Source organism: Nicotiana tomentosiformis, chromosome 2, assembly GCF_000390325.3.
Source record: "Nicotiana tomentosiformis chromosome 2, ASM39032v3, whole genome shotgun sequence".
NCBI lineage: Eukaryota > Viridiplantae > Streptophyta > Magnoliopsida > Solanales > Solanaceae > Nicotiana > Nicotiana tomentosiformis.
The window spans coordinates 95,045,723-95,106,670 of record NC_090813.1 but is presented as its reverse complement, the minus strand read 5'-3'; the positions used below and the strand labels follow the sequence as shown (position 1 = coordinate 95,106,670).

The window sequence follows — 60,948 nt, the reverse complement described above, 5'->3', positions numbered from 1 at the left end:
TTCTCGATGTTATCAATGTTTCGGTCACATAAATATATGTCTAATATTTTCTTAAATTGAATATTGTAAAAGGCCAGGTAGGCCTAAAACCTCCTTATAAGTTATGTTTAGGCAAAATTGAAAATAAAAACGGAATACAGAGAAGAAAAAAATAAAAAGAATTGAAAAACGGAATACCTTTTCAATGAGTCCCCTTTTCAATAGTGCTGTTATTATTTCCAAAATATCAGTCCCCTTTTTTTTTTCCGATTCTTTTCCCAAAAGACGTTCCTTTTTTCATCGAAGGTAAAACCGAAGTCCTTTTATGTACTGTCGCCGAAATTTTCTCCCTCTTCAATAAACGGCGAAGATTCGATCAGAAGAACAGGGGACGACTAACTGCAAGGTAAGAAAGAACTATATCTTCAGATTCTAATAGTAGCATCATCAAGGGCGGAGTAGTCGAACGGTTTCATCGCCAATTCACCTTACAAAAACGGCGGCGTTTTCACCGGATTTCATTCTCTATAGTTAGATTCAGCTCTCGAAATTTCCTCTATTGCATCGGAACCCTAGGTCTGTACTGATTTCAGATTGAAATTTGATGTTACACTTGTCCAGGTGTCAGATTTAAGATAGTTATAGTCGTTCAACTTCATAATTATCAGCGATGGTCCAATATCTGTCACTTTTACTTGTTTATTGGATTCATTTAGTGTTACTTATATGTTGAAATGTTACAAAATGTTAGATTTTGATGCGATTTATTTGATTCAGCTGCATTGGACTTGGAGTTATTGGGACTCTACTTTGTTTTTCAGATTGCTGATTTTAGATGTTGACTTGCTGTTCTGTTGTTGACTTAATTGCTTTATTAGCTGAATGTACTCTCGCAGGAGACATCGACAACTGAAGAAGCAAAGTTTTTCTAAAAGCTTAGTGACATTTTATGAACTTCTGATTTTGGAAAAAAAGCTTTATTGATTGAGTAGTATCATGATTCGTGGGAAGTTTTTAACTGCACTTATCTTTTTTCTGATGTAGGATGAGTGTTTGATTGCCATTTCTGATTAATTTAAAAACTTAGAAAGTTCAAGCTGATATTTTGATGAATAAATAATTGACATGGTAGTTAAACACACTGCTTGCCCTTGCGAGAAAAAGCCACATTTTTGCTTTGCCTCTTCACTATTTTTCACAAAGATGACATAAAGTGGGTGAAATAACACAAGAAAGTCGCCTAATCTCTGAAGGGACTTTTGCTCACGACTTTCTATGTTAAGGGGGCCTCAACTAAATTTTGCTGGCAATGTTAGTTGGTGAATTACAATGTATGAAACTTGGGTTGAGGGTCAAGTTGGTAGTTTTCTTGCATCCCCCGTTTGCAGTGCTCGGGTATCATATGTGGTCCCAAATTAAAGAGTCTTCAGTACTAGATAAAAAGCACCTAAATGGGAGTATTTGGGATAATGGGGGTAGAGTAGACCACAAATGCATTGATCTATTTACTATTTTAATTCGTTAGAAAAATTCAATATTTTCCTAAAACAACAATTCTTTTCATTTGCTAATGAATTTTATTATATGTATTACGTTATAAAAAACAATTTATTAAATTATTTATACTTTATGTTACTCTCGGTTTAATATGACATCTCTTTGACCAATTTCTCCATCTTTTTGCATTTCAAACTATTAGTTCAAATAACTCGTGTGCTTGCTTTCAAAAATTTGCTGAAGAGTCTTAACCAGAATCTTTCAACATTTTTTTTTGGTGCAAAAACTGTTCTTCAATAAACCACCAAGAATAAAAAGTTTTTAAATTTTGCAAAATTTTTGAATACTTTCAGTTATTGCAAAAATTAAATGCCGGAAGGCTATGGTCTAGTGATAAGAGCGCAACTTGTGATGTGTGGGTTAGGCGCAAAGTCATGGGTTCAACTTGTGATATGCGGGTTAGGCGCAAAGTCATGGGTTCAATCCCTGCCGCGCAATGGTATTATTATTTAAGTGGAGAATGGTAGAGGAATTGGCCCATTAATCATTGGGTTTGTGAGCGTGCGCCACTGGCTTAGGGGACTTCTAGGTTATAAAGAAAAATTGAAAAACTTCTCCTTGTTGCTCTTTGGTTGAAAAACAGTTTTTCCTTTTATTTGCAAAACATGCAATTTTTTTTTAATCCAAAACAAGTTTTTTCAATTTTTTTTGAAGCAAATGCCACCTAATATACTAGTCTATTTAAAGATAACTCCTAGTGGGTTTAATGAAAATGTGACGACAAAAATAAGTACGTTTCACATAGATGATCTTGTTTTCCTTTTTCAATAGGCTGCCCCAAATACCTTCTGTCCATTTTATCCTTTTCTGGTGGGAAGACTGGAGTACAAGTCATCCACGAGTCAACATGTATTCATCGGGAGTCAAAATTACTGTCAAGTCAGTAAAATGAATTCAAACTAGCCCTGCATATATGAGAACATGGAATGCAATTGAAATTTCCTACTATCCCAACTGAAGAAAAGGGCAATTGTTTTTCAAGAAGCTGAAAATTTTAGTTAACTTATTTGGCAACTTTTTGGGTGCTAGATTTCACTCTCTCTCTCTCTCTCTCTCTCTCTCTTGTGTGTGTCTTCTTATTTCAGTTTTTTTGTTTTTATTATCTTCTTTCATTTGTTATGGCAGATTGCTTTATCAGTTCTGGAGTTAACTCAGGCCTCAGCTTTTAGTGGCAGATTGCTTCTAGCATTCTACTATTTTGGTACTCCACTTCATCGTGTATCTGGATTGTACCCAGCCTGAATATTAGCTTATCTCTGTGAGCGGTCTCACGGAATATATTGGCTAGGTTCGTCTGGCTTAATGTTGAAGTGTTAATGAGTAGCACAGGCAGTATTGTGTTTGAAGGTGATCAAGGCAAGTCATTGCAATCGCTGTTGTTGGGTTATAAGACTTGTCAATCTGTATAAAAGTCGACTTATTGGATCTGGTGCATTTCAGGAATTTATTTCGTTGAAGTTATTCTCAGGGAAGTTCTTCCCATGAGGTAGCTGGAGCTATAAAATATCTTGTGGTTCACAAGCAAAATGCTATATAATTGGAAGAAGCCTCACATTATTTTCTCTGCAGTGCTTGAGGTTGTTTATGTTGCAATATAACTAGCAATTATGGAACAACTATCAGAGAAAAAGTTCCCTGTCAATGCGAAAGATTATAAGTTATATGAAGAAGTTGGAGACGGTGTTAGTGCAACTGTGTATCGGGCTCTGTGCATTCCTCTTAATGAGATTGTTGCAATCAAGGTTCTGGATTTGGAAAAGTGCAACAATGACCTGGTAAGTTTGCTGTTTTTGATTTTACACGTGATGCCATCTAAACATGTCTTTTAGATATATGTTAGATAGCAAACACCGTGGTATTGAATTTACTCAGAACAGTGCTATCGAAGACCTGCTCTTTGATTTTAGATATTTTCTTGTTACCTGGTTACCTTTTGTGAAGTTACTTTTTCTTAAAACAATTGGCAATATTGTAAGAATGTTGCATGACTATACATATTTGATCCATCTACATAAGGAAGCAAGTCTCCTGGCCCCCTGTCTTCTATAGGTACAGACATGTATTAGTCTGTACCAGTGTTGTCAAAGGCTCATTTGAGGCGCGCTTAAGCCCTGAAACTCAAGAAAGCTCAGGGTATGCGCTTCGCCTCACTTAGGCTGCGCTTCAGTGTAGGCAAGGCACCGAGGTGTGCGCCTCATTGCCTATAAGTTCTATTTTGAATAAAGCAGTACAAAACAATAACTATGATTGGCAAAAAGATATATAAATTGTTGAGGAAATCATTATGAATGAAATTGTCACTGCTTTCTTGCATGACATATATATTTTTATTTTTTTCTTCGTTGCGCCTTTTGTAACTAAAGCCCATACTTTAATTGCGCTTTGCGCTTAAAGCTCCGATAGACTTGACCCTTTTTAAACCTTTTGCCTTTGACAACACTGTCTGTACTATTAATGAAGCCCCTACTCCTTTGAGTAAATATCTTGGTCTCTCATCACTGCCTTGGTCATGCATAAAGTTTGTAACAAAATGTACCCAGGTTCTTATTACTAGCTTTAAGGAAGATGGGGCTCAATTGGTTCGTTTTCCTTTACTCTACTTTCTGCAATTCAGCCATCATCTCTTTTTTTCTTCTTTTTTTTTTTCATGAATCTTTCTTAGATTAGTCCATCTTTTAGTAAATAGATTTAATCCAAATTAGATCTGAAAAATCAAAAGTTCTTACTGGTTTGCCTTGTGTAGTATGTGACACATGGTTTCTATATTTAGGCAGAATTTACCACATTGTAATCGTGTATCGGCCTGTGAACATTTTATTCATACTAGTCTTAGAGTACGTGCATTGCACGTGTTTGTTGCGTCAATAATAAAAAATTGTTGATAAACTATATTCTTCATCATATAAATAATATTAATGTCGTGTTTTAATCGAATTTAAATAGTTTCGATTAAAAATTTGAACTAAATGTTAAATAATGTGTCAGCACAAGTTGCTTCGTATTTACAAAAAATTGTAAATTTTTGGCGAAAAAAAAAAGAAGAGTTAGAGCTTATACTATTTAAAGAATAATAATTTTATTTTCCAATTTTAATTTTTTATAAGTTATAGGTCTTCATTGTTTCCTCTTTTTTGGTCTACTTGATATGTTTTTTGCCTTCTATCTTTTCAACTTCAATTTTTATTGCACCAACTTTTACAATTTCGTGTAACTCCTATACAATTAAACGTCTTCCAACCCGATGCCCTCCATTTATTGTATTAAGTTTGAAAAGAAAGATAGAAATTTTATCCACACTCATGACTATTTATCATATAATTTATTATTGTTAAAGAAAAGCGGGTTAGGTAAAAGCAAGAATATATATATATATATATATATATATAGAGATATATATAAAATATTAAAATTAGATGAAAAGATGATATAGCTTTTTGAGAGATTAATTCTATATAATTTGTATTATCGCAACTTGCAACCAACCAAATATCATGTAGCTTCAAAGAATGTAACATTATTATTCATGCTTGTTATCTTTGATATCAAACACCTCATGTATTGGAATATATCTAGAAAGTCATATGTAAATAAATTATTATCGCATTTATGGAAATATCATAATGTACTTTTTTAATCTTGAATAATTTTAAACTCCTAAATATTAGGCCTTAATATGTAGTTCAATTGAATTGAATTCTTTTGCTAATCAGTTAATTAAAAAAGTAACTATATTTGTTTTTAACAGTAAAGGAATAATTCTTTACCTTTTTCAGATTCTTATATTAGCTCATCCCAATTTTAAAATATTTAAGTGTAATTATGAAGGAAAATAATAATATTTTTCTTTATATATATTATTAAACTTTTAATTAATAAAAAAATAAATCAGTAAAGTAATAAGAATATGAGATGCATTGATCGAGAAAACAATAGTTGAACTCCACAAAAAATATGGCAAACAAGTTGCTACAAAAAAAAAATCTATTTTTAATTTTTATTTTTACTAAGATAATCAATTATATAGAATTAATTTATTTTAATTCTATGGCCGTCTGTAAATCCATAATTAAGAATAAGGAACATCAAAAGAGTGCCAACCGACATTATCGATTTTAGTTATAATTTTCAATTGGTGTTGCACTATATTTTTTGTTTTTATTAAGATAATAAAATTATATAAAATTAATTGGTTGTAATTCTATGAAAAAGAATATTCAAACATAGAAGAAGTAATATTTTCTATTAGGAAAAATTTTAAACCTAATATACATTCTTCTGAGAATATATGTCTGCTTGATGTATTTTGAGTATGTTAAGGTGTTTTTTTTAATAAAATTAAATTATTTAGTAGCTCTTGCAATTTTAAGCGTAATGTTATTTTGCCACGTATAACGTGCAATGCCCTAAATATACACAAAACAAACTAAACGTCTAAACCTAAATAAATTACAAAGTAGCATGGAAGTAACAATTTATTAAACTTAAAAATACCAATTTTTAGTAAGTTCTTTGGCTGTCCTAGAAAGAATAAAATTATGGTACTGAAATTCTAGCAAAAAGTTTATATAAGATGAACTTTGATTGATTTTAAAATCATAAATATTAGGTCTTCTTACATATTAATGCAAATAAGGAACACTTGAATAAGCAAAATTTTAGTTAATTTTAAAGACCTAAATATTAAAAAAAACCTTAAATTATAATTCGGTGTATAATTTTTTTTTTGTAATATATAAAATTTATTTTTAAAGGATAAAAAAGGCACGTATCATCTCACGTATATCATTTTAAAAAAGTATATGCCAAGACAATGGATTTATAAGTGCATATTACATTATAAGTACAGAAAATATATGATATTGTTTTTGTAAAAGCTATACTAAAATTAAACTTATAACAGATCGACCGCAAGGGATTTTAAAAATAAAATAAAATATATATATATATACTTTTTTTAGCACCAATAGTTCTGAGAAACTTTTAATTGACTTCAATGTCCAACGTATGTTGTAGTCCATTGGAAATTTGAATTTCAATAACTTTAAAGAATGTAGGTCTTAAAGGAAATTTGTAATCGTTTCGTAAGAAAATATCAATTCTTCAGTGTCCAAGTACAAAAGAAAAATGCAGAAAATTATTTTTATAAGTTGGTTGCTGAAAGATCTAGATAGAAACATAGAAAAATATGATGAAATCAATATTGTTAGAAACAAAAAAAATTCTACCTATTTGTCTCCTAAAGTTCTAGTTTCACAGTTTTAAGGTTTCGAATTACATCTAAATATGGTCTATATTTTGTTTCATAAATCAATAGCATCCCCTTAAAATGTGATTCACATTCATGAAGGTAACGTCCAAATTTAGCTATTTGTTCAAATAGGAACAAAATTTATATAGGTAAATTTTTAATTAATTTAAACCTTAAATATTAGAATTTTCTCATATATAATAGTTCAAATAAGGAAAGATTTAATATGCATATTTAGTTAATTTCTAAGTACTAAATATTAGAGAAGCAATTAAATAACTATACCTATATATTAGGAAAATAACTTAAATTACTACTTTGTCCAAACTGGAATTAGTTTTTCAAGGGTAAAAAAGGCGAACGGCATTTCGCTAAGGGCCTTTGTGCTTTTAATATAATGTAGATTGATGGCATCTTCGAAAGAATTTCTTTTAAGGAGCATTCTTGGGCCTAAACATATGCTCATTTCAATTGCTGAGACTTCCGGAATGTTTTTGTGGTTATAGGATGGAATCCGGAGAGAGGTGCAGACCATGATCTTGATTGATCATGCAAATGTATTGCGTGCACACTGCTCCTTCACTGCAGGTCACAGCCTTTGGGTTGTCATGCCATTCATGGCCGGAGGATCTTGCCTTCATATTATGAAATCTTCTTATCCTGATGGTTTTGAGGAGCCTGTAATTGCCACATTATTGCGTGAGGTCCTCAAAGCCCTTGTATATCTTCATTACCATGGACACATCCATAGAGATGTAAAGGTATCACCGTGTTACCTGGTTGTGTAATAACAGTTGCATGGCATTCTTACTTCATCCAAAAAAAGAAAGAAAGAAACAGTTGCATAGCAGTTGCATAGCATTCTTTACTAATTGTTTGCCATTTTTGAAGAAAAGGGGAGGTGATGCCTCCTTTTTGTACGTGACCGTCTAGGATTTTCAGCCTCTTTAATATCAAAGTTCGGTATTTTGTCCTACAGCAAATGCAAAAACATGTGGTCTTGATCAAATTTCTTAAGTTTCTCTTCTCTTTGCTCTTCTTCCTCCATTATTTTTTCCCTGACAATGGCATTTTCTTCCTTCACTGTTAATCAAATTGGCGAAGTTAATTTCATGTGGGAATAGTTTTTAGCTAAAATCATCTGAGCTACTCTCGTTTTGCCGACTCCAGCATGCTTGCTTATGCCAATTTTCAGCTTTGACTCATTATTTTAGTATATGTTCTCTGCAGGCTGGGAATATTTTGATTGATTCCGATGGTGCTGTTAAATTGGCAGATTTTGGAGTTGCAGCTTGCATGTTTGATACTGGTGATAGGCAACGTTCAAGAAATACTTTTGTTGGAACTCCATGCTGGTAAGTTACCCAGGGCTGTGGTGAGGTGTGGTTTTTATTTGGTAGTGTCATCAGGATAGGCACAGACTCTGTTACTTGTAACTGCAATTCCTTTTTTTTTTGTTTTGTTTTTGAAATCTTAATCAGGATGGCTCCCGAAGTGATGCAGCAACTGCATGGATATGATTTTAAGTAAGTATCTGATCTGCATCATGGTTCTATTGTTGGTTTTAGGTCACCTCCCGTACCTTCTAAAAGTTGTTTCAAATTAACAGAGCAGATATTTGGTCGTTTGGAATAACAGCCCTTGAACTTGCTCATGGTCATGCGCCATTCTCCAAGTACCCACCCATGAAGGTTGATGGATGTTCTTTGCTATACAAAATAGTCATGGAAGTGTTTCCATGTTTTCCTGGAAATTCGTTGTTTTGTGATCTTTTCTTCCTTCATAATTCAGGTTCTGCTGATGACCTTACAGAATGCACCCCCAGGCCTTGACTATGAACGGGACAAGAGATTCTCTAAGGTTTGTTTGTTTGACAAAACTTTTCACTCATATTAAGGTTGGGTCTGAATTTTGGTGCTTTTGCAGTCTTTTAAAGAAATGGTTGCTGCTTGCTTAGTGAAAGATCCAAAGAAGCGTCCATCTTCTGAGAAGCTTTTGAAGCACCCTTTCTTTAAACAAGCACGATCAAATGATTATTTGGCACGTTCAATCCTTGATGGCCTCCCACCTCTAGGTGATCGTTTTAGGATGCTTAAGGTCTTGTGCCCATCTTATACTTTGCTTTTCTAGCTGATGGCATTTCCCAATTCTGCGAAAGTAATTTATGATTCTGAATTTTTCAATTTCAACTGCTCTATCAGGCAAAAGAAGCAGATTATCTCTTACAGAACAAGGCAATGTATGAGGACAAGGATCATTTATCACAGGTGAAAAATGAATGGGCCTAAACTGCAGATCTGAGGGTGCTAGAGAAATCTCACGATTCACAAACATATCGCTGTAGCATCATTTTGTGTTGTAGTGCAGGAATTAAGGCATTTTGTCACTATGGTTTTTTAACCATTTGTTTCGAGTCTTTTTATTTATTTATACACGCTTCAATCTTTTAGAGTAGCTAACTTTGCATGTCAAATGAAAACGAAAAAATGATCCCCCCCCGCGAATAAGCAAATCAAATTTTAATGTAATTCTGAACTTTCACTGATGCAGCAAGAGTATATTCGTGGTATCAGTGCCTGGAATTTTAACCTGGAGGATCTGAAGAGCCAAGCTGCGCTGGTATGTACTTATTGTCCATTCAATAAAAACATTTATTTAGCTAACAACGTAACAATATCATATCAATGTCTGTTAAATTTGTTCATCCTTTTCTTTTGCTGTCCATAGCTTCCGGATTATGACGACATTCCAGATGCTGAAGATTCAAGTACTAGTGGGAAGCTGCGGGAGGGGAATGGTGATATTGGTTCTATAGCAGAAAGGCCTAATCAGCCAAGTGTTTCTCATGAGGTATTCATGTTAACCATGTTGAAGTACTAGTTGCTATCTGTGTGTACTATTCTTTTCGACGGATTTACAATTCTCTTTTTAAACTTTCTCAAACTCTTATCATACTCAAGTGCCTCCAGTCTGCTATCTCTTTTAGAGTGAATATTTTTATAAAATCTTCAAATGTGTCCTCCATTATCAGATTTATGATTGTAGATATCTCCATTCAGGATGAGCTGAATGATGATCATGATTTGGACAGTTCACTTGCTGCATTTCCTATGAAGCCTCTTCAAGCACTCAAGTAAGAATATTGTGTTTTTCCTTGTTCTGCTACTTCTGTTGGCACTCGACATTAAATCCGTCATACCAACCAAATTAGAGCTGGTTGGTTTCATCATTCAAATGTGTATGTGTGTGTATACAGATATGTATACACACACACACACACACACATATATATATATATATATATATATATATATATATATATATATATATATATATATATATATATATATATATATATTGCCATTTGGAATGCGGTATTCTTTGGAAGCACAACCCTGTTTATGCCTTGTATGTTTGTCTTGCTGAGACTGAATTATTCAGGAATGTGATGTGCTCGTGGAGTCTTGGTAAGTGCTGTGTGTATAATTATCTGAGGTATAGAATTAGCATAAAAGTCCTGCGAATTCTAATGCACATTCCAACTGCTTAAATGGAGCTCATGACAGCCATGCATGCCTCTACTGAATAACATACGTTCTATGACAGGTTTTCTTATCTCACAGAGTTAAAAGAATTGGTTCTAATTTTTTTTGTTCGATAAAGAAAGGTAATAAAACTTTTGGTTGTCATTGAGTTAAACCATGTTGTCCGACCTCTATTTTCTCTGGAATCTCTTCCGACAAGCTCTTGCTCCTGTGATAAGCATGCTTACATCAGATTGACAGATGAATGAAATTACCTGTTCACTGAGTAGAAAGTGAGCACAAGTTTTTTAAAGGACCGATTATCAAAGGAAAAAGGAAAGTCGGTTAAGCCTGAAATGGTCCAGCAAGAGTGTAATTATTACATTGCTGACTTGTTAGTTTTATGTTACTCTGTGAAAGTTAATGTGTACATCTTGTACTCGATGCAGGGGGTGTTTTGATGTGTGCGAAGATGACATAACTGGTAGTAGTCCAAGTTGGGAAGATGCTATGCAATCAGAGTCTAATCAGCAGAACCTTATGCTGTCACCGGCAAAAGTTGAGGACCAAGACAATGGAAAAGATGATGGTGAGAATCTGCGACAGAGTAGCTCCTTGCCACGTTCTGTTATTCCAGGGCATAAAAAGTTTTTTAGTGGTTCACTGCTACAGGATAATGCTCTTTCACCCAAAAAAGTTGTTACTGATGGCGAGAGGTATATATATGTATATTTATTTGTTTTCACCATTGAACTGCTAGACTTGGTCAATGTTTTCTGAAAGAAAAAGAAGTTGCAATATGTATGAAGGTAATTATAAACTTATAATAGGCTGGTAATACTACTTATATGCTGGTAGATCACGAAATTTTCTCAATTAAGAAGTAAGAGTAGTCAGTAGTCACAATGTGCGATCCCAAGATAAACGACTCTTGTTCTTGAAGTAAATGTAAGTTACTTGAAAATAAAATGATTACTGAATAATTGCAATCGAGGAAGTAGTGGGATTCTTGTGCTTTGACGGTTCTGAATATTTCGACTGTTCTAGTTCTGTGGTGTCAACTTAATTGCTTCTAAGAAGTGTGGTGCTTCATGTTCCAGCACATTTTTTAGTTACATTTTGATGTCAGAGATGATAGTTTCTCTAGACTGCAATTGGTCCACTTATGACCTACATGGTTTGAGTTTTGATGTTAGCGGCATGTATAAACTATTAGTTGGATGCTGCATCATCTTCAGATTACGTGGAGACCCTTATCTAGGAAAATATGAGGCATAGGTGGCTACATAATGTCCAATTATTGGCGATGGTTTAGAGTCTATATTTTTCATATTTCAAGCAGTAAATTGTTGGTTCAAGCTGCGTTATGTTGTTTCATTCTATATGTAGGGAATATCAACATCCAAAGTACCAGGCCGAACGAAACTATAGCGGTCCATTGCAGTATCGACATAAGAAAGACTTAGGTAATCCAGTCTCCGACAATGTATTCAGACGGGGATGTTATAAAAACACAAGTTCCTGCAGATTATTATGAGTTCTTATTTTATAAAGGAATTTGGTCTGTCACCTTTCTTCTTCATCTCTGAATATGCTTTTCGCAGGAGAAGATGCATCAGAAGGAGCTGTCGTCCAACGCAAGGGACGTTTTCAAGTCACATCAGCAGATCTGAGTCCCAAGGTATACATCTAGTAGTATCTTGTATTGATTGTCCGATCAGCTATAATATTGCATTGTGGAAGGGGATTTTGCTTCAACAGCCAGATTCTGTCTCTAATACATGTGAATTAACACGAAATGGCTAATGCCAAATATACATACATTGCACCATGCTTTCTCTTGCTTATTTCAACAAAAAAAAGAAAAATCCTTCCAGGTTGGTGTGGGAGAAATCCGTTCTATGGTTTTGTCGGATTCTGAATTTTTCTATGAAATAACTCTTAATTGAGAGGAGTGAAGCATTTTTGTGTAAGGCCATAGTTCTTTGCTTCTTGTGACATATGGGCACAAAATAATTAATCATGTGATTCGTTTTTAGTGCTTTCAGCTGCTGTCTCCTTTCTATTTGTCAAATGAGTTGCATTGTGTATGGGTTTTCCTAGTTTCAGCATAAACCTCCCTATTTGGTGTTCTCGTGGTTAGTGTCAAAGGCAACAATCTCTCTTTGGGCGATGGCCTCGTAACCATTGCCTTCTTTCATTTGTTCAGGAACCTACAAGCTGTTTCTTTAACCCAGGTCATGGAGGTTCTACTAGTCCAAGCAATCTAGTTGCTTCACTACTTCCATCATTGCAATGCATTCTACAACAGAATACTTTGCAAAGGGTAATTTCTACTACATTAAATTGTGTGCATCTCTGTTATCTGTTGCTAATCCATTCTGCATCTTGTTAGGAGGAAATAGTGAAACTGATCAAGTTTGCGGAGCGAGCATCTGGTAAGTGTATTTACATTTAATCATCACATTTTGACCATCACTACTGGGTGTGCATAACTTTGTCGGATGTGGATTGTAGCTACTTCTCCTTTCGATGTTGGATTTTAGCTGTATTTATATGTTGCCCTTAACTAGCTTGTTATTTACATCTGGTGCAGTCAACCCTACAGACTTGGCTGAAGCTGGGACCAGTGATCTTCCGCAGGTAACTGGTTGTTCCTTATGTAGTAAGCTACTAGAAATGGTGGCACATCATTTTAGAAAACTACTCTTTTTAATTATTAATAAGAGATAAGAAGAATAGACTAGGGAAATGGAGTGTGGTGGAGATACTGAGCCCTAGGACTGTTAAAAAAGAAGACACGAATTATCCCTATGACCGTTGATATGATGTGTGGGGTTTATGTTGAGTTTTAACTTTTTTTGCCAACTGAAGGTTAAGGGGTTAGAACTTTATTACTAGGGTAGGTGGGGTAGGGGGGTTGATGTGCCCTATCCCATCCATGAGTGTGAGGTAAAACATGTGGTGTATTTTGATTTATGGCCTCCTGCATCCTCTAACATCAGCACTGCCACTCTGCAGATGTCTCCTTCTGTTAGGGAGAGAGAACTGCAATCTATGGTCATTCAAATGCAACAAAGGTATGATATAGAGTTAAGGTCTATGACGTATTTAAACTTGGTTGCTTTGTAATGTTCAACTGTATCAATTTTCAGCATTGGAAGTCTTGTGGAGGAGTTGCAGAGACAAAAGATGAAGAATATTCAGGTATGTAGCAGAATTGTTAGAAAATGCTTTCCTTTATTTTCTTTCAAAGATCTGAATATTTTTAGTTCGTAGTTGAAAAATTGAAATGAAAATGTGGTGCTTCTTTTTGCTTGCACGTTATATTAAAATTTCCATGTAACCGTTGACGACATGATTGTCTGAAGTTGTCATTTCTGTCTTGCAGTTGGAAAAGAAATTGAATACAGTGGTAAAGAAAGAATAGAGAAGGTAGCACCAAAATGGCTGGTGAAGTTTCTCTCATGCTCGTGCTAAGGCACATCGTTAAGTTACTTGGGCGAATGTGTCGTATGTTATTTTTGTGTACCATATGTGAATGTAAAGTAGGCACCCAAATTTTGAGATGCTATTCATTGTCAGAATATCTATGATCTATTGTAATATACCATTTTGGTATAGTATTTAAGTAGTTGTCTTTCAATATTAATTGAAAATCAGGGAGCAAAAGTAGCTACTTGTGTTGATCACCCCGCAAAACCTAGGTCCTCCTTTCAAAGTATGACCAATAAACCTGTATGGAAGAGTCTATTCTATTGCATTTGAGATTCTTTGCTTTGATGTTTTGGGTTGTTGGTTATGTCAGATCTATCCTCTTTTTTCTTAAACATAGCTGAATATTGGGGTACTCCCATGCAGAAAAGTAAAGGGCCCTGGTTTTCTAAAAAGCTACTGAAATACACGAAGATATATTTTTTAACTTAATTTAAAAAAGAAGAAGTTGCACTGTACTACAGAGGACTTATCTCCTACTACCTGATCCCATAATATTCCAGTTTTCACTTCTCGGGAGTTAAAATGAGGCAGGGGTTATTACGATTTTAAGCATATTAACTGATTTTTTTTTTTTATATCATACGTAATACGACAAAATTGAAGAATATAGTAATTTTTCTGAGCTTAAAATCTAGATTAATACACTAGTTTGCGCTCACGTGTTTGCCTGGTGGCAGTAGCAGAGAATGAAAAATTGATTTTCTTTTAAATTTTAACAAGAAAAAGACATTTCTTTCCTACTTATCTATCGGAAGAAAATACAATAAAGATGTTTTTTCCTAAAAGAAACGCCGTTGCCGGGGATCGAACCCGGGTCACCCGCGTGACAGGCGGGAATACTTACCACTATACTACAACGACATTGTTATATACTTAAGCTTCAGCCTTTATTTGACTAACATCACAACTGGATATAATTCACCAAAAGCTACGATGACGAATGGATTGAAAAGTTCCAACCTTTCTATGACATATATATAAATTTGTTACAGAGTTCAACAAGTTCCCAAAAGGACGAGGATTTTGCACCATAACAAGATAATAGTCATTAGAATTTTAGAAAAAAAGAGCAGATTCTTACATCGAAATGTAATGTAAACAATAGATTTCAATTTTTCAACGAAGTCCTTTCAGCAAAATCGAAGACACTAAGTGGACACAAGGGAAAGAGGGCAAGTTCCTTGGGTGCCAAAATATTACGATGATTACATAGGTTCTCAGGTGAACAAGAAATGAAAAGCTATTTCTCTTTCAATGAGGATGCCTATATAAACACACTTGTTACAAATTTTCTATCAACCAATGCAAGTCAATAATTTCTCTCAACTTTTAGAGTCTTGCTGTAGTAGAACAATAATACATCAATGATGAATAAGCATAAGCACTTCACAGCCTGAGATAATAATTAAGTTTCTCTCTTGTGGCTACAACAGGTCCGTAAAATATGAGGAATCCAAAATTGACAGAGTCAAGGTCACCAAAGGCAGTTCTCAGTCACAGCCGAAACAATGCCTTTCAATGTGGGCTGCATAGAAAAAGAGGACCATGAATCAAAGGGAAGAAACACTTTTATGTGCAAAAGAGAGTAATATATCTTCACGTTACCAACCAGAGAGTGGTCTCGTAGACCAAGAGACAAGACCAAAGACCTAGAAGAACCTGTGCTACTGCAAATTAAGCAAGGTTTAGAACAGTAAAGAGAAATCAATCTCTCATTCAGGCATCCTTCTTCACAAATAATGGAAATCATAAACTTTATTTTCCACACATACCTTATGTGTTCAATAATCTGCCGAGCGCATGCAACTAGCATGGGCTGCAATCAAAATGCAGTTTATAAAGTTGATAACCATACATGAGAGGACATGAAATTGTTGCAATATATTCTAAATTACCTCATCGCGTTTACCCAGTAATACAGAAACACTAAAGGTTGGATGGATCAACACCCCTTCCTCCTTCCTGCACAGCAAAACTACAAACCTTACATCTGTTGTATGGAAAAACTCTTTTCAACTGAGTGACGAGATCAATAATGAAAACAACTCAAATATGCAGCTACAAGATCTGAAGAGTCATTCTCATTACAGCAATAGGAAGAACAAGTGAAACTCCAAAGCAAATATGACTTAATAGGAACAAAAAGATACAATGATTTTAAATAGCACAGATCACAAAAAGAGTATCGACAGGCTTCAATTAAAAATTGATTTTCTGCCCAAACCAAATATGCGTTTATCAAAAGAAATCTGAAAAACGGCAATTTCTAAGCAAGAACAGTTCCGAAAAAGATGCAGACCTGGCATGCAGAATTGTACCCATACTTCCTATTTGAGTAGCTATAACCTGAAAACAACAATAAAGGTTCGGAAATGCTCTCACGTGACTACAACTTCAAAACTAAATCAGGTGTTCCCCACTCACCAGAAAATGGTCATCATAGGCACAGATGACTATATCTGTTTTATTTCCCTGCATACATGAGAGGTTTGTAAGATAATTTAGCTCAAGAGAATAGAAAAACTAGAAACATTTTTCCACTACAGCTGCATTTCAACTGAATTAATTTTTTTTTCTCCAGCAAAAGCAAACTTGAAGGATGTTTCTTCATCTCCCTAAACCTAATGTGTTTCTTATTTTGCCTCCAAGTATAGATTTCCAGATATATCTCCATACAATCCAACTATGGTCATTTTAGAACAAAAAACATTATGCTCAACTCATGAATACACAGAATATAATCCTCCTCAGCTCTTTCTGTGACAAATTTTGGAACCAGAAATAACAGAATCAATCAAAAGCAAGCTTCATACTATTTTTAGTAAAATAACACACACACACACAGAGATCCGCAGACACATCTTTGATACATACGAACAAAAGTAGAAAGGATTATAGTTTAAATGACAAGATTTTCCAAATTAGCAAACACATAAGCCGATAAAAATAGCTGAACCCAACTTGCTTGGCATAGAGGCACAATTACTGTTATCTTGTACACACCAATAAACAACAGTTAGGGCATTCTTCAGCTTCACATGTAACACATACTGTCAAGTATAGCGTATGTACATAAACCTCATACCACTGAAAATATTGTCCACCAAACTTTTTAGTTTTCCATTTCCAACATGACGAGCGGCAAACTGACAAAGTCACAAAATTTTCCTTTCTTCTTTCTCCTTTATGCCTTCCCTTACCTATATCTCATTCTCATGTTCAAAGGAAGGATTTCTATTTGTGCTTTTCTCTTTTCCTTTTTCCTCTGGTTGTATTTTACCATTTTTTTTCAAATGTGGAGGCATATATCAACCAATCAACTCAGTCATCATTCAGAACTAGTTGGTGTTGTCCATAATATGATCCTTTCTTCGAAGTTTTGACTTGACATTCATTTTGAATAGCTTAATCACACAGGAATTTTTTTTTAAAAAAAGTCCATTCTAAGAAAGGCATCATAGATAATTACAGAAATTGCAAGGGATAGTATAAATATTCCAATGTAAAAAGGGTAAAATGTCGAGACATGCCTTAATATCAAGTGCAAGCTTCTTGTGCTGGACCGGTATGTCCATAGCTTCCTCTACTATTCCACCTTACAAAAGAAAAGCAAATTACTTACAGTTTACAATAAGAAAATGAAACTAAAAGCACAAGAAAATCGCAACGAACTTCCAATTTCTATATGTCTTTGTTTCCTTTTTCTTAATTCTTATTTCCTGTATTTGATGCTTGTTCAACAAAAAAAAAAAAGAGAAGCTTGTTAGTTGCAAGTAAGCACGATCACTGCTAACACAATTCTACTTGTCTACTGCATTTTTATTTTTCTAATTCAAAAACATTGCTTGGCCGTTGCAAGAAAAAAATTGAAGAAAGCACAAAAATACCTGGAAAAATTGAGCTTTAAGCAGAAACTGGAGTTAAAAAGAGAGCTTTGCCGTTGGCGTGTTCCCGAAGACGAGGGGTTCCGAGTCCCATTGCTGGGCCGGGAACAGAAGTAGTTGGGCCGCGTTCCCTTCCCCCCAAATCCTTTTTAACTTTTGTTTTTTCCTTCTCCTAATGCCCTATGACTTTGCTGATGGGTCAAGGCCCATTTACATACTCTTTTTTTTTTTTTTTTGCAATTTACTTAACTACCCTTATTTTTAATGAGGTATTACAAAAGGTGGCAAATGATCGACAAAAAAGAAAATGGTTCTTCCCTCTGTTTTCTTTTCAAAAAAATTGATTCATAATCGTTGATAGATAATGAATAATTATTTTAAAACAAAGAAATGGATATAGGAAAAACAAAAGATGCTCCTGATCAGCGGGCGTTGCCATTAACAGATAGTGGAAATGAAGACAACAAGAAAAACACACAAGTTACCTGCAAACCCGCAAATCATGTCAGTTAAAAAATTCACGTGGAGAAACAACAAGATGTGATCTACATTGAAATATCTTAGCTTTGAAATGAATTCAAGAGCATCCATACGTCAAAATTTTAACGGATCAAGCTAAATCTTAAATTAAAGATACTATAGGACTCTTGAAATCCTAGGAGTCTATTAGGATTGCTTGGAGATTACTTTACCCTAAACTTAACTCGCACCTATATAAAAGGGATACATATTCGTTTGAAGAGCCGTCTCAAAATTCCCATAAACTCTTGGGATATTCACAAAGAGATCAAAATATGACTGAATACTTTTGACAATCAAATAGTTCAAGAAGCTAAAAATTAAATATATTCCAGGAGGTCTGCCCATCCTACATTCGAGAAATATGCTGTTACAACCCTCGAATCATTGAGATAATCAGGAGAGAATAATTAAAAAATAAAATTGTACTCACAATTAATTAGTAAATTTTTTTTCTTCTTATTTTATGATTGCAGTTTATTTTTCATATCTTGAAAATTTATTGCAAACACTTTCTTTTGCTGGCAAAGCCATTGCTTTATAGACCGTTTCTTTTAATGACGTACGGTGATTACGATTTACGGGAGGCCGCATTAATTTACTATAATCAAGTGATAGATTGAGTTAAAAAGCATATGAGTTTATAATAATTAAATGATAAAAATGTTTGTAAATGATACAAATCATGTATTCACTAATTTGATACTCTCTTTGTTTTAATTTAAATGATACACATTCTTTTTTAGTCCGTTCCAGAAAGAATGACATATTTTTATATTTGAAAATAATTTAACTTAAAATTTTTTATTTTACCCATTTTACCCTTAATGAGAATCTTTTATAGTCACACAAATCTTTTATAATCACACATATTTCAAAAATCTTTTTTTTTTCTTAAATTTTATATCAAGTCAAATTACATTATCTAATTTAAACGGAGACAGTATAAAACAAGTATTTCATGGTTATAGTGTTAAAAAGGTTCCATTTTATAAATAAAAGCTACCTAAACATTTGTCTTTGTTATCTTCTACATCTCTTCCCGTGAAGTAATTAGAAAAGATAAAATGACAAATTTTCTTCTTGTCGCGTAGACATAACTTTGGAAAAAAGTATAGGGAATTACTTATCTATATCTATCTATATTATTATAAAAGCACGAATGTTCTACGCTAAATGTTGAATGACAAAAATATTCTTAAAATATTAGCTACCTATTATACCCTTCCATAATTAAATTATATCTTAAACATTAATGCCTAAAAATAAAAAAATCAATTCAAATATTGTAGATTCCAAGTCAAAATATCATTCTTAAAGTCCACTTCGTAAAGAAAACGTATTCGTCCATTCATTATTTTAATGGAAATCAAATTCTATATTCATTATCTATAGTTCTTGCTATAAATATTAGACAATCAAGTGTGAAGAAAATATTATCTATAGTTCGGGAAGTTAATTATGGGTTGGAACTAAAACAAGTCAAATATTAGATATATTTTAATTTTTTCCACAAAACCAAGTATAAAATTCACCACAAATAGCAATATTTACGCCCCAGGTTATCAAAATTAATTTGTGGCGTGATCACAAATTTTGAATATACCTTCCCATAAGTGTTTGTTGCATTATCAAAGTGATTTTAAATCTTTTAACATAATTCTTAAAATGTTCAGTTTCATTTTATCTTTAGATTGTGTCAAAACTTTATTAATGAGTTGATTTTGATAACATATAATATTTTTTTAAGAGTTGTTGAATTTCATACATATTCAGCATCGCTCACAAACAATAGTGAATAATATCGTATTTTAAAGTGAGTTTACAATTTTAATCATATAACATTGTGATTCTAAAATATTTAATTAGTTCCATTTTTTCCTCCTATATTATGTCAAAAATGTTATTGATAACTTAATTTGAATTATATATTATATTATTTTTATTTTAAAGAATTGATTATTAAACTTCCTACTTTGTGCATATTCAATAGTATAAGCGATTGAAAGTTTATTATTTTCAATACGCATTTCTCGTGCAACGCACGAACATAAAGACTAGTTATATTAAAAGCACGAATGCCCTTAGCGAAATATCGTTCGTCTTTTTTGCCATTCGTAAATGTATTTTATATTGGATAAAATTATAAATATAGACACAAATTAGAAAAACCAAAATTAAATTGTCCAGCAATTAATGTTACCTTAGGTTTTAGTATTATATTTTATCAAAGGGTCGGTTTAATAGTATTAATGTCATGTTAGGTTTATGATTCTTTTACCAAATTCACTCAGTAATTAATATTAGTTTATGTTTAGTATTTTTTTTAGTTATAATTGACGTATGATACAATTATAAGAAGAAGCAATCAATGTCATTAGATTTAGTATTATTTTACCATAATTTCCGTAAGATACAAAGTCAATTTTTGATTTTCTAGAATTTTAGAACCAAAACCGATAAGGAGCAGCAACTATTATTACTTTAGGTTTAGTATTATTTTACTAATATCGAATAAGGAGAAAGTAATTAATGTCATATTAGGTTTATAATTCTTTTACCAAACAAAGTCAATTTTATTTTCTCGAATTTTAAAATCAAAACCATTTAGAATAAGGAGGAACACCTCTATAAAAGAAGCCAATAGTCCACGTTCTTAGTCATAAACTTGTGACAGTGCCAACTTCTGCGAAGGTAAATTCATTTGTGCTTGTCACTTTTGATTTTGACTATAATATCTCATGTATAATTATTAGTTTATAATTACTTATTTATAATATTTTTCTTATAACTTTTTAGATCATTGCATTTTGTATCATGCATCGTCTATACTGTAATGTCTATATTCTTATTGCGTACCGTAAAACAAAAATTTGGTTGTAGGTGACTACAATAGTGGTCAAGTTCTTATTTTTTTTTCTTTAACTTGCTTTGTAAGTTTCTTCCTTTGTTTCTAATGCACTTTGAATCTGAATTTTATTCTTATTATATTTGTGAGTATTTCAGTTATAAAAAAATTTCTAGATTTACATGTCAAATATCAGCTTTTATAGTTCCAACTTTTTTATGTTGTTGATTAAATGAACAATTGAGTCCATCTAAGTTATCAATTATGGTAACTGTTTTGTTTTCCACTCTTATATAAGACGTGATTGGCTTATTTTAATTTATGGTATTTGGTCTTATTTTAAGTTTATTGTATTTGCTTTTATTATAAATTTATTGTATTTGGTTATATATACATGTATACCTTTGTACAAAAAGACTTTTTGCAGCAATTTAAGCTTATATTGGTAAGAAACATAATTTTATACTTTTGGGATGACATCGTCTAATAATCCTCTTATATTTAGAAATTTTACATTCTAATGGATATATAAGTGAGTAGAGTTGAGGTAAGATATCCTCTATATATTTTCTTCCAAGGATCCACAGAAAGTAATAAAAATAAGCTATCAGGGACGACAAAAGCTTGAATATAAATTGAGACTTTATATATAATTTTAATATATATTTTTAAAAATTTTAATTTTATAACGATTGACATGCAATACATGTGTATTACGCTGTAACATATAATGCAACCATAAAAAAACACGAACGTACACTTGCACTTCACATAAGCTTTGATGTTTTTGCATAAGTTAAATAAATATTTTTATGATGCATTATGTCAAAATTTTATTATCTCTCCAAGCGGCACGTAATCAATCTTTTTTCCTTTAAATATAGATTTCATATTGAATTTTTTTTTATTTAATTATACTTCTAACATTTAGAATTTTGAAATTAATTAAAATTTAGCTATTAAATTTTATCTTATGTGAATTATGATAAACTCCTAATATTTTATAATTTAAAATCAAATGAGATTTTACTTATTTTTCCTTAAGCTTTTATGAAATTTTGCTTTTGTATTCTTTTATGACGTCTCTCTGTTGTTTGTGATTTTTTTTCTTTTCATTTTTTGTCAAGGCATTTATTTTAGTACAATTATTTATTATTAAAATTAATTTAAGATGTAACTTACTTTTATTTTAAATATATTTTGTATTCATACAAACGACTAAATTGGTAAACAAAATACAATCCTTTAAAACTTTATGTTAGCACCCTTTTAAAAAGAATCTTAACCTTATTCATATTTTTTAATTACTATGTACTTACGAGTTCTACTTTCGTATATTAATTAATAAATTATATCATGATATAGCATAAAAGACAATGAAGGAAACTTTTACACGGGGATGTGGTTGGGTTTCATCATAATATCAACAAAAAATAAATATTAATTTTTTTTTGAAACTTATATTTTTTAAAATATTTGTTCAAGAACTCAAACACTTTATATAATAATATTTATATAATTTTTAAAAATTATATATTGATTGATATAGGTACACGCGCAAAATGCGTATTCTAAAACTAGTATTAATAAATATGAACATTTTTTGTTTGGTTCTAGATTTGATTCTAATGGCCTCGTTTTTGTTAAACTCTTCACTAAGTTTCTCTTATTAAATTCTTTCCTTTTCTGGTTAAACTATACTGACCGACTTTTCTAGTTTTAAAATTTAAAGGGCATCCGTTTAGTTGAATTTTTCATCACAACGACCACCCATGTTGTTAGTGTATGTTACTAACGACGTCATACCCCCATAAATTTGTTTGTGTGAATATAAGAACCATCTTAAACTTCCACTTTTTACATTACAAAAATATAATTTTCTAAATTGTTGAAGAATATTTAAACGAAAGTAGTTGATCAAGAGTGAAATAAAAGTTAAATTCATGAAAATGCTTAAAATACGTAGCTTAGTTTTCGCTTTTATATCTTTTTTCTTTGAACTTGTAACAGTTTCATCAATTATTTGTAGTTTATTCTGTAGCAATTTAAGATTGTTCAAAAATGGTATCAGCACTTTTTAGTTATTCATTTATAAAAAAATGTAATTTAAGAAATATAATTATTGTAAGCAATATCCAAATACTTTAGGGGACGTTTGGTTGGGAAACAAGTTATCTCATGATTGATTATCCAGGATTAGTTATCCCACTATCTCATAGGGATAAAAAAAATACTACCGTATACAGTCGAAACCGGGTTCGCCTCTTGTGTGACCAATCGAGACTGAAACATGACCTCGGGACCGAACAAGATCTCGATTTCGAGTTATATCGAACCAAGGTACGAAGTTACATCGTTGAGCTCGTGACCTCGGGACCGAACAAGATTGAGACCTAACAAGATCGAGGGAAAATTGTTGAGCCAAATAACAGAAGGCTAAAATATCCGCGATCGGTTGGAGATCACGCCGGAAATCCCGACACGTATCAAGGAGAGGCCGATTAATTAGCAATTCATGAGATTTTTTACCTTGTATAGAATTGTATCAAGAGTAGGACCCCCTACTATATAAAGAGGGTCTGATCATTTGTAACACACATTGCAATACATAGAAAAAAGCAATATACTGTCATTTCTAGCTCTTATCATCTTGTTATTTTGTTCCTACATCAATTGAAGCTTTTCTTGGTTGGAGGGTGATAGAACTCGAAGGCCAAGGTTGTTCAATTCGTGTAGTTTGCATTTATTCTTTTATTGTCAATTTTAATATCAATCTGTTTTCTTAATTTGTATCAAGTTATATCACATATCCTTAAAATCGTGTTTAAATTCAATTGTTATCAGATTTTGAGGGTAAACAGTTTGGCCCCCACCGTGGGACTAAGGATAATAGTGATTATCTAGTACAAACTTTCATAACACACATTATTTTACACTTATTCTTTGGAGTATCTTTGATTATAGGTCCAAAATGTCGAACTCTCAGCCAACACCCCTACATGTGGATAATGATTTCGGTCATCACGGCAAAAATAATAACATAGCGTCACAGAACGGCGTACCTCCGGTTGGCCTCGATGGAGTTCCGGCTGTAGACCCAATCGACGTCAGCTCGCATGTAGCCATCAACGTAAATTTGGATGTCGATCTCGAGGGCAGCGTCCGTAGGGATGTTCGATCAGCCGCTCAAAGCACACATGGCGGCGAAGAGGACGAGATCAGCCTGCGGGTGATCTTCGAAATGTTGCAGGCTCAACATGCAGCAATAGCCCAGCTCCAAATACCAGAATCACCCACCGAGCAAGCCCGAGCCGTCCCCAGGGAATTGTCCACAGGGTCGAATCGACTTCAAGGAAATCGAGCGAGAAAGAATCGGGGGTCGATCCTGCAGTCATGAAGATGCTCGAAGAACTGACAAAACGAATTGAGTTGGGGGAAAAGAAGTTCGAGGCAAACGACAAGAAGGTGGAAACTTACAACTGTAACGACCCGACCGGTCGTTTTGAATATTTGCACTTTGCTCGGTTGTTTGAGGGCATGAGTAGCTCCGTATGATGTACTTTGTCTTGTATGAATCGTCGGTTTTGGTTTGCATGTATTTCAGAATCGAATTGGAAGGAAAAATTTCATTGTTGAAGCTTTAAATTTGGAGAGTTGACCAAGTTTGACCTTTTAGCATTTGACATCGGATTGGAACTCCGATGGTTTCATTAGCATCCTTAGGTGATTTTGGAGTTAGGAGCGCATCCGGAATGTGATTTGGAGGTCCGTAGTGGAATTTGGCTTGAATTGGCGAAAGTTGAAATTTTGGCGATTTCGGTTGGCAGTGGAAAATTTGATATCAGGGTCGGAATGGAATTATGAAAGTTGAAGTAGGTTCGTAGTGTCATTTGTGATGCGTGTGCAAAATTTGAGGTTATTCGGACATGGTTTAGTTGGTTTCAGCATCGGTTGTCGAATTTGTAAGTTTAGAAGTTCTTAGGCTTGAATCCGAGGGTAATTGGGTGTTTTGACGTTGTTTTGAGTTATTCGAAGGTTCGAATAAGTTCGTATGGTATTTTAGGATTGGTTGGTATATTTGGTTGAGGTCGCGGGGGTCTCGGGTGTGTTTCGGGATGAGTTTTGAGCGAGTCCGGGCATTTCCAAAACTCAGGTATGATTCTGGTGCTTGGAATTTCGCGGACCACGGCAGAATTTCGCGGACCGCGCTTGGAAGTTCTGCAGATCCGGTGGCCCAACTTCGGAAGCCTATATCTTTTGATCTACAAGGAAGTTTGAGATGATTCAAAAACGAAAGTTGTAGCCCTTTGTGTCTAGTTTCCAGAAAGGAAAATAAGTCATCATTTGTACATCTGTAGAGAAAGTTATGGCCAAAATACTAAATCCTGGCAGTGCGGCCACCAAAAGCGTGGCCGCGCTCAAAATTTCGCGGACCGCGAAGTGGGAGGCCAGAGGTGCACTTTATAAACGGGGTTTAGGGCATTATTTCATATTTTGGACCTAGGGAGCTCGGTTTGTGGTGATTTTTTGTGGGGTTTTCAAGAAATTCATCGGGGTAAATGATTCTAACTCGAATTTTGTTAATATACATGAATATATCAATGATTTCATCATCTGATTAGTACTTTGAGGTGAAAATTTGGGGAAAATTGTAAAAACTTCATAAAATAAATTTTTGGGATTTGAATATTGATTCGAAGTCGAATTTGAGTGAAACTAGTATGGTTGGACTCGTGAGTGAATGAGTGTTCGTAATTTGTGACTTTTATCCGATTCTGAGATGTGGGCCAGGGGCCGGGTTTGAGCCAATTTCGGGTTTTGGATAATTTGATAGTTTTTCTTGTGGAATTCATTCCATTAGCGTATATTGATGGTATTGTATTGATTGTGAATAGATTCAGAGCACTTGGAGGCCGAATCGAGAGGCAAGAGCATTTCGGGGTAGAGATTTGATCGGTTTGAGGTAAGTAACGATTGTAAATCTAGTCCTGAGGGTATGAAACCCCGGATTTTGTATCATTCTACTATTTTAAGGTGACACACATGCTAGGTGACGGGCGTGTGGGCGTGCACTGTTGGAGATTGTGACTTGGTCCATCCCGTAGCAATTGTAAAGTTGCATATTTTGTTGAAACTATATGATACTTATATGTTTTAGAAAGAGTTTCTGTAAATTGGGCTGAATGCCATATTTTGGGCCTCTTGCCAGTGCTGTGTGGACCTGTCTGTACTTATCTTAGAGAGGCTGCAGAACCCTTAGGAAAATTTCACTTTCTTATATTCTATCGTGCAGAATTGATTCAGCTTGGAACATAACTCCTTGAATTCCTTCCACGCATTCGTATGCGCACATGAGCGCTCAGTATTAGTTGTGCATCGCCGGCTTGTGATTCTATGAACGAGGTTCGAGATGTGTATTATGTGTTTTGGTGATGGGCTAGTCTGGAGGACTTGAGGCCTGGTTTAGACCGCAGCTTAAGCTCGGTAGCTTCAGTTGTAACTTGTACAGTTAGAATCATATGTCCGGTGATGGCCCTACAGTAGAATTTGTGGCTCGATGAGTAGTGGAATGGCGGTATGATATGACCGCGGGATGTGTTAAGACGATTCGAATGTGACGAGAAGTGTTTTTTTGAAATGTAAAGGAAGGCCATTGGGTGCTTGATTTTCGTTTTGATATGACCTACGGTCTCGAGCGTGAATGTTTTGAAGGATCTTTCACGTTGTTAAATTTTGGGGCAAATTAAATTCTCATGTCTGTCAATGAGTTGGACTCAAGAAGAGTAAGTGGCTGTGTAGTAATGGTGGTTGCGAATGGGTATTTTGATGTTGATGGCTCGAGAAAGATAATCTTCGAAGAGACTTAGAGTTGGTAACATTCTATTGGTTTTGGTACGACAGAGATTGTGCATCAAAGTATGAGGGAAGACATGACGGGTAGCATTTTGTGGTGGTTGAAGTACTAGCGGGACAAGTAGGAGAAGTGGAGGTTGAGAAGTTTCTTAAAGGAGATGATTTAACCGAAGTAAGAGTGGTAGATTAGCATATGAATTCACTTGTAGGGTAGTCGTGCGCCTTGAGAAAGTGTATAATGGTTTGGAATTGTGTTAGTATGTGATTTGTCCTGCAGACTCTATTTAGAGTGTTGGTTACTGTACAAAGGAAGATTTAATATGGCAGAAAGGAGTGTGTTTGAAATGAAGAGAGGCGTGAAGATCTGATTATCGTGTCAGGTGCAATATAACTTAAGTTTGGAAGGTATTGTTGAACGTACAGTTGATGTCAATAGGGAAAGTGCATACTTATACAAATGGTGGGTGAGCATGAACTCAGGAGAATTTACGGATTTCGTGGTCGTTGCACTCAGTGCAGTGTCATTGGGAGATATCAGTAAGGAATTCCACATGTGGGTTATCTCCTGCGTGCAGTTAGCGGTGGCATGATGTTGATGAAGCTTTTACGAGGAATATTACTTGCTACCCGGTAGGAGGTCGCATGTGTGATTGTGGCTGGTGATTCAGAATGTTCATGAAAAGCTTAATAAAAGATTTCGAGAAGTCTGGCGGGTTAACGGTGCGAGATCTTGGCTTAAGGCTAAGTGGGGGAGTCTGCTATCGACGAGTTGATTGTACGGTTATGTGTCATATTAGTTTCAGTTCGGGGTATACTGGTGAATCAGTTATGACTTGCAGAGGTCGAGATCGAGGATGACTCGAGTAAGGGAATTTCTGGACACAAGTTGTATTACACTCTATGGTTATAGGAGGACCATAAAATAATTGAGTGGTTACTCACGAAGAATGTAGTGTACATGGAGCGGGAATTTACTCGGTTGCGTAGGAGTGTGGGTTACTCTTTATTTCCCTTGGGTGTTAGTGTGCTAATGGGGCACAGGTCATTTCGGTCCGTTTGATCGGTTAATTCGAGATTTGAGTATAGTGGATGACTCTCAAGAATGGTTCCAATGGATTCAAGATTTATATATATGGCTAGAAAACTAGGAGTTGCATTGACCGGTGTCGAGACTCGTGGCATTTTATATCATTGTGAATTATGCATTTTAGTATTAAGAAGGTGAAGGAAACAATTTTAGGTTCACATAAGGTCTCATCGGAGTAAGCATTTTGGTTGTGGAACCTTTGGGATACATAAAAAGGGAATTCAACGGCTTATAAGCCTTAGGGCGGTGTGATTCTATGCTAGAGTTCGTGGGGCAAGTTTTAGTTAAGAATAGTAGTGTTCTAACAAGGAAAAAGTAGCAATTTGAAGGCAATTTGGAAAGGACTTGGAGAAATAGGACAACTTGGTAGTAGGTTGGGTTAGCACAGTAATGGGTATGATCGGTTCTTTGGGTACTTATGACGTGGCAAGTATCTACAGGGGTTTCGTGGCAATGCTCTCGGATTTGGCAACCTGTGTGGCTTGGTGGAGTTAGAGGAGTTCAGTTCAGATAGCTTGGTTATGTGCATATGGATTTCAAAGTATTCATGATGGTTTCTACCATGGTTTGAACCGGATATTTTCTACCGGTGTACAGAACGTGTTGTGTGTTATGATTTCCTCCTAGAAAGAAGCAAGAAGGAGGTTTCTGACTAATAAGGTATGTAATTTGCTAGTGACTCAGAGTTGATAATGGAATTCTTATGCTTGTCATATGATGGCATAATAGATGTGTTGTGTTGTGTGGGAATATGATTTACACGTACAAGATCACAGTTCTGTTTTGAAGGGAATGGCATAAATTCTTAGGTAGTATGGACGGTTTCAGATGACTAGGTAAATGATATTACTATTTGGTATGGCTTGATGAGAGTGTACATTTCAGAAGGGGCAGCGTGTTTTGATTTATGGGTACTTCACTGGTATTGCGGCACTCTCCCGGTTGATCGACTGCTAATATTCAAATTTTTTCCAGGTGGCACAGAAGAATTTTTAAAATATTTCTCATGGGATGATTGTGTATGAGAGAGATATTAGTCATTCGGCCGGTAGATGTGGAATTAAATATGGTGATTCGTGTGTTCTATGGAATTGGGGATTGGGAGTCCTCAGTAGCAGATTATTTCATGGTTATGGACTGTGAAGTTGTGGCCGGATCTAACCAGGTGATAGAATGTGTTATGATTCAGTCATTGTAGACTTCCGGAGGTTATTTATCTATTGGTGGTTGACCAAAGTTGAATTGGGGCCCATTCCTAGGCCCAATTAGGATGTGTATTCTACACCGAGCCGGATTGGTTGGCTCCATACTGCTATTATTGAAGGATGTGCCATTCGGTTGATGTGAAGCTTATTCGTGTTCTGAAATGATATGTGAGTTACTCTTCTATGCTACAAGGAGTTGTGATTCGTTGGTTACATGCACATATGGTGCGGTTCTATTGTGGCCTTATAGCGGAATTTGAGCGAGAATAGTATTGGATATTGCTTGGTTGATGGCGTATTGGTCATGTTCTTTCGGGTTTTGTGTGGCACGGTGTCGTTTGCTTCTCCATGGTTATGGTAATGCACTTTGGGTACTTGATGTCGAATTGCGCATGGTTGTTGATTTTAGCAGGGTGGCTTGAGGTGTTTCATATGGACCAGTATTTGGATAGGGTCGCGTATTGCAACAAAGTTATGTGGAAATATGATTCTTTGTGTAATATTCGTGTGTTATGGTTCTGCGGTGTGTGATGAGTTCTTAGCATTATGTCGGGGTGGTACCCGTCGAGCTTGCAGAACGGTTCTCCTATTTGGGTCATTGTTACGATTAGGTACATTTGGAATGTTGCTATCTGGTGCACGGATTGCATGGGTTGTGGCTTTAGATTGTATTGATGTGTCATGTCACTAGAGTGGTCGTGTTGGATGAGACGAGGTCATTGGGCCTAGAATGGATGCTATCGAATTTGATTGTGGTATAATTGGGAGGATAATATCGGAAGTCGGCTTTGAAATTGGCTATAGTTCTTGTAGAAGGAATGGGAGCTCCATGACCTGTTGGTCTAATGAATGGTTATGAATTCGGTATGTCTCTTTCATCATCGACAGTGTACGAAGGTTTTAGAATGAGGTTTTGTCTGATATGAGGTTTACTACCGGCACTGGGTTGATTTGAGCTGATACTGTGATTAGAAATCACTGCTTCGAGCATTCGAGCTATGCGGTATTTGAATTTGAGTATTTGAATTATGGTTACTGTTTTGGTACAGCTTGTTCAGACTTGTACGATATGTATATGCGAACTTCTAATCTTATAGGAAATTTCGGATGTTGGAAATTTGATTCGAAGGCTTGTGGGCTAGGTTGAATTGAGAAATTTTAGTTATGCTATGCTATCGGACCTGTATGGGATATGGTGACGTGGGATCACCCCCGAGTATGTGCATAGGAAAGTTACACAGTGATTTGATAACTTTTGGAACAACTCGGGGCACGTTCGAAGACGAACATATGTTTAAGTGGGGGATGATGTAACGACCCGACCGGTCGTTTTGAACACTTGCACTTCGCTCGGTTTTTTGAGGGCATGCGTAGCTCCGTATGATGTACTTTGTCTTGTGTGAATTATCGGTTTTGGTTTGCATGTATTTCAGAATCGAATTGGAAGGAAGAATTTCATTGTTGAAGCTTTAAATTTGGAGAGTTGACCAAGTTTGACCTTTTAGCAATTGACATCAGATTGGAATTCCAATGGTTCCATTAGCTTCGTTAGGTGATTTTGGAGTTAGGAGCGCGTCCGGAATATGATTTGGAGGTCCGTAGTGGAATTTGGCTTGAATTGGCGAAAGTTGGAATTTCGGCGATTTCGGTCGGCAGTGGAAAATTTGATATCAGGGTCAGAATGGAATTCTAGAAGTTGGAGTAGGTTCGTAGTGTCATTTGTGATGTGTGTGCAAAATTTGAGGTCATTTGGACGTGGTTTAGTTGGTTTCGGCATCGGTTGTCGAATTTGTAAGTTTAGAAGTTCTTAGGCTTGAATCCGAAGGTAATTGGGTGTTTTGATGTTGTTTTGAGTGATTCGAAGGTTCGACTAAGTTCGTATGGTATTTTAGGATTGGTTGGTATGTTTGTTTGAGGTCCTAGGGGCCTCGGGTGTATTTCGGGATGAGTTTTGAGCGAGCCTGGGAATTTCCAGAACTCATGTATGGTTGTGGTGCTTGGAATTTCGCGGACCGCGGCAGGATTTCGCGGACCGCGCTTGGAAGTTTTATAGATCCGGTGGCCCAATTTCGGAAGCCTATATCTTTTGATCTACAAGGAAGTTTGAGATAATTCAAAAACAAAAGTTGTAGCCCTTTGTGTCTAGTTTCCAGAAAGAAAAATAAGTCATCATTTGGACATATGTAGAGAAAGTTATGGCCAAAATACTAAAGCCTGGCAGTGCAGCCACCAAAAGCGCGGTCGCGCTCAAAATTTCGCGGACCGCGAAGTGGGAGGCGAGAGGTGAACTTTATAAATGGGGTTTAGGGCATTATTTCACATTTTGGACCTAGGGAGCTTGGTTTGTGGCGATGTTTCATGGGTTTTTCAAGAAATTCTACGGGCTAAGTGATTCTAACTCGAATTTGGTTAATATACATGAATATATTAATGATTTCATCATCTGATTAGTACTTTGAGGTGGAAATTTGAGAAAAATTGTAGAAACTTTATAAAATGAATTTTTGGGATTTGAATGTCGATTCAAAATCAGATTTGAGTGAAACTAGTATGGTTGGACTCGTGAGTGAATGTGCGTTCGTAATTTGTGACTTTTACCCGATTATGAGACGTGGGCTGGGGCCGGGTTTGAGCCAATTTCGGGTTTTGGGATAATTTGATAGTTTTTCTTGTGGAATTCATTCCATTAGCGTATATTGATGGTATTGTATTTATTGTGAATAGATTCAGAGCACTTGAAGGCCGAATCGAGAGGCAAGAGCATTTCGGAGTAGAGATTTGATCGGTTTGAGGTAAGTAACGATTGTAAATCTAGTCCTGAGGGTATGAAACCCCGAATTTTGTATCATTCTACTATTTTGAGGTGACACACATGCTAGGTGACGGGCGTGTGGGCGTGCACTGTTGGAGATTGTGACTTGGTCCGTCCCGTAGCAACTATAAAGTTGCATATTTTGTTGAAACTATATGATACTTATATGTTTTAGAAAGAGTTTCTGTAAATTGGGCTGAATGCCATATTTTGGGCCTTGTGCCAGTGCTGTGTGGACCCTTAGGGGCCTTTTATTACTATCCTCTCACTTTTTTCGATTAAAAATCTATACTCAGTCATGGTTATACCTGTTTACTGCATAACTCAGATTTTATTACTCGGTTTTGATGCATAAATGTTGTTTTGGGTTGAATACCCTGTTTTTACTGAAATGCCCAAGTGGCTTGAGAGGTTTATGACTGAGTGAGGCTGAGGGCCTGATCTGTGAGGATATTTATGGGATCGGGCTGCACGCCGCAACATGTTTGATATAGGCCGATGGCATGAGTGATTTATGCCATGATTTGGCTTGATATAGCGCTTGGGCTGAAGGAGCCCCTCCAGAGTCTATACACACCCCAGTGAGCGCAGGTATCTATTGAGTGCGAGTGACGAGTGTCGAGTACTGAGTGACTGGGAGGCATGAGTGATTATGAGTTATGCTTGAGTGGCACGAGTGATTGTGAGTTATGCCCGAGTGGCATGAGTGATTGTGAGGTATGCCCGAGAGGCATGAGTGACTGTGAGGTTTGCCCGAGGGGCTGTATATGAGTGATGTTTTGCCTGATGGGCTGTTTATGATTTCATCACTTTTGCTTACCTTTGCATTGAGCCTCTGTTTGAAAATCGTTGAAAAATATCTTTAAATGATATTACTGGAACTGGGTTTAAACGAGATGATTTGATTCAAACACTGATTTTGCATGTTGTATTTTACTGAGATTTCATGATATGAACTTTATACGGTTATTGCTCGTCACTACTGCTCAGTCTTTATTTATTATTGTTACTTACTGAGTTCGCGTACTCACGTTACCCCCTGCACCTTGTGTGCAGATTCAGGCGTATTTGGACACGGTAGCGGCTGTTGACTATTCCAGTTGCAGATTTTTCCCGGGGATAGCAAGGTAGCTGCCTGGCGATCGCAGCCCTGCTCTTCTCCCTCTTATCTTCCTTTAGTTGTATTTAGCTATTTTCCAGGATGAGTTAGTCTTGATATTATTAGACAGATTGTAGTAGATTCTCATGACTAGTGACACCCCGATGTCGGACTTTTCTTTTTCGTATTGTTATTTTGATTTGAACTCCTTTACAAAGGTTTTTACGCTAAATAGCCTTGAAATTATCCTTGAAATGAAAATATCAGTTTGTTTTAGAATGAGTCGGCTTGCCTAGTTCCACGATAGGCACCATCACGACAGGTTAGGTTTTTGGGTCGTGACAACAACTCCAGGGTCTATCAAATCCCGGGGGCACCGCCAATATTGAAGGGTCTGGATTCTAAAAAGTTCGTGCAAAATCCTTTCCCCCCGAGCGCGTCTCCCAAACTGATTCCCAAGAAGTTCCACATGCCCGAGATTCCTAAATACAATAGAACGACTGACCCGAATGAGCATGTCACCTCTTACACATGTTCTATAAAATTGAACAATCTAGAGGATGACGAGATCGAATCTATCTTGCTAAAGAAATTCGTAGAAACCCTGTCAAAGGGAGCTATGATATGGTACTACAATTTACCACCTAATTCTATTGACTCATTTGCTATGCTTGCAGATTCTTTTGTAAAGGCCCACGCTGGGGCCATCAAGGTCGAAACTAGGAAGTCGGACCTTTTCAAGGTGAGGCAGAAGGACAACGAAATGCTCAGTGAATTCGTGTCTCGATCCCAAATGGAATGAATGGATTTGCCACCGGTCGCCGATGATTGGGCTGTTCAAGCTTTCACCCAAGGACTCAATGTTCGAAGCTCAGTGGATTCGCACCGGTTGAAGCAGAATTTGATAGAATACTGAGCTGTAACTTGGGACGATGTGCATAATCGGTATTAGTCGAAGCTCAGGGTCGAAGATGACTAACTTGGGGCTCCTTTCGGGTCCATTTACCCTATCATACCCATTGATAGAATCAAGAGGGACATTGACTGGGAACCGAGGTTGAGCAGAGATCGGTACCAGCCATACAATGGAGATTGTAGGAGTAGCGGATCTGGGCAAACTCTTGTACGAAGTGAAAGGAGAAGTGATCGAGGCCAGATCTCTCGAGGGATCATGAGCAAGAACGACTTTGAGAGGCCTATCGGATCTAAAGAAGCACCACAATTATCAGAATACAACTTTAATGTTCATGCGGCCACCATTGTATCTGCCATCGGAAGCATCAAAGATACCAAATGGCCTCGACCTTTACAAACTAATTCATCCCAAAGAGATCCCAACCAAATGTACAAATATCATAGCACCCATGGCCACAGAATGGAAGATTGTCGACAATTGAGAGAAGAAGTAGCCCGGTTATTCAACAACGGGCACCTTTGGGAGTTTCTGAGTGACCGAGCCAAAAATCATTTCAAAAACAGGGATTCCAATAAACAAAACGAGCAAGAAGAACCTCAACACGTCATTCATATGATCATCGGAGGGGTCGATGTTCCCCAAGGTCCGATGTTAAAGCGCACCAAAGTATCAATCACGAGAGAGAAACATACTCGAGATTACATACCATAAGGAACTTTATCTTTCTACGACGATGATGTAGAAGGAGTCATGCAGCCCTATAATGATGCACTGGTAATATTTGTACTCATGAATAAAACTCGAGTTAAACGTGTGTTAATTGATCTAGGTAGTTCGGCCAACATCATTTGATCGAGGGTCGTAGAACAACTCGGCCTATAGGACCAAATCGTGCCCGCAACCCGAGTGCTAAACAGATTCAACATGGCTTGTGAAACTACTAAGGGAGAAATAACGTTGCCAGTGACGTAGCCGAAACCATCCAGGAGCCCAAGTTTTATGTTATCGAAGGGGACATGAGATATAATGCCCTGTTCGGGAGACCATGGATCCATAACATGAGGGTTGTTCCCTCGACCCTTCACCAGGTTTTAAGATTCCCAACACCAGAGGGGATTAAAACGATCTACGGGAAGCGGCCCGCTGCGAAGGAAATATTTGTCGTCGATGAAGTAATTCCAATATCAACACTCTCATCGACAAAGGAATCAAATTCGAAAGCAAACCAAGAAGCCAAATAGCAATCACCGATGCCGGCCTCGACCCAACTGGACAAGCAGGGGACTGGCGAAGATGATGATTATGGGGTTCCTTGATCCTTCATAGCCCCCGATAATTCCGACGCTACCAAATCAACGGTCGAAGAACTGGAGCAGGTCATACTGATCGAACATCTGCCCGATCGAAAGGTATACCTGGGAACGAGGCTAACTCCCGAGCTCAGGAAAAAACTCATTCAATTTCTTATAGCTAACATGTATTGTTTTGCTTGGTCCCATCTCGACATGATAGGGATCCCACCAGATATCACCACTCATAAACTGAGCCTGGACCCGAAATTCCACCCGGTGAAGCAGAAGAGGATCAACCTTCATCAAGGATGAGGTAACTAAACTCCTTAAAATAGGGTCCATCCGGGAAGTCAAATACCCAGAATGGCTAGCAAACGTAGTAGTAGTTCCTAAAAAGGGAACAAATAGAGAATATGTGTGGATTACAAGGATTTAAATAAGGCATGCCCCATGGACTCTTTTCATTTTCCTAATATCGATCGCATGATCGATGCCACGACCGGCCACGAGATACTTAATTTTCTCGATGCCTACTCCGGGTACAACCAAATACGAATGAACCCAGATGATCAGGAAAAAACCTCATTCAACACTAAGTGTGGCACATATTGCTATAACGTAATGCCATTTGGATTAAAAATCACGGGTGCCACTTACTAATGCCTAGTAAACTAGATGTTCGAAGAACAAATAGGAAAATCTATGAAAATTTACATTGACGATATGTTAGTTAAGTCCCTGCGAGCAGAGGACCATTTAGAGAATTTGCAGGAAACCTTCAGCATATTAAAGAAGTACAACATGAAGATGAATCCGTAAAAATATGCGTTCGGAGTCGGATCATGTAAAGTTCTAGGATTCATGGTATCCTGTAAGGCCCCGTAAATTTTTTCCTAAAAACCCGAATTCCGTGATGCCGAAGTAGGCGTAGAGGTTAATGAAAAATGAATAGTGCATGGGGAGTTGAAGGAAATTGTTGGGCAGAAGTAGGTATTTCTGCAGCCCGTTCTGCTATCGCAGAACCACTGTGTAGACCGCAGAATGGCCGTAGAGTGGAGCAGTCTTTTGGGCCATTTTTAATATCATTTTTGCGGCCCATTATGCGAACGCATAACCATTTCGCGGGCCGCACTCTTGTCGCATATCCCGCTTTGGCATTTTTTGGAGGGAGGTTCTGCGGTGCACTATGCGACCGTAGAACCGTTCTGCGGTGCATTATGCGACCGCAGACCTGGTCAGTTCCTTTCCAGTTTTGGCACCCTAATTTCGCGGACCGCATAATCATTATACGATCGCATATGCAACCGCATAACCTGTTCCGGAGCTTCATTTTTGGGGTTTTTAAACCCGACCCTATTCCGTTAAAACACATCCCATAGACCATTTTGAGCTTATTTCTGATATCTTTAGAGTGAGAGAGAGAGTCCTAGAGGGAGAAAGTGATCTTCATCAAAAAAAATTCTCTTCAATTCTTGCTTAAACCTTTGAAGATTATCAAGAGAAGTACCTTAGGTCTTCATCCTAAGAGGTAAGATTCTATCACCAAGCTCTTAATTTCACAATATAACTAGAATGGGAAATTAGTAAGGTAGTTCATGGGGATATGAGTGCTTACCTTGCATGCATGTGTTCTTAAGGTACGTGGGGAGGTTGTGAGTTAAAGATAGACAAGAATGGGGTGTGTGAGGGTGAAGTCTTTCATAAAAAGGCCATGGAATCTTAATACACACATAGTGTTTGATAAAATGCTCAAATGAGCTAGAACCATGATCATCCTCCTAATTGTGATTCAATTTGTTACATTTTCAAGATAGATTGAAGTTGCTAAGATTTTTGGAATATTTTAGAGTGTAAGGAAGCTCAATTGAGGTATGTTGGCTAAACTTTCTCTCTTAGAATCGAATTCCATAATGTTCCCGTGAGTTTCAAAGTATGGGTTGCGTATTAGAATGTTATGGCTTTGAATCGTATTTCAAATGAAAGCTAGTATGCCAATTTGTGTGAGAAAATCTCAATATTCTTAAGACTCTTAATTGCTCATATGTGTACCTAAAGTCTTGATTGGAAATGTCTTATTGCTGATAATCTATAAAGATGGTTAGAAATGAAATAATTGGATCGGGGGTATAGTGTGTGGCCAACGTGCCAAGAATTTAAGTTATGATTGTGGCTAGTAGTGAAAATGATTTGAGAGGATGCGATAAAGAATATGAAATGAGCCTCAACTCAATTGTTTAAAAATGATTTCAAAAATAGAATTGCCTAAAAGCTTTTGTACTCAATTCATGCCCATAAGTGGCTGCTTTAACTAATGCTTTGCTTTATAAATATATCCAGTGTGATTTGAGTTCTTACATACTCAGGTGTTGAAATTGTATATTGTTATTTCTGGGAAGGAGTATTGCAAGAATAAATGGTGTATTGATTGCTTATGATTTGACGTGTGCTTGCATTGCTGGTCGGTATGCCCCATTATTTGGGAAGAAACCTTATGTGTTTAAAGTTTCCATTACTGATAAATTTGAGTTATATTATTGCTGAAATATTCTGTATGTTGATATTTGATGGTGATCTTTGAAATTGAAAGAGGTGAAAGTGTGGAATATGAAATACGGCCACCGTGCTAGGAATAAAGAATATTGTGAATGGCTAAATGAGCCAAGGAAATATTGTTGTTGTGAGTGACTGGAAATACTAACAAGAATTTATACAATGTGAAAATGTTGAGGTGAGTATAATTATATTTATGTTACCTTTGTGTGCAAATTAAAAAAATATTTTTGGGAGCATCATTAGCAAAACTGAGGAAGGGTGGGTAATAAGGCCCACATCTGAAACTACATGTGCCGGTATAGGGGTGGATTGTGATTATTCCCCTTATTTGGGATGAAATTGAAATATTGGAGAAATTGTGATATTATTCCCCTTAATTGGGATGAAACGGGTAACAATTGTGGATTGGAAAAGTCAACCCACATGACATATGTGGGAAGGCGGCCTAGCTGATCGGGTGGAGATCGGACGCCATGTTGCGCACATGATGGTACTTCTTGGTAACAACTTTCTTTCGCATCACTCATCAAACCACATTTTTCGTGTGGAGATGGCCTAGCCGATCGGGCGTGATCGGACTCCGTGCTAACAAAGACGGTGGTATATCGGTGCTAATGATCTCCCAACCAAAAATTATATATGAAATTCGTATTTTAAAAAGTATTATATTTTAACTGGACATTTGGATATTGTTGATTATGGCTTGCTGTTTCTATGCGTTGTCTTTTCTTGTATGGTCATTCTATTTTGAAAGAGGACTTTTAGCTTTACATACTAGTACTATTCGACGGTACTAACGTCCCTTTTGCCGGGAGCGCTGCATCTTTAATGGATACAACGACATTGATCGGTGATAGCAGTACACTTTCTTCAGCTGACTTGGTGAGCCCCACTTAATCCCGGGGTCACATATTGTATCTTATGTTCATATTATTATCATGTCTCAAGGTATAGCCAGGGCCTTGTAGCAGGCATTTCCATATTACTCTTCTATTGTACTTAGAGGCTCCGTAGACAGGTTGTGGGTTGTAGTTGATTTTGGCAATTGAACTAGAAATGTTGGTATTTGGAAATCATGTTTTTCCTTAATTCTATAACTAGTAATATTTTGGAAATTATGAATGAAACTACAAATGAGAATGAAAAGGAAGTTGTTAATAAAATATTTTCAGTGTTTGATTAATGGAGTACATCTCCTCTTTTTTCACTATCCAATTTATTATGTTAGCCGGACCTTGGGTGAGGCCAAAACTAGATATCCCCACCTCAAAAAATTGGCGCTTGCTTTACTAAGTGCCTCTAGGAAATTGAAATCGTACTTTCAATGTCACCCTATATGTGTTGTGACAACTTACCCATTGCGAAATATAATGCATAAACCCGAACTCTCGGGACGATTGGCCAAATGGTCCGTAGAAATCAACGGGTACGATATTGAATATCGACCCCGGACAACCATTAAATCTCAAATTATGGCAGATTTTGTGGCTGACTTCACGCCGGCCCTAATACCCTAGGTCGAAAGGGAGTTGTTGGTAAACTCGGGGACGTCTTCGGGAATTTGGACCCTCTTTATGGATGGTGCATCGAACGCAAAGGGGTCCGGACTTGGCATCGTATTCAAGCCACCCACATTCAACATAGTTAGATAATCCATTAGAACTGTGAAATTCACTAACAACGAGGCCGAATATAATGCCATGATTGCAGGTCTCGAACTGGCCAAAGGCTTGGGGGCGAAGGTGATCGAAGCTAAGTACGACTCCCTCCTTGTGGTGAATGAAGTTAACGAAACGTTCGAAGTTAGATAAGAATGAATGCAAAGGTACCTAGATAAGTTACATGTAACATTACATCGGTTTAAAGAATGAACTTTACAGCACGTACCCCGAGATCAAAATAGTGAGGCCGATGCCCTTGAAAACTTAGGGTCGTCGGTTGAGGACGACGAACTCAACTCAGGGGCAGTGGTACAACTCATGAAGTCAGTAGTGGAAGAAGGCCACGCCGAAATAAACTCCACAAGCTTAACCTGGGATTGGATAAATAAATACTTTAGAGTATTTGAAGACTGAGAAACTTCCCTGAGATCCAAAAGAATCGAGGGCCCTGCGCACAAAGTCATCTCGATTCAGCTTGTTCGAGGATGAAATCTTATTCAGAAGAATGTTCAATGGCCCACTAGCGATATGTCTGGGACCAGGAGATACCGAGTACGTTCTGAAGGAAGTTCACGAGGGCACTTGCGCAAATAATTCGGACGCCGAATTTCAAAAGGTGATCAAAGCCGGCTATTATTGGATTGACATAGAAAAAGATACGAAGGAGTTCGTTCAAAAATGTGACAAATGCCAAATATATGCTCCGATGATTCACCAACCCGGGGAACTGCTGCACTCGGTCTTGTCACCATGGCCATTCATGAAATGGGGCATGGACATCATCGGCCCTCTTCCACGTGCACCAGGTAGAGCTCAATTTATATTATTTATGACTAGCTATTTTCCAAGTGGGTTGAAGGTCATGCATACAAAAAGGTTAGGGATAAGTAGGTCATCGACTTCATTTGGGACCATATCATATGTTGGTTCGGGATGCCATCCGAAATTGTGTTTGACAACGGGAAATAGTTTATCGACAGTAAAGTGACCAAGTTTCTCAAAGATCATAAGATCAAAAGAATCTTATTGATACCTTATCACCCTAGATGGAACGGGAAAGCCGAATCGACCAACAAAACCATAATCCAAAACCTTAAGAAAAGGTTAACCGATGCCAAAGTTAAATGGAAGGAGATCCTGCCCGAAGTCCTTTGGGCATACCGCATGACTGCGAAGTCCAGTACCGGGTCTACTCCGTTATCATTGGTTTATCGTGCCGAAGCCCTAATACCGGCCGAAGTCGGGGAGCCAAGTATCAGATTCCGTTATACAACAAAGGAGTTGTAGCACCCCGAATAATTTCAAAGTACTTAAGCGTTATTAAGAAAGTTGATGTGTGCTAATTACATTATTTTGTGTGCAGACAAGGACTATTAATATGATGGATATCAATTGGATACGATAATAAGTGTACGGGGCATATTATAAGTGATGTGGGGTCTAAGAAGATGTCTAAGTCTATATCAAGTTGGAAAATTACATGATAGACTAAAGTTCCAAATGAGTACGCACAAAAACAAATTTTGAACGAGCATATCTACATATATATAAGGAATTATGTGATTAACAACTTATCCAATGTAATATCTTTGAGTCTAGTTTCTAACACTTCAAACCGTTTGTCATTTGGACACTCCTACAAGAAGTTGTGACCAAGTTACCAAACGCTGGCAGAATGTGACACCACCGTGCCGCCCCATGCTGCGCGCCTGTGGGGATTTACAGAACACTTCACAATTTCGTTTCTAGACACATTTTTCACTGCCGCGCTACGCTCTGCGGCGCCCCATGCGGTGCGGCTGTGCGATTTTGGGTTTTTTATAACCCGACCTCCATTTTATTTATCTAGCCTAAGGGTTCATTTTGGGGGGATTTTCTGGTGTTTTAGAGAGAGGGAAGGACGATTCTAGAGAGAGTAAAGGGAGGACTAAGGATTTCACTACCCTACCTTGAATCAAACCTTAAAATTTCATCAAAGGGTTGTTAGGGCTTCAACGAAATCGAAGTTGCTAAGATTTCTGGAATATTTTTAGAGTTAAGGAAGCTCAAGTGAGGTATGTTGGCTAAAATCTTCTCTTAGAATTGAATCCCATGGTGTTCGTGTAATTTGTGTAAGTCTCGAATTGATCATTATAAAATTTGCTATTCTGAATATGCTTGTGTTAAAAGATATATGTTCAATATGAATTCCAAATGCTTTTATCATGATATCTTATCATTTGAGAATGTGTTCAAAGGATGTGTGTTGAAAATGTTAAGACTTCAAGTCAAGTTCGAATGAAGGTTGTTATGCCAAATTATGTGAAAAGTCTCTATGTGCCTAAGATTCTTAATTGCTCACATGTGTATTTAAATTCTTGAATTGAAAAGCCTCGTTGTTGATGATGAAGATGATGACATTTGAAAGTGAAAAAAGGATTTGAATTATGAAATATGGCCAAGTGCCAAGAATGACTTTATAATTGTGGCCACTAGTGCCAATGTAATGAAAAGATGTGAGAGAAGTATGAAATGAGATGATTGGTATAAAAAGGTTGATGTCTCGAATGAGACGGCTTAGCCAATCGAGTCATGATCGGATGCCATGCCGCACAGATGGTGGTGATTGTGCTGGAAATTATGATTGTGGTTGATGTCTCTAATGAGATGTCCTAGCCGATCGGTTCGTGATCGAATTTCATGTTAAAAGTATGGTGGTATTGGTATTGTGAATATTGGTATCGTGAACGGTGGCATATTGGTACTAAATACCTCTCAACTTAAAATATGGAAACTTATTTGAATATTGTCTTGATCCTAATTTGAGGTTTGATGTTGTTTGAGGCTTCCACTGATATTATGATTATACTTGCTCGTATTAATTATCATTCTATTGAGAGGGTGTTTTGTCATTCATACTAGTACTATTTTATATGTACTAACGTCCCTTTTGCCAGGGGCGCTGCATCTTCAATGGATGCAGGTGTTTCCACAGCAGGAGACACTGATGAGTGATAGCGGTACACCCTCTTCCTAGGAGACTTGGTGAGCCCTACTTCATTTTGGGGTATAGCCGGGGCCTTGTTGCCGGCGCTATCATAATACTCTTTTGTATCTACTAGAGGCTCCGTAGATATAGCGTGGGTCGTATATTAGTGCTGGAAGAGTTAAACAGGTTATGTTGTGTTTGAATTACTTATTCCACTTTAGACTATGAAAATGTGTGTATCTCGAAACTTTAAAAATAAAGTAACTAATGGAAATGATTTGGTATTGTATATATGATCTATTTATTGTCTTATTAACAAAAATATGTACTCTCTTTAAGCATGAGTGAGTTTGGGTAGATGGTATCTAATAGGCTTGCTCGACCGGGTTCACTCGGTTGAGCGTTGGTCGCGCTCCTCGAGTTTGGGGCGTGACAAACTTGGTATCAGAGCCTAAGGTTTTAAAGTGTCCTAGGATTTCTCAGAGTCGTGTCTAGTAGAGTCCTTCTTATCGGTATGTTGTCGACCACATCTATAATTAGGAGGCTACATGGGCATTTAGGAATAACACCCTTCTTTCATATTATTGATCGTGCGATAAAGCTGATTGTAAGATTGTTCTTCCTTTAACTCGTGCTTTGCTCTAACTTTCAGTATATGGCACCTAAGAAGAAGGCAAGAACTGGCCAAAGAGCCAATGTCACCCCAGAAGTGGTAGTTGATTCTATGTGTAGCAACCCCTTTAGGAGGGTGCTACTTACGAAATAAATCTAATTTACTACTTACAACATTAGAAAGATATTAATTAAAAAAATAACATTCAGAATAATTTAGTAGCAGAAATAGGCCCATGCGATGAGGTCCACAATGCAATATTTATTTATTTTTGAAAAATACTCTTCATAATTTTATTTTATTTTTAATAATAAAATACAATGTCAAAATATCAACATCAGGTGATATAACCGTTCTTGAATAATCAACATCACTGCAAGTTTGTATTGTACATAAATTTCAAACTATCGGGTATAAAAAGAAAAACTAATTTTCTCCTTTGTACATATATATAAGACAAAGTGTAAATTCAACATATTACAAGACTTGAGTTATTAACACACCTTAAAATAGCAAAATAAGTTATCAAATTCAAGTTACAAGATTTTGGTCTTAATATCCAAGCCTCCAAATAACATACATAAGTGTGACATATATATCATGTACAAGTCCCAAAACTATACAAAACTATGGTGCATATGCAAATGTGATCTCCATAAGTGCTCCCAAAAAGACTACTTAATAAGGTCATCTTCAAATTTCATCTCGTACATTACCTACGATAGAAAATAACTATCGCTAAGCATAAAGCTTAGTGGCATATAAACTTTGGGCTTGGAGACATTAACTTCTCCAATTCTCATTTTAAGTCATAGCTAGCTCAAATGAAACATAATTTAAAACAAGTGAACAAATATATCAAAAGTATCAAATATCAACCCTTGAAGTGTTTCCAATTATCAATAACAATTTTCAAGATTCAAGAGTTGAGAAAGCGTATACTATCAATCCAAGAAATGTTATCAAATATTCATTTTTCGCCCAATATGTATGTCATGCCATCACACTAAGCAAAATCAGATATCAAGATGGAACGAAACCCAAAATCAAGTAGGGTCAAAACCCAACAGTCAAGAGAATCAAGAACCATATTAAAAATGGCTTCCTAGTTCGTACTTAACATGGACAAGTTCCATCATTTAAGACGAACTACAAATCCAAAGTCAATATGGCAAGAGATCCAAATCAAGAGGCATTCCAAGATGAGTGACAAAGTCACTGCCACAAGAAGGACAAAGTCCCAACAAGAATGCAAAATGATCAAACAATCCGTACGAGTGGGCGATTTAGCAAATATCTTGCAATACTTGATATAACACGAATACAATGCTATTAATTAAAAAGAAGAAAAACAAAATATCAGGCTATTTCAAAATATTCCAACAATTAAAAAGAGTACAAAGTTTATACACAAACCTTAGTGTTTTACCACAAAATAGTTCAACCACAACTTGAGGACGTTCGAATCGTCTACGCCCTAGACAAACCAAATCCGTCCACTTCCTCAAACACTTCCCCTTAGCTTTTACAAGGATATATATATACACACACCTTAAATACATAATAAAATATCTATATAAGTTCAATGAGTTAACATGTCAAACTAAACATGATATTGGTGAAAATTACCCAAAATGTTTGAAACATAAATTCTGGACAGTATCACTGTCTCGTATTGTGACTCAGATTTGAAGATGAAAAAGGACAAACTAGATTGTGTAGTCTTCTATACAGTTGTAGATATGTGTCGTTGCGTTTCAGAACATCTTGAATCATCCCCATATTAATTTTGTACAAACAGTTATACTAAAATTACTAACAGTAGTATATGGAGGGTTTGTAAAATAGAAAATCTGGGCAGCGCCTGCCCTGTACTTCCTAACCTATTTTTGGGTAAATAAAAGACAAACCAGGTTTTTATTCCTTCATAAGAGTTATAGATCTATGAAATAGCTTTCCATAAAGTCTTAGATAACTTAAAACAGAGCTTTATACAAAAGGATATGAAGAAAACACTAATAGCTGTCTAGTGTAAAAACAGGTTTAGTAACTTACCACAAAAGGGAGGAGCAACTTGAGCTTCACCAATAACGAATTTTGCTGGTTGGTTTAGTGGAAATTTATGGTGATTTTCATGAAGTTTTCAGGTGATAAGAAGGATAAAGGGTAGGGGTTTTCTTTATGTTGAAAGAATGAAAATGAGGAGTTTATGGAAGACTAAGTCAATCAAAGTTATCTTTAATTATTTTGGATAAATATGAAAGGGCAAAGGTCCAAATATGCCCTTATACTATACAAAATTGAGCACATTTGCCCTTCGTTAATACTTTAGCTCAAATATGCCCTTACCGTCACATAATTGGTCCATATATGCCCTTAGAGTTACACAGTTGGCCCATATATGCCCTTTTCGAAACGGAATTCACCCATGGAACTTCTTTGTCAATATTAACACAACCTAGAGTAAGGAATTTTCATGTATTGTCAATTTCATGTTTAGGAAGTGCGAAATAAAAATATCTCCTAATTATAAAGATGCTCAATCGAAAATGCAAATAATAGTAAAAATTTGGGGTGTTACAACTCTCTCCCCCTTAAATAAATTTTTCCCCAAAATTTACCTAGTACTAGTCCCTAAACAAATGTAGATATTGAACTCGCATATGCTCTTCTCGCTCCCAGGTATCTTCTTTGCCAGAATGATTTTTCCAAAGAACTTTCACTAAGGGGATGCTCTTGTTTCTAAGCTCCTTTAACTCGCATGCTAAGATTTGGATTGGTTCTTCTCCATATGTCAAATCAGGATTGACCTCTATATATTCAATAGGAAGAACATGAGATGTATCTGAGCGGTATCTTCTAAGCATAGAAACATGGAAGACGTTGTGGATCTTGTCTAACTCTGGTGGAAGAACTAGTTTAGAAGCAACTGGGCCAACTCTCTCAAGCACTTTATAAGGTCTAATAAATCGTGGACTAGGTTTACCTTTTTGGCCAAATCTCATAATCTTCTTCCATGGAGAAACCTTCAAGAATACCTTATCACCCGATTTATACTCAATTTCACGCATCTTAAGATCAACATAAGACTTTTGTCTGTCTGAGGCAATTTTTAAGCGATCCTTGATGATTTTTAACTTATCTTCAATTTGTTGAACAATCTCAGGACCCACCAATTTTCTTTCACCAACCTCGTTCCAACAAAGAGGCGTTCTGCATTTTCTCCCATACAAAGCTTCATAAGTAGGCATTCTATACTTGATTGGTAGCTATTATTGTAAGCAAATTCTATCAGAGCTAAGTGTTTGTCCCAACTACCCTCAAACTCAATAATGCAGGCTCGAAGCATATCCTCCAAGATTTGTAGTACCTTCTCAGATTGGTCGTCTGTTTGTGGATGGAAAACGGTACTACAATTCAACCTAGAACCCAAAGCTTCTTGCAAGCTAGACCAAAATATGGATGTAAACCTTGGATCTCTATCATACACAATAGAAACATGGATTCCATGCAGCCTCACAATCTTATTAATGTATAAGTCTGCCAAACGTTCCAGTGAGTAGTCCATTCTGATTGCCATGAAATGAGCACTCTTAGTTAGTCTATCTATAATGACCCAAATTGCATCATGATTCCATTGAGTGTGTGCAAGTCCAGAAACAAAGTGCATCGTTATCCTTTCCCATTTCCACTCAGGTATTGACAAGGGTTGCAGTAGACCAGCTGGGACTTGATGTTCAGCTTTTATTTGTTGACATACCAAGAATTTAGAAATGAACTCTGCAATGTCTTTCTTCATAACACTCCACCAGTAGTGCTCCTTGATGGTCCAGTACATTTTAGTACCTCCAGGATGCATTGCATAAGGCAAACTATGTACTTCAATCAAGATCTGCTTCCTCAATTCATCATCATTAGGAACACACAACCTATTTTTATAAAATAAGGTATCATCTTTCTTCAATATAAAATCTGATTCTCTTCCATTTTGGACTTCTTCAACCCGTTTCACAAGCTTTTCATATAACGTCTGCGCTTCTTGGACCTGCTCAAGTAAGACTGGCTTGACTTGCAAATTAGCAATGATAGAACCATTAGAATTAAATGAAAGACAAACATTCATGGCTCTTAATTCAAGAAGCAAGGGTAAAGGACTTAGAGTTAAACTTGCAAGGGAATTGTGACTCAACTCATCTGCTACCACATTAGCTTTACCAGGATGATAATCAATCGTGTAATCATAATCTTTAATGAGTTCAAGCCATCTACGTTGTCTCAAGTTTAACTTTTTTTGTGTACCCAAGTACTTCAAACTCTTGTGATCATTAAATATGTGACATTTCTCCCTGTACAAGTAATGCCTCCAAATTTTTAAGGCAAAAATAATGACAGCAAGTTCAAGATCATGAGAGGGATAATTCAACTCATGCGATTTCAACTTTCGAGAGGCATAAGCAATTACTTTCCCTTCTTGCATCAAAATACAACCCAAGCCACGGTGAAGTGCATCACTGTACACCACATAATCTTTTCCTTTAGCTGGCAAAGAAAGTATTGGAGCTTGTGTCAACAAGGTTTTGAGCTTTTCAAATCTCTCTTGACATTTGTCATCCCACACAAATTTGGTGTCTTTCCCCAAAAGTTTGGTCTAATAGAGAAGCCCTTCACGAACCTTCTATAGTATCCTGCTAAACCCAAAAAACTTCTGATCTCAGTTGGAGTTTTAGGAGGTTTCCAATCAATAATAGCTTGAATCTTACTAGGATAAACCTTCACACCTTCAGCTGATACAATATGCCCCAAAAATGCCACTTCACTCAGCCAAAATTCATATGTGGAAAGCTTCACGTAGAGTTGCCTCTCTTTCAGAATTTGCATGACAATCCGGAGATGCTTATCATGATCTTCTCTATTCTTGGAATAGACTAAAATATCATCATAAACACCACCACAAATTGATCAAGATAAGTCTTGAATACACAGTTCATTAGATCCATAAATGCAGCAGGAGCATTTGTCAAACCAAATGGCATTACCAAAAATTCATAATGGCCATACCTGGTCCTAAAAGCAGTTTTAGGAACATCTTGCTTCCTCACGCGCAACTGATAATATCCAGACATCAAGTCAACTTTTGAGAACAAGTTGGCACCTTTCAGTTGGTCAAACAAGTCATCAATTCTAGGCAGTGGGTATTTGTTCTTGATTGTTACCTTGTTCAGCTGCCGGTAATCAATGCAAAGCCTAAAAGTGCCATCTTTCTTTTTCACAAATAAAACTGGAGCTCCCCAAGGCGAAATACTGGGACGGATAAAACCTTTCTCAAGAAGTTCTTGCAATTCAGCCTTCAACTCTTTTAATTCAGCTAGAGCCATTCTATAAGGAGTGATAGAAATAGGAGTAGTTCTAGGGACAAGCTCTATAGGAAATTCAATCTCCCTTTCTGGAGGCAACCCAGGAAGATCATTAGAAAATACAACAGGAAAGTCGCACACAGTTGGTTTGTCCTTAAGACTTGGACTCCTCAATCGTGTATCGACTATATGAGCAAGATAGGCATCACAACCTTGACAAATCATCTTCCTTGCCAAGACCGCAGAAATAATATTAGTTGTCAATGATCTTTCTCCTTGAACTACTATATGTAAGTATGCAGGAATTCTAAACGTCACTTGCTTCAACCTACAATCAACCAATTCATGGTGCCTATGGAGCCAATCCATACCAACAATAACATCATAGTCTTGGAAGGGCATTTCAAGCAAGTCTACAGGGAAGACCAGATTTTGAATCATGAATGGACAATCTCGGTAAATCTTGTTAACAACAGCCTGAAGACTTTCTGGACTCGTGATCAGCATATCAAAGTCAAGTCTCACAGATTTAACAGTATCAGGAAATGCAAGTGATGAGCAAACATAAGAATGCGAAGATCCAGGATCAAATAATGTAACAACAGATATGCCAAATAAGTGAAATTTACCAACAACCACGTCCGGCCCATCTTGGTCATTCTTAGATCTCATAGCATAGACTCGTGCAGTAGATCCCATTAGCTTGATTAGATCCACCTGAACCCGCCGCTTGTATATTTCTAGGTCTTGTACCGCTATTAGCTTGAGAATGAGTAGTGATAGGCTTTTGAACTGAGCCCTCTGTATGTGTATCAGAAAGAGGATTAGGATTAGGACAATCCTTCACTTTATGATCCATACTTCCATAATTAAAACAAGCACCAGAAGCTCTTCTGCAGGCACCATAGTGATTCTTTCTGCACTGTGCACAAGTAGGTGTATAAGTTTTGCCTTGGCCATAACTTGGAGTACTAGAAGTAGAGAAATTTGGCTTATTCTATTTATGATATGATGAATTTTGTGCACTTTCAGTCTTGGAATAGTCAAACTTTCCCTTCTTGGATGGACCGCTATAATCTGAATTACCCTTCCTAAACCTGTTTTCTCTCCTACTAGCTTCTTCCTTGTCAATTCTTTCCCAAGTAAGAGCAGCTAAAATTAGCTTGGAAAAATCCTCAAGTTGCAAGATTGCCACAGATTTTCGAATGTAACCATTCAAATCTTCTGCACTTATCACTTTCACCATCAATAATACCTCCAGCATAGCGAGAAAGCCTCAGAAAATTTTGTTAATACTCAGCAATAAACTTACTCCCTTGTCTTAAATTCAGAAACTCTTTTTTCTTTGCATCACAGTAGACAGGGGGGACATATTTTGCACGATATACCAGGATATCGTCAAAAAACACAATGACGAAGGAATCAAGATAAGGCCGGAACACACTGTGCATCAAATGCATAAAGGCTGCTGGGGCATTGGTCAACCCAAATGACATGACAAGAAACTCATAGTGACCATATCTAGTCCTGAAAGCAGTCTTCGGGATGTCCCGCTCCCGAATCTTCAGCTGATGATAGCCAGAACGCAAGTCAATCTTGGAAAACACCCTGGCACCCTGTAACTGATCAAATAAATCATCGATGCGAGGCAAAGGATACCTGTTCTTCACTGTAACCTTGTTCAACTGCCGATAATCAATACACATACGCATAGAACCATCCTTCTTCTTTACAAATAAGACCGGAGCACCACAAGGTGATACACTGGGCCTGATGAAACCATTATCAAGCAACTCCTGCAACTGCTCCTTCAACTCCTTCAACTCAGGAGGAGCCATACGGTAAGGAGGAATAGATATGGGCTGAGTGCCCGGAAACAAATCAATGCCGAAATCAATATCTCTGTCGGGCGGCATGCCCGAAAGATCAGCTGGAAACACATATGGAAAGTCACTCACTACTGGAACTAACTTAACTGTAAGGGTATCAATACTGACATCTCTCACATAGGCCAATTACGCATCACACCCCTTCTCAACCATTCGTTGAGCCCTAAGAAATGAAATGACCCTGCGGGGAGTATACTCTAAGGTACCTCTCCACTCTAATCTCGGCAAACCTGGCATAGTTAGCGTCACAGTCTTAGCGTGGCAATCAAGAATAGCATAATGGGGCGACAACCAGTCCATGCCCAAGATAACATCAAAATCTACCATACTGAGTAATAACAAATCGACTATGGTCTCAAAACTACTAAGAGCAATCAAACACGACCGATACAGGCGGTGCACAATGATAGAATCTCCCACGGAGTAGATACATAAACAGGGGAACTCAAAGAATCCTGAGATATCCCCAAATGTGGAGCAAAATAAGAAGACACATATGAGTACGTAGAGCCTGGGTCAAATAATACTAATGCATCCCTATGACAGGACAGGGACGATACTTGTGATGACTGAATCTGAAGCAACGGCCTCTGAACGAGCTGGAAGGGCATAGTACCTGGCCTGGCCTCCCCATCTAGGGCGACCTTGACCTCCCCGACCTCCACCTCGAGCTGGCTGAGGAGGTGGGGTGGCAGCTGGTGCTGGAAGAATGGCCGGAGGACCCAGTGGAGCACGCGGAGGCTGATAAGTGGGTGGAGGTGCACCCCTCTTGGCTCTGGGGCAATCTCTAACCAGGTGTCGAGTGTCACCACACTCAAAACAACCTCTCGAAGGATGCGGCGGCTGAGACTGACTCGGACCTGGCCTGCTGGACTGGCCGGTAATAGTACCTCGAGTAGGAGGCATACTGGATACTGGCGGTGCATAATAGGGCTCCTGAGGTCTAGGAGGAGCTGGAACACCGCTGGCTACTGGAAGAGCTGAATGAACAGGGCAACTCACAAAACCCCTACCATAGTGTGTTGCTGGTGCACGGGCTCCTGAATAATGACCAGTCTCTCGAGACCTCTTGGACTCTCTCTCCTCTCTATCCCGGGCAAACATGCACTCCACTCTCCTGGCAATGCTCACTGCCTGCTGATAAGTGATGTCCATCTCCAACTCCCTGGCCATACTTGTCCGAATACTGGGGTGGAGTCCCTTAATGAAGCGACGAACCCTCTCTCTGACTGTAGCAACCAGAGCCGGTGCATGGTGAGCTAACTCACTGAAACGGACTGCATACTTTGACACAGTCATAGCACCCTAATGCAACTGCTCAAACTTTGCGCGCCAAGCATCCCTGAGGCTCTGAGGAACATAATCACGCAAGAATATCTCTGAAAACTGAGTCCAAGTGAGTGATGCTACCTCGTCCGGACTACTCAGCTCATAGGCACGCCACCACTGATATGCTGCTCCCCTTAGCTGGAAAGCGGTGAAAGAAACCCCACTCGTCTCCACAATGCCCATAGTGCGGAGAATACGATGACACTCCTCAAGAAAATCTAGAGCATCATCTGAAGTTAGTCCACTGAAAGTAGGTGGGTGGTACTTCTTGTACCTCTCAATTCTGAGCTGCTCTGCCTCAGAAGTAGCTACCCTGATCTCATGCTGAATCGGAGCCACTGGGGCATAGGAATATACTCTGGGGCATGATCAACCTGGACCCTCTGCTCAGGAGTGTGGGCTGCGGGAGTCTGTGCCCCTCCCCCGGCCTGAGATGTAGCGGGAGCTCTCAGAAATAGTCCAGCCTGAGCCAGAGTGCTGAACATGCTCAAGAATGAGCTAAAGTCTCCTGGAGGGCTGGAGTAGCAATAGGGATCTCCGGTGTTGGCCCTCCAGCTGGAGTTGCTGGGGGCTCCTCTGACACAGCTCTCCCACGTGCTCGGGCTGCACCACGTGGTCATCCTCTACCCCGACCCCAGCCTCTGGCGGCTCTGATAGGGGGCTCGGGTGCCTAATCATCAGTCCTCCCAGTACGGGTCCTCACCATCTGTGAGAAAGAATAGAATAGAATCTTAGAATTTCTGGTGTTAATAACTCGCACGACAAGGAAATCAAAGAAATATGATTGTTCTTAACAGTTACATAGCCCCTGAAGATAAGTACAGACGTCTCCGTACCGATCCGCGAGACTCTAATAAGCCGGCTTGTGACACACGACTCCTCTGAACCTAGTGCTCTGATACCAACTTGTCACGACCCAAACTAACCCTCCGTAAGTTGTCGTGATGGCACCTAGTCTTTACGACTAGGTAAGCCTAATATTACGAAAATTATAAAGAAAACACAACATTTTAAAGATAAACAACATATTATGAATAGCCAAGAATAGTACCACAAGTCATATACAAAATAGTTTCCCAAGACCCGGAATATCACTAAGTCACAAGCTGCTATAATCTATGTAGCTCTATACAAAAGTCTGAAGATAATAAAGAAAGTCTCTAGGCGAGGGAGTAGAAGGGGACTCCGATGATCTGCGGACGCAAGCAGAAGTACCTTGAAGTCTCCTAGAATCAGCAGCACGCACTAACCCCAAGGCTGATAGCTTGTACCTGGATTTGCACACAAAAACATGTGCAGGAAAGGGCATGAGTACACCACATTGGTACCTAGTAAGTGCCAAGCCTAACCTCGGTCGAATAGTGACGAGGTCAGGTCAAGGCCCTACCGGAGTAAATATAATAAATTTAACAGTAAAAGGTATAAGTAAAATTTACGGTAACACAGTTAAAGAAATTCTCCAAAATTTAACAGTTAAGGGAGTCCTCGACTCAGAACAAAGTAAACACAAGGGGGAATCTCCCGGGATACCGTCCCATAGTTCCAAATGAATATGCAGTATAGGGGGATCTTCCGGAATACGTCTGTAGTCCCAAAGTAAATATGCAGTGCTGGGGGATCTCCCGGAATACGTCCCTAGTCCCAAAGTGAATATGTAGTGCTGGGGGATCTCCCAGAATACGTCTGTAGTCCCAAAGTAAATATGCAGTACATGGGGATCTCCCGGAATACGTCCGTAGTCCCAATTTAAATATGCAACACAAGATAAAATGGCGGGTATGGCATCGAGTTATACAGTTTATACTGAACACATATAAGGAAAGTAGAGACTTAATTAAGCATGGCACACAGAATGTCAAATAGGAAGTTAAAACACTTAAGCATGCTTCTCTAGCCTAAGTTTAACAATTAAACGCATTAGTGCAATTTAATAAGGAAAATAACAGTTTATGATTTAGAAGGGAAAAACGGGATTTTTGCAATAATAGCCCGTGTACGTACTCGTCACCTCACGTACACAACGCCCACACATAAATTAATATCAAACATCTTAAAGGAAAGTCCCCAACACAAGGTTAGGCAAGCCACTTACCTCGAACCACTCAAATTACCTCGATAACACATTCTTGCCACGGGTATCCGACTCCAAATGGCTCGAATCTATACAAATAAACTGCATAATGTAAATATAACTACAAGTAACTAATTTAGCTAATTAATTCGAAGCTAAAGCGTGAAATTAGGGAAAATGCCTAAAAAATCTCCTCGGGCCCACGTCTCGGAATCGGGTAAAAATTACAAATTATGAACACCCATTCACTCACGAGTTCAATCGAACAAAAATCATCTAAATCCGACGTCAAATTCCCATTCAAATCTCAGATTTTTAATTGGGGAACCCTTTCCCCCATTTCCAAACTTCTACCCTCAATTTCCTTAATTAGACGAGGAAAACAACAATAGATAAATGTATTTTGATCAAAATAGAGTTAGAATTAGTTACCCAATAGTTCTTCTTCAAAATCCCTCGAGAAATCGTCTCCCACCGAGCTCTAAATCGAATTTTGTGTTATGAAATTTCAAACCCTCGAAATCCTCTTTTCTGCCCAGCGATTTCCGCACCTGTGGACCTAAGACCGCACCTGCGGATAGTCCATCGCAGGTGCGAAGTCCACTTACTTGGGCTGGGTCCGCACCTGCGCGCATGAGTCCGCACTTTCGGATGCGCTTCTGCGCTCAATCGTCCGCTTCTGCGGATCTTTGGGTCCTTCACACCTCCGCATCTGCGACTGCACTTTCGCAGATGCGGCTCCGCTCCTGCGGCTCACTCGTCGCATCTGCGACCACTGACTCCCTGGCCTAAAAGCGCACCTGCGATCCCAGCCTTGCTTCTGCGAGGCCGCACCTACGGACTCCCCACCGCAGGTGCGAAAACACCAGAACCAGCAACTCCAAAAATTCCTCTAAATCCAAGTTCATTCCGTTAAGCATCCGAAACACACCCGATGCCTCTGGGACCTCAACCAAACATACCAACCAATCCTAAAACACCATACGAACTTAGTCGAGCCTTCAAACCACGTCGAACAACACCCAAATCATGAATTAAGCACGGATTCAAGCCTAAGAATTTAAAATTTTCCAAATTCTACAAACGATGCAGAACCACATCAAATCTAGTCTGAATGACCTCAAATTTTACACACATGTCACAAATGACATTACAAACCTACAGTCACTTTCGGAATTCCAATCCGAGCTCGATATTAAAATTTCCATTATCGGCCGAAATCGCCGAAAAACTAACTTTTGCCAATTAGAGCCTAAATCTACTACAGACCTCCAAAACACATTAAGGATGCGCTGCTAACCCCAAAATCACTCAACGGAGCTAAATGAGTTGACATAATTCCATTCCAAATCCGTCTTCAAACAGTTCTGACTACGGTCCAAACTCTAAGGCTTAAACTCACAAATAGGGACTAAGTGTCCCAAAACTCCCCGAATTCCATAACCAAACACTCCGAGAAATCCCAAAAGCAGAAACAAATATGGGGAAAGCAGATATTAGGGGATCGGGGCTCAAATTCTCAAAATGACCGGCCGGGTCGTTACATCCTCCCCCTCTTAAAACAATCGCTCATCCTCGAACGAGAATAAAGACATACCTGAAATTGTGAAAAGATGAGGGTACTGGCTGCGCATATCCTGCTCGGTCTCCCAAGTCGCCTCCTCGACCGGCTGACCCCTCCACTAGACCCTTATTGAAGCAATATTCTTTGACTTGAGCTTTCTGACCTGCCTGTCCAAAATGGCTATTGGCTCCTCAACATAAGATAGATCTTTGTCCAACTAGACTGAGCTAAAATCCAATACATGAGTCGGATCACCGTGATACTTCTGGAGCATAGACACATGGAATACCGGGTGAACTCTTGCTAGGCTGGGAGGCAAGGCAAGCTCATAAGCAACTTCCCCAACTCGTCGCAATATCTCAAAAGGACCAATGAACCTCGGGCTCAGCTTGCCCTTCTTCCCGAACCTCATGACGCCCTTCATAGGCGATACCCGAAGCAAGACGCACTCACCAACCATAAATGCCAAATCACGAACCTTTCGGTCCGCATAACTCTTCTGCCTGGACTGGGCTGTGCGAAGTCTCTCCTGAATCACCTTTACCTTATCCAGGGCATCCTGGACCAAATTTGTACCTAACAATTGGGCCTCACTCGGCTCAAACCATCCCACAGGGGACCGGCATCGCCTACCATACAAAGCCTCATACGTTGCCATCTGAATGCTGGACTGGTAGCTGTTAATATAAGCAAACTCTGCAAGTGGCAAGTATTGGTCCCATGACCCTCCGAACTCCATCACACAGGCACTGAGCATATCCTCAAGAATCTGAATCGTGCGCTCGGACTGCCCGTCCGTCTGAGGGTGAAAGGTTGTTCTCAACTCCACCCTAGTACCCAACTCCTGTTGTACGACTCTCCAAAACTGTGATGTGAACTGTGTACCTCTGTCTGAAATGATGGATACTGGAATACCATGAAGGCGAACAATCTCTCTGATATAAATCTCAGCCAACCTCTCAGAAGAATAAGTGGTCAACACTGAAATAAAATGAGTTGACTTGGTCAGTCGATCCACGATCACCCAAATAGCATCGAACCTTCTCAAAGTCCGTGGAAGTCCAACTACAAAGTCCATGGTGATCCGCTCCCACTTCCACTCTGGGATCTCTAACCTCTGAAGTAATCTACCCGGCCTCTGGTGCTCATATTTGACCTGCTGACAGTTGAGACACTTGGCCACAAACCCAATTATACTTCTTCATCCTACTCCACCAGTAGTGCTGTCAAAAATCCTGATACATCTTCGTAGCACTAGGATGAATAGAGTACCGCGAGCTGTGGGCCTCCTAGGAAATCAACTCCCAAAGCCCATATATATTGGGCAAACAGATCCGGCCCTGCATCCTTATCACACCGTCATTACCAATAGTCACATCTCTGGCATTACCTCACCGAACCCTATCCTGAAGAACTAGAAGATGAGGATCATCATACTGGCGCTCCCTGATACGGTCATAAAGAGAAGACCGAGCAACCACACAAGCTAATACCCGGCTAGGCTCTGAAATATCCAATCTCACGAACTGGTTGGCTAAGGCTTGGACATCCAAGGCTAAGGGCCACTCAGCTGCCGGAAGATATGCCAAATTTCCCAAACTCTCTGCCCGGCGACTCAAGGCGTCGGCCACTACATTGTCCTTCCCCGGGTGGTATAATATAGTGATATCATAGTATTTAAGTAGCTCCAACCACCTTCGCTGACGCAAATTAAGGTCTTTCTGCCTGGACAAGTACTGCAAACTCCGGTGGTCAGTGTAAATCTCACAGGGAACACCGTACAAATAATGATGCCATATCTTCAGGGCGTGAACAATAGCTGCTAACTCAAGATCATGAACCGGATAATTCTTCTCATGCACCTTCAACTGCCTAGACGTGTAGGCAATCACCCTATCATCCTGCATCAATACCGCTCCAAGGCCAATCTTCAAGGCATCATAATAGACAGTGTAGGTCCCCGAACCTATAGGCAATACTAATACTGGGGCTGTAGTCAAAGCTGTCTTGAGATTCTGAAAGCTCTCCTCACACTCCTCGGTCCACCTGAACGGAGCACCCTTCTAGGTCAGCCTGGCCGTAGGTGTTGCAGTGGATGAAAATCCCCCCACAAAGCAACGGTAATACCCTGCCAAACCAAGGAAACTGCGGATCTCCATAGCTGATGACGGTCTGGGTCAACTCTGCACTACCTCCGCCTTCTTCGGATCTACCTTGATCCCATCACAAGACACTATGTGGCCCATGAATATCACGGAATCAAGCCAGAATTCACACTTAGAAAATTTTGCATACAATTTCTTCTCCCTCAAAGTCTGAAGCAGGGTCCTCAGGTGCTGCTTATGATCTTCCCGAGACCGGGAATATACCAGGATGTCATCAATAAACACAATGACGAAGGAATCAAGATAAGACCGGAACACACTCTGCATAAAATGCATATAAAGGCTGCTGGGGCATTGGTTAGCCCAAATGACATGACAAGAAACTCATAGTGACCATATCTAGTCCTGAAAGGAGTCTACGGGATGTCCGGCTCCTGAATCTTCAGCTGATGATAGCCAGAACGCAAGTCAATCTTGGAAAACACCCTGGCACCCTGTAACTGATCAAATAAATCATCAATGCGAGGCAAAGGATACTTGTTCTTCACTGTAACCTTGTTCAACTGCCGATAATCAATACACATACGCATAGAACCATCCATCTTCTTCACAAATAAGACCGGAGCACCCCAAGGTGATACACTGGGTCTGACAAAACCCTTATCAAGCAACGCCTGCAATTGCTCCTTCAACTCCTTCAACTCAGGAGAAGCCATACGGTAAGGAGAAATAGATATGGGCTGAGTGCCCGACAACAATTTAATGCCGAAATTAATATCTCTGTCGGGCGGCATGCCCGGAAGATCAGCTGGAAACACATCTGGAAAGTCCCTCACTACTGGAACTAACTCAACTGTAGGGGTATCAATACTGACATCTCTCACATAGGCCAAATACGCATCACACCCCTTCTCAACCATTCGCTAAGCCCTACGAAATGAAATGACCCTCCGGGGAGTATACTCTAAGGTACCTCTCCACTCTAATCTCGGCAAACCTGGCATAGCCAGCGTCACGATCTTCGCGTGACAATCAAGAATAGCATAATGGGGTGACAACCAGTCCATGCCCAAATGTGGAGAAAAATAAGAATCCCGAGATATCCCCAAATGTGGAGAAAAATAAGAAGACACATATGAATACGTAGAGCCTGAGTCAAATAATACTGATGCATCCCTATGACAGACAGGGACGATACCTGTGATGACTGAATCTGAAGCAACGACCTCTGAACGAGCTGGAAGGGCATAGTACCTGGTCTGGTCTCCCCCTTTAGGGCGACCTCGACCTCCACCTCGAGCTGGCTGAGGAGGTGGGGTGGCAGCTGGTGCTGGAAGAATGGCCGGAGGACCTTGTGGAGCACGTGGAGGCTGATAAATGGGTGGAGGTGCACCCCTCCTGGCTCTGTGGTAATCTCTATCCAGGTGACTAGTGTCACCACACTCAAAACAACCTCTCGGAGGATGCGGCGACTGAGACTGACTCAGACCTGGCCGGTAATAGAACCTCGAGTAGGAGGCTTACTGGATACCGGCGGTGCATAATAGGGCTCCTAAGGTCTAGGAGGAGCTGGAACACCGTTGGCTACTGGAAGAGCTGAATGAACAAGGCGACTCACAAAACCCCTACCATAGCGTGCTGCTGGTGTACGAGCTCCTGAATAATGACCAGTCTCTCGAGACCTCTTGGCCTCTCTCTCCTCTCTGTCCTGAGAAAACATGCCCTCTACTCTCATAGAAATGCTCACTGCCTGCTGATAAGTGATGTCCATCTCCAACTCCCTGGCCATACTGGTCCGAATACTGGGGTGGAGTCCCTCAATGAAGCGACGAACCCTCTCTCTGACTGTAGCAACTAGAGCCGGCGCATGGCGAGCTAACTCACTAAAACAGACTGCATACTCCGACACAGTCATAGCACCATGACGCAACTGCTCAAACTCTGCGCGCCAAGCATCCCAGAGGCTCTGAGGAACATACTCACGCAAGAACATCTTTGAAAACTGAGTCCAAGTGAGTGAGGCTGACTCGTCTGGACTACTCAGCTCATAGGCACACCACCACTGATATGTCGCTCCCCTTAGCTGGAAAGCGGTGAAAGAAACCCCACTCGTCTCCACAATACCCATAGTGAGAAGAATACGATGACACTCCTCAAGAAAACCCAGAGCATTATCTGAAGCTAGTCCGCTGAAAGTAGGTGGGTGGTACTTCTTGTACCTCTCAAGTCTGAGCTGCTATGCCTCAGAAACAGCTACCTTGATCTCATGCTGAACTGGAGCCACTAGGGGCATAGGAATATACTCTGGGGCCTGATCAACCTATACTCTCTGCTCAGGAGTACGGGTTGCGGGAGTCTGTGCCCCTCCCCCGGCCTGAGATGTAGCGAGAGCTATCAAAAATAGTCCAGCCTGAGCCAGAGTGCTGAACATGCTCAAGAACTGAGCTAAAGTCTTCTGGAGGGATGGAGTAGCAATAGGGATCTCTGGTGCTGGCCCTCCAGCTGGAGCTGGTAGGGGCTCCTCTGACGCAGCTCTCGCAAGTGCTCGGGGTGCACCGCGTGGTCGTCCTCTACCCCGACCCCGGCCTCTGGCAGCTCTAACAGGGGGCTCGGGTGCCTGATCGTCAGTCCTCCCAGTACGGGTCCTCACCATCTATGATAAAGAATAGAATAGAATCTTAGAATTTTTGGTGTCAATAACTCGCACGACAAGGAAATCAAAGAAATATGATCATTCTTAACAGTTACATAGCCTCCCGAAGATAAGTACGGACGTCTCTACACCGATCCGCGAGACTCTAATAAACCGGCTTGTGGCTCGCGACTCCTATGAACCTAGTGCTCTTATACCAACTTGTCATGACCCAAATTAGCCCTCCGTAAGGTATCGTGATGGAACCTAGTCTTTACGATTAGGTAAGCCTAATATTATGAAAAATATAAGGAAAACACAGCATTTTAAAGATAAACAGCATATTGTGAATAACCAAGAGTAGTACCACTCGGCATATACCAAAAAGAATTTTACCAAGACCCAGAATATCACTAAGTCACAAGCTGCAATAATCTATATAGCTTTATACAAAAGTCTGAAGATAAATAAAGAAAGTCTCTAAGCGAGGGAGTATAGGGGACTCCGAAGATCTGCGGAACGCAAGCAGAAGTACCTTGAAGTCTCCTAGAATCAGTATCACGCACTAACCCCAAGGCTGATAGCTTGTACCTGGATCTGCACACAAAAATATGAGCAGGAAAGGGGATGAGTACACCACAATGGTACCCAGTAAGTGCCAAGCCTAACCTCAGTCGAGTAGTGACGAGGTCAGGTCAAGGCCCTACCGGAGTAAATATAATAAATTAAACAGTAAAATGTATAAGTAAAATTTACGATAACACAGTTAAAGAAATTCTCAAAAATTTAATAGTTAAGGGAATCCTCGACTCAGAACAAGGTAAACACAGTGGGGAATATCCCGGGATACCGTCCCCTAGTTCCAAATGAATATGCAGTACATGGGGA

General features: G+C 38.5%; 2 protein-coding genes and 1 non-coding gene across 9 annotated transcripts; 1 reads left to right on the top strand and 2 right to left on the bottom strand.

Annotated features, from left to right (window-relative positions):
• Positions 1-232: 232 nt before the first annotated feature.
• LOC104091692 (serine/threonine-protein kinase BLUS1) lies at positions 233-14,091 on the top strand. Of its 5 annotated transcripts, XM_009597091.3 has the most exons (23): positions 239-555; positions 2,662-2,892; positions 2,977-3,022; positions 3,106-3,311; positions 7,291-7,545; positions 8,015-8,139; positions 8,266-8,310; positions 8,394-8,475; positions 8,576-8,644; positions 8,711-8,881; positions 8,986-9,051; positions 9,335-9,403; positions 9,512-9,634; positions 9,844-9,917; positions 10,758-11,024; positions 11,698-11,774; positions 11,913-11,989; positions 12,518-12,634; positions 12,704-12,746; positions 12,905-12,951; positions 13,330-13,388; positions 13,464-13,515; positions 13,700-14,091. In XM_009597091.3, the coding sequence occupies exons 4-23, from the start codon at positions 3,144-3,146 to the stop codon at positions 13,736-13,738; spliced, it is 2,025 nt and encodes a 674-aa protein (XP_009595386.1). In that variant the 5' UTR covers positions 239-555; positions 2,662-2,892; positions 2,977-3,022; positions 3,106-3,143; the 3' UTR covers positions 13,739-14,091. The 5 variants fall into 5 exon arrangements, with proteins under 5 accessions (XP_009595383.1, XP_009595386.1, XP_070051892.1 ...); XM_070195791.1 differs by having other exon boundaries at positions 2,977-3,311; XM_009597089.3 differs by having other exon boundaries at positions 2,662-3,022.
• Positions 14,092-14,595: 504 nt separating this feature from the next.
• TRNAD-GUC (transfer RNA aspartic acid (anticodon GUC)) lies at positions 14,596-14,667 on the bottom strand. The gene has a single exon. It is a non-coding gene; the product is annotated as a tRNA-Asp (tRNA).
• A 229-nt stretch (positions 14,668-14,896) lies between these two features.
• LOC104091693 (uncharacterized) lies at positions 14,897-17,830 on the bottom strand. 3 transcript variants are annotated; one of them, XM_033654944.2, is made up of 8 exons: positions 17,694-17,830; positions 17,337-17,401; positions 16,231-16,278; positions 16,106-16,152; positions 15,702-15,768; positions 15,579-15,622; positions 15,416-15,473; positions 14,897-15,331 (listed from the first exon to the last, which is right to left on the bottom strand). In XM_033654944.2, the coding sequence occupies exons 2-8, from the start codon at positions 17,379-17,381 to the stop codon at positions 15,281-15,283; spliced, it is 360 nt and encodes a 119-aa protein (XP_033510835.1). In that variant the 5' UTR covers positions 17,382-17,401; positions 17,694-17,830; the 3' UTR covers positions 14,897-15,280. The 3 variants fall into 3 exon arrangements, with proteins under 3 accessions (XP_033510835.1, XP_070051891.1, XP_033510836.1); XM_070195790.1 differs by having other exon boundaries at positions 17,337-17,389; positions 17,686-17,726; XM_033654945.2 differs by having other exon boundaries at positions 17,479-17,695.
• Between the last annotated feature and the right edge of the window lie 43,118 nt (positions 17,831-60,948).

Bases quoted from the DNA above. Each gene is read 5' to 3' on its own strand.
- LOC104091692 (XM_009597088.4), top strand. From the start codon at position 3,144: ATGGAACAACTATCAGAGAAAAAGTTCCCTGTCAATGCGAAAGATTAT. The intron at 7,546-8,014 runs GTATCACCGTGT...TGTTCTCTGCAG, and splicing joins ACATCCATAGAGATGTAAAG to GCTGGGAATATTTTGATTGA. The intron at 12,635-12,703 runs GTAATTTCTACT...GCATCTTGTTAG, and splicing joins AACAGAATACTTTGCAAAGG to GAGGAAATAGTGAAACTGAT.
- LOC104091693 (XM_033654944.2), bottom strand. From the start codon at position 17,381: ATGGACATACCGGTCCAGCACAAGAAGCTTGCACTTGATATTAAG. The intron at 16,153-16,230 runs GTGAGTGGGGAA...TGTTGTTTTCAG, and splicing joins CCTATGATGACCATTTTCTG to GTTATAGCTACTCAAATAGG. The intron at 15,332-15,415 runs GTTGGTAACGTG...TTTTCTATGCAG, and splicing joins GTCTACGAGACCACTCTCTG to CCCACATTGAAAGGCATTGT.